Source organism: Panthera leo, chromosome B1 (assembly GCF_018350215.1).
Source record: "Panthera leo isolate Ple1 chromosome B1, P.leo_Ple1_pat1.1, whole genome shotgun sequence".
Classification (NCBI taxonomy): Eukaryota; Metazoa; Chordata; class Mammalia; order Carnivora; family Felidae; genus Panthera; species Panthera leo.
The window spans coordinates 27744458-27816546 of record NC_056682.1 but is presented as its reverse complement, the minus strand read 5'-3'; the positions used below and the strand labels follow the sequence as shown (position 1 = coordinate 27816546).

Sequence of the window (72089 nt, the reverse complement as noted above, 5' to 3'; positions counted from 1 at the left end):
CGTAGAAGAATGGCAATGCGGTATCAGTGCATGTTCTATGGAAAATTCACAGCTCAAAGAACTAGCCTAGAGATCAGACAGCACTATGTCAAGCTCGTGTGCAAGACGAGAGACACAATGCTGCCAACGCAACAAGGACACAGAAATATGCGGCTGCTAGAGAAAGAGTCTATGGCCAAGTGAATAGAATAGTCGCAGTGCACCGCACTGATATTCTAGAACAGAAAACGGGAAGGGCCAGAGAGTGTACTTCCTGCAAAAAAAAGAATCAAGTAGATCCCACGCACTGAGTTCCCAACGATATGGCCAGCTAATTCATGCACGCCTGTACCATCCCCTTTAGGGCTACATCACTGTCACACTGCAAGCCGTCTTCAGCCTGCTGTAGAAGCGGGACAGCCACACGCAGGTACCTCATTCTGCTTCCCATCTCACAGCTAGAGTCACCACCTGGGCCTGGCAATAAAACACGTGGACTTTAGGCATCTTTAGTAAAAAGCTGAACAAACCCAAAATGGGTTCCCATTTTCTTCAGAAATAAATTTTATATAAAAGCTGTCATGATCACTCAGTTTTGTCTGAAGGCAAAACGATTTTTATGTAAGTATAGTGAAAAATCACACAAATATCCCAACAAAATACTGTCGGACCAACTTGAACATCTTCGTTACTAGCTCTTGCAAAAGGTACTGATAATTGTTGAGATGCAAATGACCACAACGATTTGATCATGCCTGGTTACTGGGAACTTTTTGGTCAGGTCTTCTGTGTCTGAAGCTGCTATACAGCTGGATTTGGCTACCTTGCATTAATTCACACAGTAAGTGCCATTTAAAAGGAAACAGCAGATCTATCATGATGAAATAAAAATCAAAAAAGTTGAGAGGTATACAGGAAACTTGTCTTAAATATTTTTAAATTACATATGATATAACCTTAGAGAGTAAGAACTACAATTACCATGGTCTAAATCTTAAATTGTTAATGCATGACTTATGTGCAAGACTAACAAGTCACTTGTTAATCATGTCAAGGCCTTGCGGGGCAGGGCACTCAGCATGTAGAGCATAGCAAGTACTTTCCAGGTGAGATCAACACCTCTAATTTAAAGTGTTATCAAACTATATTTGGAAAGTTAATTTACCTAATATATACAACGTATAAAATAAGTTAAAAGGAGGAAGCAGGGAAAGGTTTCCCGGTCTAAATGATGCACACTACAACTTTTCCTTATCAGTAGTATGTTCCACTTCACCCACAGTAAAAATATGAAAAGGCTGATAGAAGATCAAACATTTCACTTATAAATAGAGGATTAAAAAAATGGAATTTCAACATCGTTTCTTCCCATAATGCAACTCACTCTATCTATAATAGACATAAATAAAAACCATCTCAAAAATCTGGTTTTACACGCTTACCTTTGAGTTTAACAATAAATTCCTCTAACGACTGAGAAGAAAAGCATTCCTTTGTAGCAATTCCGTAAAATAATTTTCAATCCACAAAACACCTGCTTACTGGCAAAACCAGCAACCTTTATGGAGGGCATGGGCATTAATACTTGGCCCCTCTGAGGTATAAATGCAGCTATATGCGTACTGAGTGTACAGTCTATAAGGTATGCCAATGGTCTGCATAAAATTGGGAGTGATGTCATCCTGATTGAAAACTTTTTTTTTTTAACTTTTTGCAATGGAGGTTAAATAATTTTAAGACAAAAGATGTCCTTTAGCCCAGTAATAGCCAGCAGAAATCTAATTCCTAACCAATGCAAATGGTTATTACATTTTAAAAATGCTTAACATTGCATGTTGATTAAAAAAAAAATAACTAAACAGGGACACATAAATACTCAAATTCAGCAGGACACCACAGAAAGCATACTAGAGATAAGTGTGAAATCAGTCAAGCTTTTCCAAAAGAGAAAATCCTTTTAATCCTTCAGCAAGTCTCTGTGAAAATAGTATGCTTACAATAAAAGTGAGAGGGGAGCACTGAGAACACCCCCAAGAGGCTTGCTGTGCCACTCAGCATCCCTGCCCCATCTCCTGTGCGCGCGGATGGCCGACAAATGACAAGAAGTCCATTTGACAATAGTTCAGTAGTTCCTTCACCACTGCTGCCAGCTGAAGTCATCATTGCTTCCAAAGACCAAGAAAAAGCCCAGGATAGTTGCAAATATGACTGTGTTTCCTGTGAGAACAAGTGCACAAGCTCCCCACTCAATCTAGAGAAATAAGACAGATAAACACTTAAGTTAACAGATGTAGGAAAAACAGAAAGAAAATGAAAAGCAAATCTAGATTCTAGTTCTATGCCAATCATGATATAAAAACAAGCAAGATCTGTGATAGTAACTTTCGCTCTATTCAACACTTAATGGTCCTTCTATATTGCTGTTTTTAATTTGCTTCCTTTAAAAAGACAGGAAGTCATGAAAATGATCATTATTCAAAAGTTAGACTTTTGGATTCTGAGGAGGCAGCAGAGACTTCTACAACTTAATGCTCATGAAGAAATTGCTCCAACTCTTCTTCAGTGAATCTAAAATCTTATCTAGAGAGATTAAATTTAAAGTACCGGAAACGAAAACACACCCATGTACATTCTTTTAAAGCAGTAGGGGGAGTAATCCCCCCCTCCATGTGGAAGGGTGGTCAGTCCCTGGCATCTCTAAGTCCCCAGAGATGGGGGAATGAATCTGACTGGTGAGTCTGGGAGGAAAGACCAGGTATACAGAGCTCAGGCCCTTCTCCTCTTTCACACTTTCCCATGCAAAGAACACACTATCTCCTCAGGCCTTTAATCAGTTACAGAGGGCGGCCTGTGGTTGTTAAGCACTGGGTGAGAGGATGTGCCCACTTCTGAGAGTGAAGAACTGGTAAGCCAACTGTTGCCGAAGACCCCAGCCATGCTCTTCAGTATCATTCTTCCTCTTTTTTTAAAAGTAGGGTTCACACCCAGCGTGGCGCCTAATGTGGGGCCTGACTCATGACCCTGAGATCAACACCTGAGCTGAGATCAAGAGTTGGGACGCTGACCCTACGGAGACACCCAGGCGGCCCTCTCCAATATCATTTTTATCAGTTAACAACAAAAGATTATCTCTATCCTTTTTCCTGAGACAATTTTAACCTAGTCTGATGTAAAATCGTTCATAGAAAAATATATACACTTACCAGATGTGCTCTGGCAAATACAATAGGGAGCCCAAAAGCTGAGACAACAATGCCTGTTGTAAGAAATATGGCAAGTTCCTTACAAGCATTACTCATAGCATCTGTATCATCCACTAATCTTCTTGCTATGCAGTATGGAATAGGTGAAAGGATGTAAAAAAACAGAACAAAGAGAGGCCAGTATTGGCTAGAAAAAAAAAATAAGTTAATGTAGTTTTTGCTATCTATGTCATTTTCCTACACATAATATACGCTTTTAAAAAATAAAGACCAAAGAAATATTGCAAGGTTCAAAACAAGACATAGTTTAAAAATAAACAATAACCTGAACACTGAAAATAGTAATAATTAGAATCATAGTATTCCTAAAGTGAATTATGACACAATGATTAAATATTCCTTATGTTAAAAAAATGCTTTATAAATTATAGCAGTTGGAATCAAGGACCAAAATTATTTTTCTTATTTTAGGCTATAAATAAAGAGGCATATGGAAAATATAAATAGTAACAGTAATTTTTAAAATTCAAGATTCATGCCCTTGACTTCTTGATGAATGACAGCCTTCTCAGGGTAAAGCTGGAACATCCCTAAACTCTCGTTAGGTCACTATGAACTCCCAAAATACTGAAATAAAAATGTAGAAAATGAACTGAAAGTAATATTGAAGACTTTAAGTTAGAATATAGAAAATAGATGGCTTTGAATCAACAGTCTAGCTATTGTACTGTGCCAGTGTAATTTCCTGGTTTGGATAATACAACTACAGTTATGTACGACAGCCACCGGGGGAAGCCTGTGAAGGATACAGGGGACCTCTCTGTACTATTTTTTTGCAACTTCTTGATAATACATAATCATTTCAACATAAAAAGTCAATTAAAAAAAAAAAAAGCACAAAAAGTGAAAACTCCAAGCTGCCCATGTCTCCCTACTTTCTCTCTCTTGCTCTCCTAACAACCTTCTTGTGGATCCTTCCATACTTCCACACGGATAAATTTTAACAATATGAATCATTGCACTTTTTCATTTAACAATGTATCTTGAACATCTTTATATATCAGCACTCACAGCTCTTGGCTCCTCCTCATTGTTTTTAAGATTGCCTACTATTTCCATTGATGGACATATTATAATTTAACCATTTCTCTTTTGACAGGCCTTTAGGATACTTCCAGGTTTTTTTGTTATTACAGACAAGATTGTCATGAACATCCATACTCTCCCCTCACTACACATACCTTTGTAAACATCTGCCAGGAGACCTGTATGAGAAATTCTAAGTGGAAGGGCTAGTTCAAGGAATATATAGACTTTAAGAGCTACAAGGAAACTGGCTTCCAAGATGAGAGACTACATGAAGCTATACCTCTCCCTTCTCATACACGACAGTGCCTGTTTGCCCCAGCTCTTACCGTCACCAAAGGATTTCATTTAATTTTGAGAGAGGCTGAGTATATTTTCATGCGCTTATTAGTAACTTGCAGTTCTTTTTTCATATTTATTGTTGATTTTTCTATTTAGTTTTATTTTTCTTACTAATCTATCCTATAAATTTTTAAAAGTTCTTTCCTATGGAAAATAATTGCTTACATGACTTTATTTTCTTAGTCAACTGTCTCTCGACCCTGCTTCTGGTATTTTTTTGCTGAAAAGATATTTTAAATTTTCTTGTCTTTAATTTTATTAAGAGATGCTCAAAACTGAGCAGAAGTGCAATAACCAAAAAGTGATTTTTGCACTTTTAAAAAGATTTGTCCTTGGTAAATGAACATTTCTTAGGATTACTTCTACAGTAGAAGCTTTCATTTAAAAAAAAATTTAAAGCTTTAAAAGTAGAAAAAATTTACCCTAAAACACTAAAAAAGACAAAAATTTTACATACTTGTATATTGGAAGGGCACATCCAAGCATCAAAAACATCAGCCCAATTGCTCCTCCAAAGGATAAACTAATCAAAGCTGCAAAGTAAATAAAGAATCAAATACACATATTAATTATATTAAATTAATATTATTTTTATTAATATTAATATTAGCAATCTGAACATTACCTGTGATCCCAGAAGCAAAAAGCAAAACACAAAAAACGAATGCATTAAAAGTGATTTATCTTCAAGGGTGCCTGGGTGGCTCAGTTGGTTAAGCATCTTCGGATCATGATCTCATGGTTTATGAGATCGAGCTCCACTGGGCTGGATTCTCTCCCTCTGCCCCTCCCCCACTCATACTCCTGTGTGCATGCACACTCTCTCGAAATAAACACTAAAAAAAAAAGTGAGTTATTTTCAAAAGTGTAAGTTATCCATAGTTTCAAAATAAGTTTTTTGGGGTCATCTTCAAAGCAACATAAAGCAACACTGATTTTCAAGGCCCTGACCTATTGTGGGCACACCACCACATTCCCTCATTACTGTCTCCATTTCTTCTTTTCTTCTTTTCAATTTATTTTTGAGAGAAGGAGAGACAGAGCGTAAGCAGGGAAGGAGCAGAGAGAGAGGGAGACAAAATCTGAAGCAGGCTCCAGGCTCTGAGCTGTCAGCAGAGAGCCGGACGCGGGGTCTCAAACCCGCGAACCATGAGATCATGACCTGAGCCGAAGTTGAACGCTTAACAGCCTGAGCCACCCAGGTGCCCCACTGTCTCCAATTCTAATGAATATCCTAGCCTCCCAGATCAATGCTCTTCCAGTCATTAGTGTTATATTTACTCCACAGATCATTACAGTTTGAAAAACAGGATGTGGAGAAACTCTGCTTTCTCAGCTTTACTAGACTTTAGAAACCTTATCAAATGGGAAAGTCTCTCATGATCAGCTCCTGCTTCTTGCACATGCACCCTCACTGTGCTCAAAACTAGTAAAAGTATCCAAGGATACTGGTAGTTAATAATTTTAGTCAACTAATTTTGGTCTACCCATGTGTCTGGAGGCACTTGAGACCATAACACTGTTTCCACTGTATTTCAAAGACTATCTGCAGAATTCTTTGGGATGCTTCCTAAAAATGCCAATTTGTGGGCCACAGCCCAGGACTCTGAAATTTTATCAAGCACCCTGAAGATTTCCTAAGAAAATGAAAGCTTGAAAATAACTGTCTGGAAAAGGTGGAATGTCAGGGGTTTTCTTAATCAGTTTGCCAAGTGAATCCTAAACGTGAGCTAATGTTATATCCTTTAATGTCCTCTACATATCTTTATAAAACAGTTAATCTGTGTTACCTTACATGGTTTCAAAAGTTACTCAGATGGCTTCCTTTCCTCCAAAGTTGACTCACAAAGACTGGGGTGGGGGTGAGAGGAAGAGAGAGCTGCTGTCGGTTGAGCAGCCGGTATGTACCTGGTGCTTTAAATATCTGATTTCATCTTCTCCACAGTTTTATAAATTTGCAGTTACTAACTCTTACAGATCAAGTCAGAGAAATTTCAGGGGAGTATTTAGTTATTATTATTTTTTTGTTAATATTTATTTATTTGGAGAGAGAGAGAGCACGTGCAAGCAGGGAAGGGGCAGAGAGAGATAGAGAGAGAGATAGAATCCCAGGGAGATTTTGCACTGTCAGTGCACAGCTCGACGCAGGGCTCAACCCCATGAGCACGAGATCATGACTTCAGCCAAAATCAAGAGTTGGACACTTAGCCAACTGAGCCATCCAGGAACCCCTAGTTTTAGTTTTTAAAAAATGTTATCATGGGGGTGTCTGGGTGGCTCAGTCGATTGAGTATCTGACTTCGGCTCAGGTCATGATGTGGCAGTGTGTGAGTTTGAGCCCTGCGTCGGGCCCTGTGCTGACAGCTCGGAGCCTGGAGCCTGCTTCAGATTCTGTCTCCCTCATTCTGTCCCTCCCCTGCTCATGCTCTGTCTCTCTCACTCAAAGGTAAATAAAAACCCTAAAAATTTTTTAAAAATGTTACATAGTTTACAAAACTATAGCTAGGTTTCCTCCCGTAATTTCCTACATGTTAGAAAATGTGCAGGATAATGGGTACAAGCCTTCTTTGGTATCACTTTTTAAGATATCACAAGCTACAGACACATTCTATAGGTGAAACACAGTTTCTAAAATTAAACACACACACATACACACACACACACAAAGCGTTGTGTTTTATAACTTTTTTTTACTATATATTAGTAAGTAGAAACAACTTTCTTGAATAGGCAGTTTATTAGTGGCTTAGAATTAAGCAAAGATACGAATGATCAATTTATTTTGAGTTCTATATAACCTATATTTCTGCAACTGCACTGGCTAAAAGAATAACTTAGGCGTTTTTTGTTTTTAATGCAGTCTATTAACCTTAACAGAAACATTAAAATCCAAAAGAGCTGTAGAAGGACTAAAAGTTACCAGGACAAAAGCTAACATATATAAACCAAAATTAACAGTAAAGGGGTTAAATGCTGCTCAGTACTACTGACAGCTTTCTCTGAATTAAAATGGTAATAATTGGGGTGCCTGGGTGGCTCAGTCAGTTAAGCGTCTGGCTCTTGATTTCAGCTCATGTTTTGTGAGACTGAGCCCCATGTCAGTTCTGCGCTGACAGTGCAGAGAGCCTGCTTGAGACTCTCTCTCCCTTCCTCTTTCTCAAAATAAATAAATAAACATTAAAAAATAAATAAATAAAATGGTCATAATCAAGGACATCCACTTACGTGGTAGGTCGGCAGATTTGGTTTTCCCTTAGATCACCGATGCAGGTCATGTAAAACCTGAACACATTTGCTTAGTCCATAATACCATTATATTTTCAATTACAGAAAAAAGGAAAGAAAAAAGCCTGCACTTTTATTTTATAGCAAGTGAGGAACCTCAAATTTACAATGGAGTGAAATGTAAACTGTGAGGAAAATATTGAGTTTGTCATTTGTTTTGTTCAATTCAAAATAGGTTCTCAAAATCTGGCCCTGCTTACTCTCCTGACACACTCACACCAGGCTATTAGCCCTTGTACTCTGCACGTCAATGACACTGGCCTTTCCTCTCCTGGCAATCAGCAGGCTCCTTCCCCCACAGGGCCCTTGTACCTATTGTCCTTCTACTTCAGATACGTTTTCATTCATTCATTTCATTCAAGAAATATTTACTGCAAACCAACTATATAACAGGTGCTGGAGATTATTTATGTAAATAAACCAGACAAGGCCCTTCCACACTCATGAAGCTTGTATTCTGGTTTCATTCCCTTCCTCTTTCCTCCAAGTGAACTCGTCTATGTCCTTAAGATCTCAGCTCAATCGTTTCTTTCTCGGTGAAGTTATTCCAAACCTCCTGACTTGACCAATTCCCCTTATCATATTCATTCATTCATTCATTCATTCAACAAATATCTACTGAGCACCTGTGTCACACACTGTTCTTGATACTAGAGATAAAGCAATGAAAAAAAAAAAAAATCAAAGCTCTTGCTCCATGAAGCTTACATTCTAACAGGAGAACAAAATGGTAAAAAACCAAAAGTAAGCAAATGAATGTCAAGTGCTATGAAAGAAACCAGGTAGAGTAAGAAGGTGGAGCGCTTTTTGAGACACAGTGGCCTGGAAAGGCATCGCTGATGAGGTGACATCTGAGCAGAGATTTGTATGAACTGAGGAACTGAATCATGAGGATTTCTGGGGGGAGCGTTCCAGGCAGAGAGCCATGCATGTGCAGAGGCTCTCTTGCCCTGTACACATCCCCTTTGCTCAGTTATCACAGCTATAATTTTATATCAATTTGTATCTGTCTTTCCTTGCAAGCTGTTAGCGCCACCACAGCAGGGAAAGAGTTTTTCTGTTGTTGATGCTCACACCCCAGCTCTCAACACTGAATAATAAATATTTGTAGAATGCATAAAAGGAAACCAAGGGGAGAAAAAGAGAGAAAAGGACAAAAGGGAAGAGGAGGGGAAGATCACACCAGAGTAAAAACAGCACATAACTGAAAATCAGAAGACAATGGGTCCCTAGACCCTACTAGCCATTTACTGCCTACATCATAATATCTGAATGTCAGTTCTTTCTTCTATGAGAACTGGATTAGATCTAAAATGCAAATAATTCTGAGAACACTAAAGATATTTGTTATAAGGCATGCTAAAAAAGTAAAAACCATCTCCATTTTTAAATAAATTTTAATTCCAGTATAATTAACATACAGCGTCACATGAGTTTCAGGGAACCATCTCCACTTTTTCAATGTAGTTGCCAAACAGCTAAATTCACCACTAGAAATACTATATAGTAACAACTTATTTATCCAGAATATAATTTAGAATCCTGGAGGAAACAAGGGTCACTAAAGAGACAAAGCAGATGTCACAAAGCCCGTACACTAAATCTACCATTCTTTATAAATAGACCCTTAGGCTCCTATTCAGCCGACATTGATTTATTCATTTTTGTGATTCCACTGTTGTGTGTGAATTTCAGCAGAATAAAAAAAGAATTTTAAATCATATATGTTCATTTATAGTATTTTTTCAATAGCAATTCATATAGCCAGAACAAAATTAAGTGAAGAGTAACTTTCCCCACCCAGAAATGATCACTGTTACATGTAACCTGGGACATAAAATTTTCTAAGTTTGAAGATCTTATTTCCCATATTGAGACAAATGAGAAAGAGGAGGCAGAACTGCACATAAGCAAGATCTGCCCTCTGACAAGAGAAAGGAGACTGAAAAAAAATTTAAATCAGGCAGAAAAACCTCAAAAAGCATACTGGTTTATGGTAATCTTGGCCAAAAGGCAAGTAGCTTTACTACTTGATGGTCTCTGGGGGGTAACTCTTTTATGACAAAGAACAATTATTTATGTTCTTATCAAAAAAGGAAGTCTAAATTTTTTTGAGTACACTCTTAAAAAGTTAATGAAAGATTTCTTTTAAATAAACAGAAAATGAAAACAAGGTAAGATTCGAGTATCAAAAAACTTCATGTGACATCTCACTGCCCAGTCATACTGGATATAATAAAACAAAAACAAAAACAAAAACAAAAACAAAAACAATGGGGTTAAATTGCTCAAAAGTGTTCTCAAAACTTGTGAAGTTTCTCCAATCTTATGAAATCAGCAACTAGGCTGATTTATACATAAATTTCATCATTCGTGTATAAATGGATGCCCCAGATGACACATCAATAAGGCAAGAATTTATACTGTAAATGAGTGATGAAACATTTGGAGGGCAAAACTTAGATGAGTCTAGTTTCTACTCCCAAAGCCTCTAGGCTAGGGATGATGGAACAGTCCAATTATCTAAACTCTCTCGAGACAGGGTGCTGATTCTGTGATTACAAAGAAATTAGAGTAGCAGGGACCAGTTCCCTAACCTGGGAGTTGCTAGAAAAATCTAACACATAACCGAATAATATGTCTTAAGAAATAAGTAATGGTCTCCAATGATAGCAACACTCCTGCTTAATATAAAGATAGCCCAACAGAAAGAAAATATCCTGATAAACAATCATAACAATCAAAAAATCTTATTGAAACCAAAAGTGTAAGTACAATTCCATCTGTGGCACTTTCACCTGATTCATATTTTCCTAGATTCGGAGAAGGAAATTACAGTTATTTTCCTACAACAGAGACTCCCTACGTTTATGACACTGAGGAAATGGGGAAGAACTAGGAAACTGGCCACATCCTTAAAACCACAGCATTCTACCCTAAATGCCTTTCCATACAAGGATTCAAAAAGGTCTATTACAGTTCAAAAAACAGATCGAAAAATTATCTTTGTTGCTCAAATTACCAAGTTTTATATCGGAAATGAAATGTTCTCAGACATTAAAAATACACCAGAAAGAGTAAGAATGTGACTCTGGGAAAGCAGTTCAATAAAAGTTGTCCTGAAGGAAATAAATTATGCAGAAAAAAACACTATCAAAGTTCTTCATTTCCTGCATGCCTGCCCCTTCTACAATTCGCAGGTCAGGAAACCAACGTAATTCGTGGTCAAAAAGTTGAAAATGTTGTCAATGGTATTTCTAATCACACTGACAAAATTACCAAACAACTGGAAAGATTGCAACCTTCCTTATTTCTAAAGGAAATATACGAATAAACCAGTAATTTTCCATGAAGTTTTAAACTATTTTATTAAAAAAAAAAAAAAAAACCCAACTGAAACTTTGAAATGTAAAAGCCTCAACGTGCAACTTGTGGAGAACAGGAGCACCTCGGGGTCGCTCATACGGTCTAACACTATCGGAAAAACAAAACACAATCAAAACGCATCAGTTTTTGGAGTCAGTGAAGCTTCGAGCACAGGTCCTGAGAGTGGATATGCTGGCCAAGGCTCCGGAAAGAACCGTCCCCAAGTCCTTCCAAGGCTTTCCGGAGGGACTCGGTTCGGCTCAGCACCCCAAGATCGCACTTGTGCCTTTAAGCGGCAAATGACACTGATTTCACGTAACTGGCATCTCTAGCGGCCTCATCCCCCTCAAAACCACTCTCCGCTCGCCTCTCTCGCGGATGCAAACTCCTGCAAAACGTGTGGGATGCCCGAGGCGCTGCGGGACTCTCGCAGACCGCGGACCACTTCATTCTTTGTACGGGGGCCGATGGGTGGGACAGAGGCTGCCGAGATCAGCAGAAAGCGGGCGCCGACGGTGAAGCCGCCGCGCCCGCCGGCCTTTCCCGGAGGGCGCCGCGCCCAGCTCTGCTACGAGGCTGCGAGGGCGGAGGCGGGGGTCCAGGGGCGGGGGGCGGCCGCCAGCGCGGGGACCCCGCGGCGCGCGCCGGGGCCGGGAAGGCGGCAGGCGGGGGCCGCGTGGGGCCCCCTCCCCCCCTCGGGCGGTCACCCAGACCTCCGGCGCCCTGCGCCCCAGGCCCACCTTTGATGCCGGCCATGGCGGTGACGTCGCTCCTGGCTCCAGGATCTGAGGCGGCGGCGGCGGCGGCGGCGGCGGTAGCGGCGGCCGGGAGATCCGAGACGCACGGCGGCGGCGGCGGCGGCGGCGGCGGCGGCGGCGGCTGCCAGACAACACCCGGAAGTGCACGACGCAGCACTTCCGCCGGCGACTCGCGCCCGCGCGGGGGCGCGGGGGGCGCGCCGGGCTGGGGGCGGTCGGGCAGGCCGCCACCTTCCCTGCTTCGCTGCCGTGCGGCTCGCTGGGGTCGCCGGCGTTCAGTCCTCGCCTCGGTTCCATGCCCATATTCCCCTCAGGCTCGGGCGAACTCCACTCCGAAGCCTTCGTCGCGGATTCCGCAGCCTCCCAGATTCTTGGAGGATAAAGGAGCGGGAGTAGCCGCCGTGCTTTGGGAGGCATGGGGGGATGTCCTTGGAGGATCATCATTTAAATGTGATCTTTAAAGCGCACCCTTTTCTCTCTTCTCCCTTGCTTTGCAGTAGGAGAAATAAGGCTAATTAGAACGTCTGCACTTGGCTCCCCGATTTCCGACACAGCTAGGGTTCTGTTGAGACCCACCTCCAGAGATTAGGAGCAGCAGGACCCACTACAAACAAATACAAATTTAAATACAAATCCGATCTCTTGGGAGTCTGTGAGAATCGCTGTTTTTGTTTTTAGTAGTAGCAGGGCTAGAGGAAAAAGGAGAAAGCAGAGGTACAAATACATTTAAGTCATCCTACAAATGTATCGAACGCTTACTATGTGTGGGAACAGGGCTAGGCCCTGCGGTGAGCAAACCTAGATGCGGTTTCTGCCCTGAAGGAGCTTGCAGTTTGTAGAGAGACACAGCCCCCCTGCCCCCCCCCCCCCCCCGCAAAAGGTAAAATTGGGACTGATAATTGCTAGGAAGAAGGGTAGATAGTCCTTTGAAAGCCTTTATTTAGATAAGAGAGATTTCCCCAAGGGAGGGACAAGGGAAGTATGAACGGGTGCATAACTAGAAGACAAAAGGGAAAAACCGTTATGGGGAAGAGAAAATATGTTGCGGGTGCAGGTTGGGGGAGTGGTTGGATGGTGAACTTGGGAGGCAAACTGGGCCCCAGGAGCCTGGTCTGTTGGAGAGAGGACAGAAGGCCAGGGGGACTGCTCTGTGTCAGAGTAGGACAGCAGCATCCTATATTAGATTTCCCCCCCTTTCCTGAGCAATAAGAATCTTTTGAAAGTTTTTTTTTTTTTAATGTTTATTTATTTTTTAGAGAGACAGAGTGTGAGCGGGGGAGGGGCAGAGAGAGAGGCACAGAATCTGAAGCAGGATCCAGGCTCTGAGCTGCCAGCACAGAGCCCGATGGGGGCTTGAACCAGGGGCCATGAGATCGTGACCTGAACCGAAGTCAGATGCTTAACGGACAGCCTCCCAGGTGCCCCTTTTGAAGAGTTTTTAAAAGTTACAGGTGGAGGTGCTTGACATAAGATTTGAATTTTTCAATCTTTTCAGTCACTGGGGTAAGAAAAAGTGGCATGTACAACTTTGTTGAGTGAATGGTTAAAGAGATTTTTCCAAAATGCTTTAAGATGAGAGGTCCTGGGAGCTAAAGGTATTGCCCTACCCTGCTTCTCTCCATTACTTTCAGGGTTGAATTACAATTTTTTAAGAAAGAGGTCACTTGAGGCTTAATGCCCCCCAATAAATCTATAGATATCTTATGGAGCAGTAGAATTCTTTTCTATTCAAGTTAGTGCAAACAATTCTGGTGTTTTCTGTATCCAGAAAGTTTCCATTTAAGGATTGTAGCAAGCTTGAACATATGCTATGGACATGTTGCTGTTCAGACAGTCTGTGAACCACCAGCTCACTTCTCTAAACTGAAGCAGGTGTATGGGTCCTCCTCCCAACCATCTTGAAAGGAGTAGGTAAAATTCCTGGAGAAGTAAAGGATTCCATCCCAAATGGTCACCATCAACACCTTTCTTGTTTTGTTCTGCAGTATTCATCCTCGAAAGAACAATGGTTGAGGGAACATGATAGAGATAGCTGACCAGTGGTGGTGGTAATCGTGGTGGTGGAAGTGATAGGTTCTTATCCCATAGATTCCTAGCTTCTGGGGGAAAGATCACATTTGAGGAAGCCTTTCTCAGCTTCCACAAGCCCCAGTAACTGAGTTAAGCACTAGTCCCCTAATTTTCTCTTGGGAGTACAAATATTCATCCTTGATGACATTAACAGGCAACTAGGATTGTTCTTCATGTTAGAAGAATCTATCTACTTCTTTTGCTTCCATGGTCACAGAATCCAATGAGATTATGCTCCGTTGATTTTTCCATGAGATTCGCAATGTTACTAGCAAGAAAAGACTCACTGCCCTAAGGACTATTTTTGGTCTACTCATGTTGTCTGGAGGCACTTGAGGCCATAACAACACTGTTTCCACTGTATTTCAAAGACTACCTGCAGAATTCTTTGGGATGCTTCCTAAAAATGCCAATTTGTGGGCCACAGCCCAGGACTCTGAAATTTTATCAAGCACCCTGAAGATTTCCTAAGAAAATGAAAGCTTGAAAATAATTGTCTGGAAAAGGTGGCATGTCAGGGGTTTTCCTAATCAGTTTGCCAAGTGAATCCTAAACGTGAGTTAATTTTATATCCTTTAATGTCCTCTACATATCTTTATAAAACAGTTAATCTGTGTTACCTTACATGGTTTCAAAAGTTACTCAGATGGCTTCTTATCCTCCAAAGTTGACTCACAAAGACTGGGATGGGGGTGAGAGGAAGAGAGAGCTGCTGTCGGTTGAGCAGCCGGTATGTACCTGGTGCTTTAAATATCTGATTTCATCCTCTCCACAGTTTTATAAATTTGCAGTTACTAACTCTTACAGATCAAGTCAGAGAAATTTCAGGGAAGGATTTAGTTATTATTTTTTTGTTAATGTTTATTTATTTATTTGGAGAGAGAGAGAGAGCATGTGCAAGCAGGGAAGGGGCAGAGAGAGATGAGATAGAGATACAATCCCAGGGAGATTTTGCACTGTCAGTGCACAGCTCGACGCAGGGCTCAACCCCATGAGCACGAGATCATGACTTCAGCCAAAATCAAGAGTTGGACACTTAGCCAACTGAGCCATCCAGGAACCCCTAGTTTTGGTTTTTAAAAAATGTTATCATGGGGGTGTCTGGGTGGCTCAGTCGGTTGAGTGTCTGACTTTGGCTCAGGTCATGATGTGGCAGTGTGTGAGTTTGAGCCCTGCGTCGGGCCCTGTGCTGACAGCTTGGAGCCTGGAGCCTGCTTCAGATTCTGTCTCCCTCTTTCTGTCCCTTCCCTGCTCATGCTCTGTCTCTCTCTCTCTCAAAGATAAATAAAAACCCTAAAAAATGTAAAAAATGTTATTATGGAAAAATTAAATACATAAAAAGTAGTCAGAATAGTATAATGAATTCCCCTGTACCATCAACTACCTTAAAATATGAACATATGGTCAATGCTGTTTTGTCTATACTCCCCATCCTCTTTGCCCTCCTATATTTGCCCTCCTATATTACTTTTCACCAAATTATTTTGAAGAATATGCCAGACATAATTTCATCTTTAGTATTTTAGTATTTTTCTAAAAGGATCATTAAAAATGAGGTAACCACAGTGCATTTATCAAACCTAAAAAACAATTCTTTAACATCATACACCTAGTCAATGTTCAAATTTCCAATTGTCTCATCACTGTCATTTATTTTATAGTTTGTTTGAATCAGGACCCAAATCAGGTCCACACATTCCTGTTGCTGTGTCTCAGAGATGGTTTAAGAAACTGCCTCTTATCATTTAGATCTCAGCTCAAACGGTAGCTTCTCAGAACCCTTCCTGGACATCCTATTTATTATAGCACTTCACGTTATATTACCCTGTTTTCTTCTTCTTTTTTAAAAATTGAACTATAATTAACATACAATGTTATATTAGTTTCAGATGTACAACATATTGATTCAAGAATTCTATCCTCAGTGCTCACCATGATAGGTGTCATAACCATCTGCCACCAAACATCATTACAGTATTCTTGACTATATTCCCTATGCTGTACTTTTCATCTCTGTGACTTTTTTATTTTATAACTGGAAACCTCTTAATCCCCTTTATTTCACCCACTCCCCCCAGTCACCCCCCTCTGGAACCATCACTTTGCTTTCTGTATTTAAGAGTCTGGTTTTGTGTGTGTGCATTACTCTGTTTTGTTCTTGAATGCACGTATTGTTTTTCTGAACTATACATTACTTGTTGTTTGTCTCTCCCACCAGAGTGTAAGTTAGTACAACTTTAATGTTTTGTTCACCACTCTCTAGGACTGTATGTGGCAAATGATGTGATCTCAAATAACAGCAATTCTCCTGTCAAGGTAATTCATGACCTCTACATTGCAAAATCCAAAAGTTGCTTTGTGATTCAACAACAGTAAATACTGGTGATCTTTCTCTTTCTCTCAGCTACCATATAACTATTCTCCTGGCTTTTCTCATATCTCACCAGAGGCGACTTTTCAGACTCTTTCTAGGATCTTCTGCCCAGAGTCCAAATGATAGTGTTCTCTTAGTTTTAGTTCTGGGCCTCCTTCTTTGGCATATCTAAATTCTCTCCATATGCATCGTACCTTTTCCTGTGACAATAAATACCATCTTAATTTTGATAACATAACTACCAAATTTACTTTAGCTTTGAAATGCAGACTTGTATATTCAAGTGTCTGTTTGACAGGTCTATCTGGATGCTTTATAGTCCCTGAAAACAACATGTTCAGAACAGAATTTTCTATTACCTTTATTATTCCAGTCTCACTCTGTCCCATCCCAAGTCTCCACTGTTCTGCCTCCTCTTGTTCCACCCTTCCCCTAATTTACTTTGCTTCAGTTATTTTGAATTTGTTTGCCTCTCCTACCCCCTGAATTTTGTTTTATTCACTACTGTATCCCCAGTGCCTAGAACAGTGTCTGGCAGGTCCTGTTAGGTACTGGTGGATGCTCAATATATAAAGTTATTGGCTGAATTAATGACTATTCCTCAAAACAAAAATCTAGGGCTGTGCACCCACTGTTCCCTAAGCCCTGAAGGACCTTCCCCTGACCTTTGTATGGCTGGTTCTTTCTTTTTCAGGTCTCAAACTTCAAAATCACTTCCTCAGCAAGAAAATGCCTCCCTAAAGTCACCTCCCAGTCTCTATTGTAATATCCTGTGTTACTTTAACCAATGCATTTGTCACTGTCTATTTTTCTTTGTTTACTAATTATTTAATGTTGTTTGTCCTATCCCACTTCAGTGTAAGGTCCATGAGTACTGGGACTTTGCCCATATCCTCCATGCCTAAAACAGTGCCTGGCATTTGTTGAATGAATGAATGAGAGAAACCCAGGCCTGTCAGACCTCAAAGATAATGCTCCAGCACTCTTAGAACTGTTTTCTCTGACCGGTTCTTTAGGTGGTAGTTTCTTCTCCCGATATTCTGTAAATTCCTACTGCCTCCACGTACAAGAAAATAGGTAGAGGTCCTGAGCTTCTGAACCACACAACATATTTCCATGCTACCTTTCACCCCAATCTTCGCAAACAGTAGTCGGACGCGAGTCATATGCCAGGCTCCATGTTAGGTGCTGAGGACAACAAGTTTTCTAATGCACAGTCACTTCCCTCAGGGAGCTTATGAAGGTTTCGGAAATGCATAACCTAACTACACTTCTTAGATTTCGCGTTGGTTTCAATCTCTCTAACCACTGCACTTTCGCGCGGAACCATTCTGAGCCGCAGATCAAACGCAACAGGGAGGGGCCCAAATTTCGGTTCCGCCCACAACATCCGGCGCCCCGCCCAGGGCTCCGCCCCCCCGGATTGTCCGTCCTTCCCTTGGCCCCGCCCCCAGCCGCTTTAAGCTTTAGGGGCGGGGCCCGCGGCGTCCATTCGTGTTCCAACGCGCGACGCAGTGGCAGTGACGTAACACTTGCGCACGGACCTTCGCTGCGGCTCTGCAGACCTTCTCTTCGACGCCGTCCCCTGTGCTGGGTGTTGTCGCGTAGCGGCAAGTTCCGCAGCCAGGGTTCCGGCCCGCGAGCGCCTGGCAGCCGTCCGCTTTTTTCACCGGAGCCATGGCCACAGCCGGCGGGCCAGAAGCTACTGGACGCTCTCTCCTCAGCCTCCTCTTGCTTCTGCTGATCACTGGCCCTGCCCTCGCCTGGAACGACCCTGGTGAGTGCTGTCCTCACCCGCCCCTTTCTGTTGAATTCACCTAGCGTTCAGAGGCCCAGCGGGCGACCATTTCCGTTCGCCGCCGTTTGGGCCATTCTATTCTAATTTCTCATTTCCATCTTCTTTCCTAGTCGTCTGCGTCCTACCTGGCCTCTTTGCTTTTCCCAGAAGTCCTATGGGACTGATGGGGACAGTTGGGGAGTGGGCGGGGCGGGACGACTCTATATTTAAAGATCTCCTTTCTCCCTTTCCTGGACTCCCAGAATTTGTCTACCTTCTCCTTCCTCGGACAACAGCCCTCATCTCTAAGACTTAACTGGAAAGCTCGATACTCACTTGCTCATTTTGCTTTGTTGTTACGACTGTCTGATGTAATCTTCGCTGCCTGTTTTCATGGCTGCCTGTTGCTGTGGCTGACAGTTGCTACAGCACCGGCAGTCTGTGAGTCACACTTAGTGGACAGGGATGTAAACCTTGCAGGTAGGTTAGCAGAATCACAGACATGTGAGCGGAACTCATGCTTCTTAATCTGACCACTACAGTGAAGTTCATTTCGTTACGTCAGCTTTTCCCATTGTTTTTCACCGAACACTAGAATTTAAAAAACATTATTTTTTGTGTGTCATGGTATATGATAAATACTTTCTGAGAAAGGACTTTTTTTTTTTTTTAATTACTATGTTATTAGAATTTTCTGAAGAATTTTTGTGGGATAAGTATTATTCCGGGTAATTTATACATAAACATACAGATTTCCATTTAATGGTGCATGCTGTTAAATTGTAATTATGTAAGAAATAATTTTTAAACAAGTTAAAACATCATTTTTGGTTTGGGGAATGAAGATGTTACAGCATTAAAAGTGTCAATATTGCATTTGTGACTTAAGCGATAGGAAATGCCTATGTTTCTTAAGCAACAGATTTATTTCTGTAGTTTCCTATTTGATTCCTAAATGCTACAATGAGAGAGAAGGTGCTTGACTTTGAGTGTGGATGTTTGAATGTGGATGTTTTATTAGTAATAAAAGTCATGTTGGGTTTAAATGTCCATGTAATTTCCTTATGTGTTTCTGGAAAGTTGTATATAAAGATCACACTTTGGTCAGAATTATAATTTAAAAACTGGATTGAAACATTAGTTGAACTTCAGTTCTTAAGTAAAAAAAAGTTTACAGATGAAGAATCCGGGGAATTAAAAAAAAAAAAAAAAGGGGACCAAATTTAAATTAATGGTGAACTGCTTCTTGGAAATCTTAGTCTACCTATTCTATACACTATTGTTCTGGAACAAAAAGCACCAAAATATTTTGCAGAGTAAACACAATTGATATTTATAAATTCTATTGTACCTTAAATTTACTTTGAGGAATTGTTTTATGAAAGTATTTTATTGGGTTAAGTTTTATCAAGCCCTTTAGTAAAGCAATAATCACTCCCTCATTTTGTGTGTGTGTGTGTATCTATCTATCTATCTATCTATCTATCTATCTATATTTACTATATAGATAGATAGATACATATATTGGGCTTTGGATGCACTTACTTTGTCTTTAACATAGAGCAGTAATTTGTCTGGAAAAAATTGTACACCCATTCTAAAGAGATTACCTAAGACTTTTCAGAATTCTTTATGGAATTATTTTATATTTAAGTCCCTTTTCTAGGCATTGGGAATATAGCAGTTAACAAAACTGAATGTCTTGACCCCAAGGAGTTTACATCTATTGAGGAGAAATAGACAGTAAACAGCCTGGTAAGTAGCGTGTCATGTGGTGAAAAGTGGTGTGGACAATGATAACACAGGGTAAGGAAGCTAGGGTGTGCAGGTAGAAGTAGAATTTTTAAAATATGCATTGGTCAGGGAAGAAGCCACTGTTAAGATGACATTTGATCAGAAACCTGAAGGGAGAGGAGGCATAAATGACCTGCTGTGAATTGTATTTTAAAGGCTCATTCTGTCCACTCTGTGGCGAACAGACTGTAGGAGGTCCAGGGAAGCTGGGAGGCCAGTGAAGAGGCTGCTGGTACAGTGAGTTCCAAGAGTAGTGTGGGTTTGGCCAGAGGAGAGGCAGTGGAGTTGGTGAGACTGGTTGGATTGTCACCTATTTAGAAGGTGGAGCTGACATGATATTCTGATGGGTTAGATGTAGGGGTGAGAGAAGGCAAGGTTTTTCCCTGAGTGGCTAGGAGTGTGGAGTTACTATTTCCTGAGATGTGGCAGATTGTGAGAGAAGCATGTTTGGGGGACTTTGGTTTTGCTCATCTTAAATTTGAGACCTGTAAGTGGATTTTGATGTGAGTCTGGACTTCAGGGAACTCCCTGTGACCGTTGACTGATAACTAGTGGAGGATGGGTATTAGCTTTTGGTACTTAGACCTTGTCCCAGTTCGGTGTGGTATAACAAAATACCATGACTGGGTTGCTTAAACAACAAGCATTTATTTCTTGTTTTCTGGAGGCTGGGAAGTCGAAGATCAGGGTGCCAGCATGTTTGGTGTTTGGTTTCTTGGTTTGCAGATGGCTGTTTTGTTGTTATGGCAGAGAAAGGGGGGGCTGTGGTCTTTTTCTCTTCTTATAAGGGTCTAATCCTATCATGAGGGACTTCATCCTCAAGCCCTCATCTAAAACTAATCACTTCCCAAAGGCCCCGCCTCCAATATCGTGACATTGGGATTAGGGCTTCAACATAGGAATTTTTAGGGCCACAAAACCTAGTGAGCTTTAGGATGTCTAGGGAGGAAAGATGCTGTAGGGTTAGGGTAATGATACCCCATGTGTATATAGCTCCTTAAACATCTCAAAAATATTTATTGTACCCGATCATCTGTTATGTGTCAAGTACTCTGCTGGATAATGATAGTAAATCATACCTAAGCTTCGCCGTCTATTTTAAGGTTGATAAATCTAAGATTCATGACCAATTTTAAAGTTGATATTCTTAATTTTACAAGTGAGGAAATTTCTGTACAGATAAATTAAGTGACTTGGCCAAAGTCATATAGCAAGTTGGTGATGGGAATTTAGTTTGGTGTTCTTTGCTTATCTCAACCCTGCTACAATAATTTCAAGTTATTGTTATTCCTGTTATTTATTTTATTTTATTTTTTTCTGTTATTTAGTTTATCTTGTGACTTTTTAAAATTTTTTTATTTTTTTATTTTGGAGACAGCACATGTGCCAGTAGGGGAGAAGGGCAGAGGGAAAGAGAGAGAATCTCAAGCAGGCTCCATGCTCAGCAAAGAGCCTGACGCAGGGCTTGATCCCACTACCTTGGGATCATGACCTGGGTGGAAATCAAGAGTCTGATGCTCAACCGATTGGGTCACCCAGGTGCCCCACCTTATGACTTTTTAAACCATTCAATAATTTCATTGTTATAGTTTTAATGTATGAGGTAATAGTTTGGGGTTAATATAGCACATAGCATATTTTATTTTAATATAATTCTTGGAAATTCTAGGTCTTTAGTCCATATGGAATTAAGTTTTTATCTAGCTGTAGGTGGAGTTTCTTCTAGCTGCATAGTTATGTTGGTGTCATTTATTAAAGAAGGCCCCCCCTTTTTTTTTTTACTAAATTAAAAAGCCCACTTTATCTTATATTGAATTCCCATATATATCTAGATTTATTTCTAAAAAAATTTTTTTAATGTTTATTCATTTTTGAGGGAGACAGAGCGCGAGTGGAGGAGAGGCAGAGAGAGGCTGAGACACAGAACCGAAGCGGGCTCCAGGCTCTGAGCTGTCAGCATAGAGCCCAATGCGGGGCTCTAACTCACCAACCATGATGAGATCATGACCTGAGCTGAAGTCGGGCACTTAACCGACTGAGTCACCCAGGCACCCCTGTCTGGATTAATTTCTAGACTTTATTTCGTTTCATGGTTCCCTTGCCTATTTCTGTTCCAATTCCATACTATCTTTTTTCTTTTTTTGAGAGAGAGCGAGCACACATGCATGTGGTGGAGGGGCAGAAGGGGAGAGAGAGAATCTTAAGCAGGCTCCACACCCAGTGCGGAGCCTCAGGCAAAGCTCGATAGCACCACCCTGAAGAGTCTGAAGACTGAGCCACCCAGGTACGCCTTCGTACTATCTTTTAAAAAAAAAAAAAAATTTTTTTTAATGTTTATTTATTTTTGACAGAGATAGAGAGAGAGAGACAGAGCACAAGCAGGGGAGGGGCAGAGAGAGAGACACAGAAACTGAAGCAGGCTCCAGGCTCTGAGCTGTCAGCACAGAGCCTGATGCAGGGCCCGAACTCACGAACTGTGAGATCATGACCTAAGCTGAAGTTGGACGCTTAACCGACTGAGCCACCCAGACACCCCCATACTATCTTTTATTATATTATTATTTTAATAATATTATAAATTTAATGTAAATGTATTAAATTAATATAATTTAATATAAATATATTAAATATAATATATATTTATTAAATAATATAATAATATAATGTTAAGTAATATAAATATATAAATTTAATATAAGTATATTCAATATATTAAATTAATATCATTTTAATATTTATTAAATTAATATTTTAATATAACATTAATATTAAATTAATATTATTTATTAATATTTAGTACTCTATCGATACTCTTTATCGATTTAGTACTCTTTATTAATATTAATATTAAATTAATATTTAATATTATTTAAATAATATAAATTTATAAATATATTGAATTAATGTATAATTTAATATAAATATATCAAATATAATATAAATATGATATACTTATTAAATAATATAATATTAAATAATAGAAATATAAATATATAAATTTAATATAAATATGTTAAATAAAATATAAATATAATATAAATTTATTAAATAACAATATTAATAATATAATGTTAAATAATATAAATATATAAATTTAATATAAATATATTAAACATAATACAAATAAATTAATATATAAATTAATATAAATAATAATTTAATTTATTATATATATTATTATTTTATATTATTTTATATACTTTTAAATGTTTATTTATTTATTTATTTATTTTTGAAAGAGAGAGAGGACACAAGCGGAGGAGGGGCAGAGAGAGATAGGGAGACACAGAATCCGAAGCAGCCTCCAGGCTCTGTGCTGTCCATACAGGACCCGATACAGGGCTCGAACTCATGAACTGAGAGATCATGACCTGAGTTGAAGTTGGATGCTTAACCGACTTAGCCACCCAGGCACCCCTATAGTAATTTTACAGTAAGTTTATTATCTGGTAACGCAATTCTTTTTTAAACATTTTTTGGCTATTTATAGATGTTAGTTTTTTTCATAGGACCTTTAACATATTTCTTCCCAGTTCCAAAAATCCCAATTGGGTTCCTGGTTGGAAGTGTATTAGGACTTATTATATATGCATTTTAAAAAAAATATAGATCACATATTGATCCTAAATTTATTTCCAGATATTTTTTATATGTATGTAGCTTGGCACTAATTTCAGATAGGCTTCTCATTTTCTTTTTTTTATTTAAAAATATATTTTTTTAATGTTTATTTTTGAGAGAGGGAGAGATGCAGAGAGAGGGAGACACAGAATCTGAAGCAGGCTCCAGGCTCTGAGCTGTCAGCACAGAGCCCGACGTGGGGCTCGAACCCACAAACCGTGAGATCATGACCTGAGCTGAAGTTGGACACTTAACTGACTGAGCCACCCAGGCACCCCTAGGCTTCCCATTTTCATTTCTAATTGAGTATTATACGTATAGAAAAACCTGTTGACTTTTGTAATTGATAAAATATCTAGCTGTTTTATCAAATTCTCTTATTATAACATGGTTGTCTTTCGGGAAGTTCTCTTGGATTTTGTAGGTCCAGAAACTCTAAATAAAATGTTACTTGTTTTCTTGTGTGTACCAAAAAAATTTGGTACTATTGGACGATTAATCAGAAGCTGTTGTCTACCTTCTCCTTGTATACCTCCAGGTAAATACTAGAAAAGCCAAATACTTATTTTACTAGAATTACTTGATACTAAGTCATTCTAGTCTGTCTATTGGAGGAATTCTGGGAAAGATCTATTTATTTATATCTATCTCTATGTCTTTCAGTTTTTTAATGTTTTATTTATTTTTGAGAGAGAGGGAGAGAGAGAGAGAGAGAGACAGACAGACAGACAGACAGAGCATGAGCCAGGGAGGGGCAGAGAGATTGGGAAACACAGAATCCAAAACAGGCTCCAGGCTCTGAGCTGTCAGCACAGAGGCCTGAAGAGGCCTGAACCACAAACTGGGTGGTCATGACCTGAGCTGAATGAAGTTGGATCCTTAACCAACTGAGCCACCCAGGCACCCCTGGGAAAGATATTTTAAATTTTGATGGCAAGTTAATCAATCTTTGTATATTCCTTGTTTCCTTTCAATTCCATATTTAAGGTTGAAATATTTCCATGTAATTTTAGGCATCATGACAGGCCACCACTAATTCTTCAATATGCTCTTCCCCTTTTTAAAAAAGGAACTTTTCCCCACAAGGTAAAAATAACATTACCCCTGGCAAAATTAATCTTAAATTTTTAATGTCAACTAATTATCTATTCCATATTCAGATATCACATTTTTGCCCAAAATGTCTAAACTAGTTGGTTCAAACCAAGACCCAATCCAGGTCTGTGCATCACATTTGATTGTATTCTTCTTTAAGTCTTTTTAAATGTAGAAATCCTTTTTTTATGCTGCTGCTTTGGTGAAGGGCTTGGGCCTATTGTCCTTTAGAATATCCTACCTTCTAGATTGTGTTTTTTCGTGGCATTGTTTTAGCTTACTTTTTTTCTTCCTTGTATTTCTTGTAGACTGAATGTTAATTCCTAAGGATTGATAAAATTCATGTTAAATACTTTCAGGGATTACATGATAGTAGATTCTTTAATATCAATTTGTTCTACCATTATTGATGCTAAGATTACTAGTGGATTAAAAGTGGTGTTATTTCTCCCTTGTGAAGTTATATTTTTCCAGAAAGCACTCTAGCACCATACCAATATCTGGTCTCTTAATGATTTTAAAACCAATAAATCCTTGTCTGAATCTGTTTCTTTAGGGGTTATAAAATGACGATTTTTTTCTAATTCTGTCATTTCATCTGCATTTATTAGCTGTCATTCTTCAATAAGGTTGAGATTTCCGGGGCGCCTGGGTGGCTCAGTCAGTTAAGCCTCGGACTTCAGCTCAGGTCATGATCTCACGGTTCATGAGTTCAAGCTCCGCATGAGGCTCTGTGCTGACAGCTGAGAGCCTGGAAGTTGATTCAGATTCTGTGTGTGTCTCTCTCTCTGCCTGTACCCCACGCACGCTCTGTCTCTGTCTGTCAAAAATAAATAAGCATTAAAAAAAAATTAAAAAAAAAAATAAGGTTGAGATTTCCATTATCACCTGAGGCTATTTCAGATTACAGTTCCTGGTGGAAAGTCAGAATAGAAATTTAATTTTTAATCTTTAATTACCAATTTTCAGGGGAAAGGAGGTAGGTAGCAACTTTTAGTGATAAATGAGTTTTTTGCATTCTTTTTGAGCATTATTATGGACTTTGGATTTTCATAGATTGAATATAACTTGATCAATTGCAGTCTTTATCTTGCTGGTCAGTCTTTTGCTTTTGGTGTCTTAATGATCATAAACATACTCTGTTGTGCTTTTGTACAGTATTTTTTTGTTGTATGTTTTATGGTGTAAGTTTTTAGCCATCGTTGGTTAACTTTTGTCCATGGTGTCCAATGATTAATTTTTCTAATCATGTGCCAATACTATACTGTTTATATTACTATAGATTTAATAATATATTTCAGTATATATAGTTTAAATTTCCTTTCTTGTTACTGGTTTTCAGCTGTCTTTTCATATTGATTTTATATGTTAATATGTATTTTACGTTATATTTCTTTTTTTTTAAAGTTTATCTATTTTGAGACAGAGCACATGCATGCATGCACTAGTGGGGAGGGATGCAGAGAGAGAGAGTGAGAGAGAGAGAGAGAGAGAGATCCCAAGCAGACTCCGTACTGTCAGCACGGAGCCTGACTCAGGGCTGTGTCCCACTAACTGTGAGATAATGACCTGGGCAGAAATCAAAGAGTTGGACACCCAACCGACTGAGCTACCCAGGCGCCACTATGTCACTGTATTTCTAATTTTATTGCATTTTGGTGAGAGTGTGGCTGATAAATCTCAGCTTAGTCGCATTTATTAAGTTCTTTTTTTGGTAAATAAGTATAAATAAGATCTGTATCTGCTGATATGAGGGAATGTCCATGATGTCTGGTTAAGTGGAAAAACCATGTGAAGAATAATGTGGGCTGTATGTTTCAGTTTTTATAAAAATAAGCTAACAAAAATCAAAACAACTCCTGTATCTGTGTCTGGGTAAGCAAGAAAAAAGTACTTACTAGGTTGTTAATCACTTAAGAGAAAGAAAGAAGAATTCTTCATGATCCTTTCTAAGCACATTTCCTTTCCTGGAGGTAGTTACTTTCCTGATTTTTGAATGATTACTTTTTTTTACTCCAGTTTTTCTACTCATGTATGTGGTAAAACCCTAAAAGTTTATGAAAAACTGACTAGCTCATTTCTTAGCGGTGTAAAAAAAAGGTCTCTGGCTTCAGGTTTCCTGAGATTTTAAGCGCCCCTTCTGGAGAAATCACTGGGGAAAATCATGGGAAACATAGGACTCACTATAATTAAGGTATCTGTCGAAGACTGTAGTGGTCCGATATTGAACATTGGGCAGAAATATGGTCAGAAGGAGTAGGTTGTTCTCGGTCTTTTACTTCTAAGTTTCCCATGGTCTATCTGTTGCACTCAGGAATAGGTTAAAGCCAGAATGCTTCTGTGGGGTGACATGAGTGTCCTCAACTGAGCCCAGTTAGCAGGACATGGTGGGGAAGAGGAGGAATTGATCAGCTTGAGGTCAAGACAGACCAAATACAGACAAAAACCAAAGCCAGGTCCACCTGGACATTGTTTCCTTAGGTTTAAAAGAGATGGTATGATAGCAGCAGGGAATTTTCCTGGCAGCCCTACTGTCTGGCTTTTGAGCAGTACTCTTCCAGTGTGGACTTGCTGCCCTCTGCCTGGCCATGGTTGTCATATTGCTGCCTTCATTCCTCGTTCTCCTTGGGATTTCCTTTGTCCCTTTGTATGCCATTACTTTTTCTTTAGTCCTCTGGGTTTTATATCTTTCTCTTTGTTTTATTTTTTTCTCTTGGTGGTGAATATCTTTCATTGTCTTACTGAGAATTGATACCTACAAGGTATATATTTTGAAACTTTTCAGATGTCTGAAAATTCCACCCTCTTGCTTGAGTGACAATCTAGAATTCTATACCCATGTACTTTCGAAAGTATTTCCTATGACATGAATTTTATTAGGATGACCCTTTCTATGTTTGACAGGATATTTACTACCTGTTCATCTGTATTCTTCCTGTTTCAGACAGAATATTATTGCGGGATGTAAAAGCTCTTACCCTCCACCACGACCGCTATACCACTTCCCGTAGGCTGGATCCGATCCCACAGTTGAAATGTGTTGGAGGCACAGCTGGATGTGATTCTTATACCCCAAAAGTCATACAATGTCAGAACAAAGGTTGGGATGGTTATGATGTACAGGTAATATTTATTATGTTGATGGCAGTCTAGTTGGAATTTTTATTCAAGTATTTATTGGGATATTATTCAGTATTTTGGGGAAGCGCATGTAGAAAATCTCAAGTTAAATATATAAATATAAATCAGTTATTTTCTGGAAGAACATCCTCCAAAGAAAACTGATTTTAAAGCCTGGAAATATTCATTGTAATTTTCATCCATAAATTTCTTCTAAGACATTAGTAAATGTCCAAAACTTTATACACTTGGGGTGGGGACAGAGAATCTCTGCTGGTTATCATGTTACTGTCATTCCTCAAAAAATACCAACCTACTTTTGAGAAATGATGTTAATATGATCAGGAATTGTCGACGATTAGGAATGTAAAATGGTGCAGGTGCTTTAGAAAACTGCCAGGCACTCAAAAGGTTAAACATAGAGTTACCAAATGCCCCAATCATTCTACTTCTAGGTATATACTCAAAAGAATTAAAAACATGTATCCACACAAAAATGTGTACATAAATGTTTGTAGCAGTATTATTTATAATAGCCAAAAAGTAGAAACATCCTAAATGTCCGTCATTGATGAGTGAATAAACAAAATGTGGTATAGCCTTACAATAGAATATTACTAAGCCATAAAAAAGAATAAAGTACAGATACATGCTACAATATACGTGAAAACTTGATGCTAGGTGAAAGAAGTCAGTTACATATTGTCTGATCAGACATTCATATGAAATGTCCAGGATAGGGAAATCTATAAAGACAGATTGGTAGTTGCCCAGGGCTGGAAAATTTGGGAGGAAATAAGGAGTGACTGCTAATGAATATGCGATTTCTTTTTGCAGTGGTGAAAATATGCTAAAATTGATTGTGGTGATGGTTGCACAACTACAAATGTACTAAAAACCATCAAAATGGGTGAATGTATAGTATATGAGTTGTATCTCAATAAAGGTGTTACAAAAAATAAAACAGCTTATCTGAAATTTGAGAGAGGAAGATAATTTGGCCAAAACTTACAGAAAGGCAGAAAAACAAATCAGATCTATTTTAGTTTGTGTCTCTTTAAATGTTGTTAAAAGAAGCATGTTACCTATTTAGCTCAATATATAATTACAGAATTTAAACTAAATTTAGACTTTTTTTTTTAAGGTGGAAATATTTAAGGCTAGTGTGAACTCTTTGCATTTTTCTAAATATCTTAAAATTTAAGAGATGCGTTGCCTGACTGCCTCAGGTGGCAGAGCATGTGATTCTTGATCTTGGGGTTCTGAACACAGGCTGGGCATAGAGATTGCTTAAAAATCTCTATGCTGGGCATAGAGATTACTTAAAAAAGATGTTAAAAAAATGTTTTTTTAATGTTTATTTATTTATTTATTTATTTTTATTTTTTTAAATTTTTTTTTTTCAACGTTTTTTATTTATTTTTGGGACAGAGAGAGACAGAGCATGAACGGGGGAGGGGCAGAGAGAGAGGGAGACACAGAATCGGAAACAGGCTCCAGGCTCCGAGCCATCAGCCCAGAGCCTGACGCGGGGCTCGAACTCACCGTGAGATCGTGACCTGGCTGAAGTCGGACGCTTAACCGACTGCGCCACCCAGGCGCCCCAATGTTTATTTATTTTTGAGAGAGAGAGAGATAGAGTGCAAGCTGGGGAGGGGCAGAGAGAGAGAGGGAGACACAGAATCTGAAGCAGGCTCCAGGCTCCGAGCTGTCAGCACAGAGCCTGACGCGGGGCTTGAACTCCCCAACTGTGAGATCATGACCTGAGCTGAAGCCACACACTCAACTGACTGAGCCATCCAGATGCCCCAAAAAATGTTTTTTAAGAGATTATGTACAGGATTGGACCCTGAAAAGTTAGTCTGTGTTAGTCTGTCTATTATAAGATTTGTGTAGAAGGTTTTAAAAAAAAATTTTTTTTTTAATGTTTATTTGAGAGAAACAGGAGTTTGAATGGGGTAGGAGCATAGAGAGAGGGAGACACAGAGTCTGAAGCAGGCTCCAGGCTCTGAGCTGTCAGCACAGAGTCTGACACAGAACTCGAACTCACGAACTGTGAGATATGACCTGAGCCAAAGTTGGACGCTTAAGTGACTGAGCCACCCAAGCTCCCCTGTTTAGAAAGTTTTTTTCGCAAGGTTATGTACTATTTCTGATGCTATACGTAGTTACCAGATATTCATGTATGATGCTGATTTTTGAGCCCTAACCTTTAAAGAACCTCTATTTTTATTTTTTATTTTTAAAGTTTTTATTTATTTATTTTGAGGGGAGAGAGAGGGAATGAGCAGGGAAGGAGCAGAGAGAGAGAGAATCCCCAAACAGGCTCTGCATGGGTCTCTGCACAGGATTTAAACCCACAAACTGCAAGATCATGACCTGAGCTGGAATCCAAGAGTTGGGTGCTCAACTGACTAAGCCACCCAGGTGCCCCAAGAACCCTTATTTTTAAAGTAAACATCTTGAACTACAGTAGCAAAAGTTGACATTTAAAATTTTGCTTAACGGGGGCGCCTGGGTGGCGCAGTCGGTTAAGCGTCCGACTTCAGCCAGGTCACGATCTCGCGGTCCGTGAGTTTGAGCCCCGCGTCAGGCTCTGGGCTGATGGCTCGGAGCCTGGAGCCTGTTTCCGATTCTGTGTCTCCCTCTCTCTCTGCCCCTCCCCCGTTCATGCTCTGTCTCTCTCTGTCCCAAAAATAAATAAAAAACGTTGAAAAAAAAATAAAAAAAAAAATTTTGCTTAACGTTTATAAATTGTGGTATACTTAATATGTACAAAAGAATTCCTCATGTGTATATGTAAGGAATAAGGAATAGTAATAAAACGCACACTCAGGTACCTCCTACCTAGCTTTGAACCCTGTAGGTTGCCTTCTCCCCAACGCCGAAGTACTCATTGTTCTGAATTTTGTTTATCATTCCCTAACTTCATTTTACCTTATTGAGACAACTGTATAACCCAAATAGTATTTATTAAAAAAAATTTGATTCTCATAATCTATTTCTGTTTTTCTTCACAGTGGGAATGTAAGACTGATTTAGATATTGCGTATAAATTTGGAAAAACTGTAGTGAGCTGTGAAGGCTATGAATCCTCTGAAGACCAATATGTACTAAGAGGTTCCTGTGGCTTGGAGTATAATTTAGATTACACAGAACTTGGCCTGAAGAAACTGAGAGAGTCTGGAAAAAACTATGGCTTTAACTCTTTCTCTGATTATTATAACAAGCTGTATTCCTCAGATTCCTGTGGCATCAGTGGATTGATTACCGTCATAGTACTACTTGCTATTGCTTTTGGAGTTTATAAATTGTTCCTTAGTGATGGTCAAGATTCTCCTCCCCCATATTCTGAGTATCCTCCTTATTCCCATCGTTACCAGAGATTCACCAACTCTGCAGGACCCCCTCCCGCAGGCTTTAAGTCTGACTTCACAGGTATGTTTCCCTAGGTAATGGCAATAAGTAGGGTAGATGTGAGGTAGTGAATCTTGTGCTGGTTTCTGAAATAGAAACATAGTGGCATTGGGAGACCAAAGCAGATTTGTGTTCTCATATTTTACTTTTTCAACTTCTTTTACCTATTTTTCTGCGTAAAGATAATTGCAACCACTATGTTAAGGTGGCATGGTTAAATTATAAATCATCTTAATCAGAAGAACTTGATCAGATTTGGCAATAGGCATTTACCTTGAACTCCATCTCATACCATACACAAAAATCTATTCATTAAATATAGATCCCAGTATAAAAGGTAAAACATAGGTTTCCAGAAAACATGAAAATATTTGTCACGACCATGGGATGGGCAAAAATGTCTTTGAATACAAAAAGTTCCAGCCAGAAAGACAAGATGGATAAATTCGACTTTATTTAAATTGAGAACATTTAGCCATCAAAAGACAACATTAACAGAGTGAAAAGGCAAGCCACAGGCTGGGAGAAAATATTTGTAAAACATTATTTCCAACAAAGGGTGTGTATCTAGAATATGTAAAGAACTCTCCCACAAGTCTGAGGAAAGGCAGACAATCCAATTTTTAAAATGGACAAGAGAGTTGAACAGCCATTTTATAATAAAAGAAGATATCCAGATGTCTAGTAACAATATGAAAAGGTGCCTAGCATCATTAGTCTTCAAGAAAATGCAAATTAAAACCACATTGAGTTCATTATTAACCACCGTGTAACCACCATAAGAGCTAACATTAAAAAGGCACAGTATCAAGTAATGGCAACTGCAACTTGATGGTAGGAGTTAAAATAGAAAACACTTTGGAAAACTGTCACTGTCTAAAATCAAACATTCACCTCCCCTATGACCCAGCAGCTACATTCCTTGATACATATCTAAGGGAAATGCATGCATTTGTACAAAAAAAGATATGCACGGAATATTTATAACAGTTTTATTCACAATAGCCAAAAACTGGAAAAAGAATGTCCATAAACATAAGAATGGGACAAATTGTGGTTATTTTCACACAATGGAATACTGTAGATTGGTTTTAAAAAACAAAAACAAAAACAAAACCAGATGTGTGCAATAGTGGGGGTTGCCTCTCACAGACATAATGATGTGCCAGACACAGACGAGTACCTAGTAAATGATTACATTTAGAAGTTCGGGAATGGGTAAGACCAAAGTATAGTGAGAGAGGTCGGGGTAATACTGTCTCTGATGTGGACGGGTATCTATTGGGAATTGTCATGAGGGAGCCTTTTGGGGTGCTAGAAATGTTTTGTTGATGTGGGTTGTGGTTACATGCATGGGTACATATGTACAAATTTCTTATGCTATACGAGTGAGATTAGCACACTTTCCTCTATGTATGTTATACATCAATTTAAAAAAAACTTCCTCTGAGCAGAGGATGCTTTTTTGGTTTAAGACCTGACTTCCCAATCAATACAAATATCTTTGCTGCCTCCACTTGGATTCCTGCATCAGGCACCCAAGTACAGCTATCACATGAAGCTTTCATAGATGTTCATAATGCAGAAAGGAAGGACCTCCGACAAGTGGGGTCGTCTTGCAGTAGCTGATCCGGAGCAGGGCAAATATGACTTTTCAGAAAGGGACCCTCCTCCCTTCTAAGATACATCCCTTTTTTCCACGTCTATGGGAAAGGCACTGCTTAGTTATAAATCGGTATTTTATGAATATACTTTTTGAATACAACTTGTTTATGAGTTGAAGGCTGAGTATTAGCAATAGACAGTACAGGTGAAGTAATTGAAATGTCATGTTATTTTTGGTGTTGTAGGTCATGTTTTGTTTACATGAGGGTATATAATAAATCATTTTTATTTCTAGGACCACCTGGTGCAACTTCTGGTTTTGGCAGTGCTTTCACAGGACAACAAGGATATGGCAATTCAGGACCTGGGTTCTGGACTGGCTTGGGAACTGGAGGAATACTAGGATATTTGTTTGGCAGCAATCGGTAGGCTTTGCATTGATCTCACTTGCTCTTAAATTCCACTTTTCTTTGGAAGCTTCTTTGTTTTACTTGCAGTTGGAGTGGATTTGGTTTTGTTGAGGAAAATAAATAATGGTGACATTACCATATTAAATCAGAGTATCTGCTATATGGGCTTTCATCAATACTGTATATGCTACTTTCTTTCATTGTGTCTTCTTCCGATGTCATCCTTATAGATACTATGAGATAGGAAAAAGACTGTTTACTTAACATCTGAGAAAATGAGAAGATAGGAAAGAACATCGCGCTTGAGGAACAGTTAGCAGTCAGGTTTGGTAGGGAATGATAGGAGCAAGGCTGGACAGGGCTTGGAGCCAGCTTTTGGGATGTCTTCAGTATTATTGGTAGCTTAATTTTAGATTTTATCTGACTGTGAGTTCTGAAAGAGTCTCTTCTCCCTGTCACTCTCTGCCACCCCCCCCCCCCCCACCATGGCAATGACCATACAATATCAGAGAAACAAAATAGTATCTATTTCATGTTATACCAGAACACTGAGGAAAAACACTTGATAAAGATTTTTTTTCCGAGAGTTTAGCAACAGAGTATTTAAAACTGGTCACAAGAAAATGCCTGACACGCTTTTATGTCTTCATAGAGCAGCCACACCCTTTTCTGACTCGTGGTATTACCCATCTCCTCCTCCTTCGTCCTCCAGCATGTGGAATAGCCGTGCCTACTCGCCACTTCGTGGAGCCTCGGGTAGCTATTCGGCATATGCAAGCTCAGAGACGAGAACCAGAACAGCATCAGGTGAGAGCGAAAACATGGAGCTTCGTATCTTGTGGCAGTAGAGTATAGAAGTAGTTTTGGAACTTAGGAAGATAATGAACTGAGGGCACCTGGGGGGCTCACTCAGTTAAGTGTCCGACTCTTGATTTCAGCTCAGGTCCTGATCTCGTGGTTCGTGAATTCGAGCCCCGCATCGGGCTCTGCATTTATAGCACTGAGCCTGCTTGGGATTCTGTCTTTCCCTCTCTCTCTGCTCCCCACTGCCCCCTTCAAAAATAAATAAATAAGGGCGCCTGGGTGGCTCAGTCAGTTAAGCAGTTAAGTGTCTGACTTCGCCTCAGGTCATGATCTCACAGTTCGTGGGTTCGAGCCATGTGTGGGGCGGGCTCTGTGCTGACAGCTTGGAGCCTAGAGCTGGCTTCAGATTCTGTGTCTCCCTCTCTCACTCTGCCCTTTCCCCTGCCTATGCTCTGTCTCTTTCTCTCAAAAATAAATAAACATGAAAAAAATTTAAAAATAAATAAATAAACTTAAAAAATACATTCAAAAAGATAACTGTGTATTAGTAATCATAGTTTTATTTGGCGTACCCATCAGAAATATTAATAGCACAGTTAGCTGAGAGAGAATATAGTTTAGATTTATTCTTTCCTCTCACCTCTAAATATTCTTTAAAAATCAAGTAGGGATTTGGTTTAGACTCACTTCCAACATTAACCAACCAGGGCTTGACCTTCAACCTTCCTGAGCATTGGTTTCTACATGTGTTTAATTCTGTGACCTCTAGAGTTCTTCTTAAATTCTAAAATGAGAATTTCTATATACTGAATATTCAGCAAAACTCAATAAAAATGTATTAATTGAAGTATGGTGGTAATGTTTATTTCTATTGTTAAGAGGAAATTTTGTAAAAATCAAGGATATAATATAAAAAGTAAAAAAATAACTATTTGTTTTTAAACATCTAGCTAATTAGCAGAGAATGGGAGGTAATGGGTCATGAAGTAGATTGCTGTGGATTGGATTCATCTTCAGCAGGGGAAGTTCTAGAAGAGAGATGAATTCTTGATATTGACAGAAAACTGCATTTAAATATGTTTTGAAGTGTAATAGTGAATTTCTTATAGTACTGGTTTGAATATAAATTGATACAATCACTTTGAAAACCATGAGCATACTCTAGCCCCAGCAATTTCACTCTCAGACGTATAGCAACAGAAATGCACACATTCATACACTGAAAGATAAGTATGAGAATGCTCATAGCATCTTTAATCCTTTTTTCTTTCTTTTTTCTTTTTTTTTTGAGAAAGAAAGTACGTATGTGTATGCACATGCACTCAAGAAGGGGAAGGTCAGAGAGAGAGGAAGAGAGAGAATCTTTAGCAGGTTCCATGCCTAGCATGGAGCTAGATCTCATGATTGTGAGATCATGACCTGAGCTGAAATCCAGAGTTGGATTTCATAACCAACTGAGCCACTCAGGCACCCTGCATATTTACTCCTAGTAGCCTCCAAGTGGAAGAAACCCACGTATCCAAGAGCAGTGAACTGGTTGAATAAATGGAGTTATGTCCATACGATGGAATGCTGTGTAACAGGGCGAGTGAATAAACAGCTGTATGCAATAATGTGGATAGCTCTTCCAAATATAAAAAGAAAAGAAAGAAGCCAGACACAAAGGACTGTATATAAATATGATTACAACATTCATATTTTATAAATACACATGTTTAAACACAAGCAAAGCTAACCTATGGAGTTAGATGTTAAGGTGGTAGTTATTTTTGGGGAGAAAAAAGGGGAGGTAGTGATTGGGAGGATATAGAAAAATATAGCTTACATAGGCCAAAACACAATAATAGAACACTCATTCTTATTGGAAACAAAAATTATAAAAAAACCCATAAATATCAACTAGAAGTGTATGGGACTTACATGAAGAAAATCATCAAACATTAAATAATCTAAAGGAAAACCTGAAAAAAAATGGACTTTCCAGGTGGGAACACTTGTCATCTGTAACCCGTTAGTGTGTGTGTGTGTACCTGTGTGTGGGGGTAATGAAGTTAACGTTTACTTTTGAGAGCCTGAAACTTGCCCCCACATTATTTCTGTTTGTCGCCGGCGTGGTGACAGGTGGCAGGGCGTGGCTGGCTCCATAGGCTTCTCTGCTTTTTGGCTTAGGTTTTGAGTGTTGCCCATACTACGTTGCCTTAATTGCCCACGTTGCCTTAATCATGGAACACATCTTCTTTTGTTTCCCTACAAGTGATTTGCAGCAGCCTTGATGTTTGGATGACCAACTAGGAGGGCTGTTACGGGGGGCGAAGCATTGTCTGCATAGCCCTGCTCCCCACTCCCTCCCTCCCATCTCTCTTACTCATTTGTTAACAATAGATGTGTTACTGTTGTAATTTGATAAACAATGCCAGTGCAGTTTTGAAAATGAATATAAATTTTACTCTTCTCATTTTAGGATATGGTGGTACCAGAAGACGATAAGAAAGTAAAAAGTTGAAGTCAAACGTTGGATGCAAAATTTCTGACTTTTCATCAGTTTCTTAAAAAAAAAAAAAGTGCTACCTGCTAACAACTGGGGAAAGGGGAATATGCAGAAGTTCTGTAGTTTTTTTTGTCCTGTATTGCTTTTTGTGTTCTGTTACTTGATATGATATATGAGAAAATGCTTATGTAGAGAACTGTATGCTAGTGTAATATGCAGTTGTGTTTTATGGTTTCTGAGAGTGATGATTGCCATGGAAAGCTGAAAATGTATTTAATTTCTAAAACCTGTGATGCCATTAAGACTGAGGCTTTCTTACCATTAGATCCTGCATACATAAAACGTCAATCTTAAGTGGTTTTAGTATATGTATCATTACTTTATACAAACGATAATAATCTATTTAGTATTTACTGTTTGGTGTTTGCTCTGATAACATTTAAACCAAGCTTTGGACTACCAATTATACTTATCTGTGTTCTGATCACTTTTGAGCTCAGGAGCTTTGAACGCTTCAGTGGTGGTGGGGTTCTAATAAGTGAGAATGACCTTTTTTGGGAAAAGGTAGAAAATGAGTATCTAGAAAGTTGTTGTGAATGATGTTGTGCTGACAAAAATGCTTGAAACCTCCGTATTCATTTCTTAGGAAGTAAAGTTTAAATGTTTCAGCAAAGGTCTTTTAATAGCAGAAGCATGCCGTTCTCTGTGAATCTCCAATATTGTAGCAGTCTGTTTCAGTCTTACATTAAAATGACAGGAAAAGTAAAAACAAAGGGTTTAATTTTTATTCTTTCTACCAGCCTTGACACAAATTGGTATTAACTTTTTTTTTATCCTTCTTCCCAAAGGAAAAGGGGTCTCCCTAATTTCCCCTGGGAGTCTTGCCTTAGCTTCCAGTCACTTGGTGTTTTCAAAAAAGGAATTCAGACATGGTGTGGAAGGAGGCCTCTGCTAAAAAATGACTTAAAAAAAAAAAGAAATCTCCAAGTCTCTCAACTCTCAAAGATTGCACCATTTGTCTCAGTTAAACTCTGCAACCCGAGAGTCCCATTTTTACCTCTTAGGAATCATTTAAAAACAAACCTGTGTTTATTCTTTAAAATGTGATTTAGGGGCCAGTTGAAAGAGTATTGTGAACAGAACTGCCCTCTCATCAGTAAAACTTGGTAGAAATCTTAATTCACGTCACACAAGAAACAGTTTTTATTTAAGTGTATTGCGCTAAATCCTTACTCCATTTCCTCTTAGTAAAGGGAGATGGAATAAAAGAAAATCCAGCTTATTGCCTTTTTCCCCAGTTGCTTAGTGTTTTGGGTTTTAATTTACCTTTTGCTACAGGGGTCTATAATCTTGAATCCAGGTATGTTTTACTTGGAGAGCAAAGTAAAAAGAAAGTTGTTAATTTAAAACTGCTGTGGATTGTCCCAGTGATAGTGATCTGCATATTAAATTTACTTTTTTTTTAACAAAGTGATTTAAAAACAATTTTTTTAATGTTTATTTTTGAGAGAGAGAGAGACAGGACGCAAGCAGGGGAGGGGCAGAGAGAGAGGGAGACACAGAATCCGAAGCAGGCTCCAGGTTCTGAGCAATTCCCGTGAGATCGCAACCCAAGTTAAAGTTGGACGCTGATTGAGCCACCCAGGCGCCCTGATTTTTTTTTTTTTTTTAATTGAAATACAGTTGCCACACAATGTTATGTTAGTTTCAGGCCCAATTTCAATTTTTGGATACATTATTTCAGGTCATTGGAATTTTAAGAAAATGATGAGTGAATATAGAGTTGACTAAATTGGTGACTTTAGATTACTCTCAGCACGAGGGATGTTCTTTTTATTATTATTATTAAAAAAAAGTCCTTTTTAAGTTTATTTTGAGAGAGCAGAGGAGGGGCAGAGAGGGAGAGAGAATCTCAGGCAGGCTCGTGCTGTCAGCACGGAGCCCGATGCAAGGTTGAACTCGTGAACTGTGAGATCATGACCTGAGCTAAAATCAAGAGTCAGACACTTAACCGACTGAGCCACCCAGGCGCCCCGCGAGGGGTGGTTTTCTTTGAGGCTCTTTCAAAGACTGCTTGGAGGGAAAGAGGGGAAAGAAACTGGGCATATAGGGCTCAAGATCCTCAGCCCCGAACCCCCACTAGGGTGCTTCTCCTTTATTGTTGTATGTTTACACATCTTTGTTATTTGTGGAAAAGATTCTGAGGTATCGCCACCAAATCTAAGACAGAATAAAAGACAGTACAACTAACTGGGTCTCTTTAGTGTGTTGATGGCCCACAGTAGGGGATGGCACCAAGGGAAAGAAAGGTACTGAAGTTGGGAGCTTGGTGGACCTGCTTGGGTGGGCATGAAAAGGAGAAAGGAGAGGTGAAAGGGGGCTTTACAGTTTTCCTCACATGAGGGTTCAGCAGAACTTCAGATGTTAGGATAGGATTTCTGGTATTTTAACCAGTTAGGTGTGTTTCTGTAGTTTCATGAATGCTTCTCTCTGAAACTCCTGATCTTTTAGATTCTGACCCCTATCCTCCAAGACTGGGTTAAACTTATCTACTGTTCTTCCATAATACATTATATATACACTTTTACCATTGATTTTAGTACATTTCATTGTAATGATCTCAAGTGTAGATCTTTCTACTACTCTGAGCTCTTTAGGAAAGAGGGCCAAAAATTACTTCTTCCTGCCCCTTGCAGCTAGGGCATGGTCATGTGACTAAATTCTGTCAATATTTCTGTCCTATGTTCCCTCCAGGTCTTTGGAGAGAATGGCACAAAGACCTCAGGACAATTAAGAGACTATTCCCAGCAGTGATAGGGTAGTTCAAGATTTCATGGAGGTATTGGTGAGTGTCTGGTGGTACTTTCCAGGGGACCCTATTAACTGGATGATTGCTGTGGTATGTCTTGGCTGGTTTGTGTGCTGCCTGGATGCCCATGTCTGAAAACCTGCCTCTTCCTAAGCCTGGTTTTCCAGCCTTCCCATGGGTTTTTTGAGCTATTTAATATAAATGCTAATAAGTTCCTTTTCTGCCCAATTTAGTAGAGTCATTTTCTGTTTGCTACTAAGGACCTTGTGTGTATGGTGAATCTTCTAAGATTCTTTAACTGTAAGCAACAGATACTGGCTGATTGTAATAAAACATTGTGGTTGACTCCCAACTCCTGTTCCTCCCTGTTGATTTGTTCTCTAAACCAGTGGTTCTTAAACTTGAAGAAGCATCAGAATCACTAGAGGGCTTTAAATACAGATTGCTTGGCCCTACCCTCAGAGTGTCTGATTTAGAAGGTGTGAAGATGAGTTTTATGTGTCACCTTGGCTAGGTTATAATTATCACTTATTCAAACACTATTCAAGGTGTTGCTGTGGGGATACTCTGTCGATGTGATTAACATGTACAATCAGTTGATTTTTAAGTAAAGGAGATTATCCTTGGGGATATGGGTGGGGCTGATCCAATCCGTTGAAAGGCCTTGGGAGCAGAACTAAGATTTCCTGAAAGAAGAAATTCTTCCTGTGGATAGCAGTTCAGCTCAAGAGGTAACATCCGCCCTTCCTGATGTCTTACTCTATGGACTTTGGACTTGCTTAACTAGCCCTAACAATCGTGTTAGCCAATTTCTTCTAATACATCTCTTCCATATACATCTGCTGCTGGTTCTGTTTCTCTGATTGAACCCAGAAGTGATTCTAAACAAACAGAACCTTGAGGATGAGTTTTGAAAATTGGTTCTGGGTTTTCTGGAATATGGTCTCTAATCTGATTAATTGAAAGACATTAATGACTGTTTCCAGTGTTCAAGAGGGTACTAGTAGTCCATGGAGTGTTGTGGCAATGGAGACACACAAAGTACCACATTTTGGTAACACATAAAAAGCAAGATTCTGGATGACCATCCCTTAGGACATTTTAGTCTAACAAGGAGCGTAAGGGGACTGGCTGGTTGCTCCTAACTGAGCTGGACAAAGTAGAAAAAGAAAAAGATGAGCTCAGTGCTTCAAATTCCTAGCTGAAGCTTCACATTAATGACCTGAAAGCTTTCTTTTTGTATTTTCTCTGAAAGAAACCATTACGTCCTTAGCTACAGGGCTGAGATTTCTGAAAACCAAACCCAGAATCTTATCCTGCAAGTGGGTGAATTGCAACACAAATGACTTCCCAACCTCAAGGAATGTCTGCTGTTACAGTGAGAGCATTGAGTGGGAAAGAATGGGAGCCTGAACAGTGGAATGGGGACGTATGGGAAGATCCCAGTAAGGTTGGGGCCATTGAACCCCTAAGGTCTGCTGTTTCTTTCTTACCAGCAGAAGTAGCCCTTCAACTCTTGTCTGAGAACATTAATCCTACTTTGTCTGAAACACCTGATATGGCCTCTCTAGAGCTGTTCCTTGCAAGGCATTACCGCTTCTCCTCAGGATTCCACCACCCTACTTTGCTTCTAGAACCCACAAGTAGACTCCTGTCCCAGCAGTTACCAAAGGGTAAAGTACAAAGTATAATCCATGAGGTGAATTACACGCCAAAAGAACTGCATAATTTTTCCAATCTATACAGATGGAAATCTGGGGTCTATGTGGGAATGGATCTTAAGGTTGTAAGATAATTGTAGATAAATATAAAGTTGAATCAGGCCAAATTTATTGATATGGGCCCACTAAACAGATTCTGGATTTAGTATTTTAGTTCAAGGGATTTGAAAGGGCTCTAACAGCTTGGTTAGTTGGCTGAAACATGGACTCAAAAATGGCCCACACTAAAGTCAGACTGCCACAACTGCTTTGGTAGGTATATTGTAGAGGAAGGGATCTGAAGGCTTAATGGGATTGGAATGTTAGGGTAGATTTATCATGTTAAGACCTACTCACCCACGCTGGGAGAGTCCAGAGGAAGACACCTTTCAGAATTTTACTTTAGAAATGAATTTGGGTGTGGGGCCCCAGCATCCTTGAGCACAGTGGTAGCTCTTTGTAGGTCAGAAAAAACAGTGAGAACTGCTTCCATCAAACTGGGGTCCCTAAATGCAATGAGGTTAATGTGATCCCAGGATAGGAGGGGCCAAGTGGCGACACTTAGTTGCCAAAGACAACATGGCCTGGTTATGGTAATAAACAGCAGAGTCAGAGTAACATTTACCTTAACTCACAGAGACCTAGGGTGTTGGTGTTGATTATGGCATACCTAGAAAAGAAAAGGTGAGTGCTCTACTAAATTCTTGCTTGATCTATGTAAATGGAAGAGTTCTAGATTGAGCAGAAGCCTACCTCTGCTACACTGCCAAAATTTATATTAATCTTTTCCCCAAGGACTTGTTTCCCCTGAAGGACCTATGGCTATTTACTAGGGAGGCTGTACACTGGGGAAAGGGAAACAATCATCCTTTGGGGATTACTGGATACTGTCTTTGAGTTGACACTAATTGTAGGAGGTCCAAAATGCTACTCTGGTCCACCAGCCAGAGCAGGGGTCCATGAAATTCAGGTGATTAATGGAGTTTTAGCTTAGATCTCTGTCTCAGTGAGTCCCGTGGGTCCCCAAATGTATGAATCCTATGATCATTTCCCCAGCTCTGGAATGCATAGCTGGAACAGACCTACTCAGTAACTGGCAGTCTTCACATTGGTTCCCTGACCTGTGGCGTGAGGAGTGTTATGGTAAGAGAGACACACATGGAAGCTACAGAACTGCCTCTACCTACAAAATGGAAAACCGGTGGTGGCTGCAATACAGACACTGGATTAAAGGGGCCAAGAGGATGTGTGGGGACCCCTCCTGGAAGGAAAAAACATCTAAGTTAGAAATGCCAGTAGCTAGGAATAGAGTGGAAATGAGAAAATAAAATGGGCACAGAAAGCCCGTAGAATAATGAGTTTGATGTGTGTTATGAGGTGAATTGTGTTTCCCCAAATTTCATTTATTGAAACCCTAACCCCCAGTACCTCAGAACGTGGCCTTAATTGGAAATAGGGTTGTTGCAGATGTAATTAGTTAAATTAAGACGAGTTATACTGGATTAGGTGAGCCTCTAGTCCAATATGACTTGTGTCATCATAAAAAGGAGAAAGTTGGGCACAGTGTTGTATACACGGGAAGAATGCCATGTGATGACCGCAGTTATGGTGCCATAAGCCAAGGAACACCAGAGATTGCCAGCAAAGCACCAGAAGCCAGGAGAGAGGCCTGGGACTGATTCTTCTCTGGTGCCTTCGGAGGGGGCATGGCCCTGCCCATACCTTGATCTCAGGCTTGTAGACTTTAGAACTATAGAACTATGAGACAAATTCCTATTGTTTAAGGAAAAAAAAAAAAAGAAAAGTAAACCAAAGAAAAACCACATTTCTGGATGGACTGCAGAGCTTAGTGCCACCATCAAGGACTTGAAGGATTCAGGGCTGGGAATACCTATCCCATTCCTATTCAACTCTCATACTGGCCTGTGCAGAAAACAGATGGCTCTTGGAGAATAATAGTGAATTATCATATTTTTAATTAGGTGGTGACTCCAGTTGCAACTGCTGTTCCAGATGTGTGGTTTTTTGTTTTTTGTTTTTTTAATTATGTTTAAATCCAAGTTAGTTAACATATAGTGTAATAATGGTTTCAGGAGTAGAATTTAGTGATTCGTCCCTTACATATAACACCCAGTGCTCATCCCAACAAGTGCCCTCCTTAGTACCCATCACCCATTTAGCTCATCCCCCCACCCAACTCCCCTCCAGCAACCCTCAGTTTGTTCTCTGTATTTAAGAGTCTCTTATGGTTTGCCTCCCTCTCTGTTTTTCAGATGTGCTTTCATTACTTGAGTACATTAATACATTTCCTGGTACCTAATACGCAGCCCTTGATCTGGCAAATACTTTTCCTTGATACCTTGATAGTGACCACCAGAAGCAATTTGCATGGCCAGCAAGACACTTCCACTGTCCTACCTCCAAAGTATATCAACTCTCCAGTCCCATGTCATAAACCTTTCCCTTCCACAAGACACCACATTAGTCCACGAGAATGATGATATTACACTGATTGGACCTGGTAAGTAAGAAGTCGCAATGATTCTAGACGTTTTAGTAAGAGATGTGGGTGTCAGAGGGTGGGAAATAAATCTGACAGTGAAATTTCTGGAGGTCCATTGGTGGGCACAGCTGTTGGTTGGTCTCATTTGATTGTTGGCTGTATGAGGGCAGGAGTTATTTTGGGGGGATATTCCTGTTTTGTTCATGGCTATATCTTCAGTGCCTAGAATAGTAGATAGAATCCTAGCAGGAAATAGATGGATTTAATAAAGGGATTATTTACAAAGTTGTGGGCAAATGTAGGGAAACCACAAGAGTGGTATAACACAACAGGGTAAGTAACAATTGGACTGTTGCACTCCTAGGGCTGAAGAACTTTTGAGTAAAGAGTACAAAGAGGCTCAGTGCCCCTTGTCATCACTGAGTAGCGGCAACCCAATTTTTCCTTGGGAGTTTGGATGAATTACCCAAGTCAATATAGTGATCGTTTCCTTTGCCTGTTTGTTCAGTAGCATAAGGAGTCCAAACCGGCCAGAGTTCAGCTCCAGGTATCCAATTTACCACGATAGTGTTTCCTGGTAGAAGCATTCCTTCCTCAGGCACCAGAGCTCCCAGATCCCTGGATTAGTACCATCTTGTGAACTTTCTCAGATTTGCTCTCCTGTCCTCTTTTACTTGGTTGGTGTCTCACCCACAGCAGGTGATTCCACTTTGAGACGGGAATGAAGCCCATTACTGCTAGGTATGGAATATGGCTTCCTGAATGGCTGCAAAGGGCCAGTTCATGGAACTCAGAAGTTCAGAGAATTAGCTCGATGGTGGATGGTCCTTTCTGAACAGACAGACAGACACACCTACACGTACACACACACAAAGCATTTTTTTGGTCTAATACAAATGTTCACAAAAGAGCAACCTGGGCAGTGGAGGCTCTTACACGACATTTTCTGTGGCTATTACTCAGCCTCTTTCTTCAGCAAGCCTTATTCTTGCTCAAATGGTTTATGAACAAAATGGTGGGGGGGTGAAGGGTATGTACAGACTTAGTGACAGAGGCTTTCGCTCACCAAAATTCATCTGGCTACAGCCGCTGCTGAGTGCCTGCTCTCCAAAAGTAGAGACCAGCACTGAGCTCTGGATATGGTACCGTTTCCTGGGGGACCAGCCAGCCACCTGGTGGCATATTGATTACATTAGACCACCTGTCATGGTTTGTTGTCATTGGAATAGGCATTTACTCTGGGTTTGGGCTCGCCTTTGCCACTCAAAATGCTTCTTGGAAAAACCACAATACGTGGGCTTACAGAACGCTGTATTAAATATCACAGCAGTCCACCCTGCGTTGTTTCTAAGGAACTCGTTTTATAGTGAATGAAGGGCAACAATGGAACTAATAGAGGCCTCTGTCCTCTCCTGGATCAGAAGTAGTACATCCCCATGATCTTGTTAGCTCAATGATGCCTTCAGGCAAATGTCTTTTCATATTTTGTTCAGCATTGCTAGTTTCCTTGCGTGATAAGATTGCTCCAAATCGTCTATTGCTCAATTACTGGGAAGTGGACTCCCCCTACTTTACATATCTGAAGACAGCTCTATCTTTGACCAAGGTAAAATCCCAAACACGTTCAATTATGTTTTACTTTACCTAATTTTTAGGTTCCTCTGCCATGTGGTCATCATTCTAGGTCTGATAATATTTTTTCCCCCAGCACAGTCTTTTCTAGTTTTCTTGTAGTACCAGAGGAGAAAAGACAACACTTTTTCTCTTGACCTTAAAGCGTTCACTATTAAGAATGCTTATTAAGCTAAATTATTCACTTTATTTTATTTAAAATTTTAAAAATTTATTATTATTTTTAAGGTTTATTTTTGGGAGAGAGAGAGAGAAAGAGAGTGCATGAGCTGGGGAGGGACAGAGAGAGGGGAGACAGAGGACGCAAAGTGGGCTCCTTGCTGACAGCAGAGAGCCCCATGCGGGGCTCGAACTCAGGAATTGTGAGATCATGACCTGAGCTGAAGTCGGCTGCTTAACTGACTGAGCCACCCAGGTGCCCCTATTTTTATTTTTTTGAGAGACAGAGAGAGAGAGCCAGCTGGGGAGGGACAGAGGGAGAGGGAGAGAGAGAATCCATAATCTGTATGGAGCCCAACACAGGGCATGATCCCACAACTGTGAGATCATGACCCGAGCCAAAATTGAGTCAGTCACTTAACGGAGCCACCCAGGTGCCCCTAAACTAAATTATTTAAATAAATTTATATTTATTTAGATTAAATTAATTTGCAATGAATAATTTTAGATTATAATCATTGTGTATATATATATACTATATATATGTATATAGAATATATATAGTATATATACATATATATAGTATATACACATATACATATAATATATATATTATATACATATATAATATAATATAATAAATAAATAATATATTTTATTATTATATTCATACATATAATAAATATATAATACATTATATATAAATATATAATATACAAAGATATATAATATATTATATATATATAATATACAATATATATACAAATATATAATATACAAAGATATATACAATATATATACAAATATATATATTTAAATACTTTAAATTAAATATTTATATTAAATTAATATATATATTAATATTATATATATTATATATATAATATATTATATTAAATTAATATTATATATATAATAATTTATATATATTTAAATATAAATATTTAAATATTTAAATATATATATAAATAAATATATATAAATATATATAATATACGAATATATATACAAATATATAATATACAAAGAAAAAGTAGAGGCACCTGGAGGGCTCAGTTGGTTGAGTGTCTGACTCTTGATTTTATCTCAGGTCATGATCCCAGGGTCATGGGATTGAACCACGTATAGGACTGTGCGCAGAGCATGGAGCTTGCTTAAGATTCTCCCTCTCTCTCTCTCTCTCTCTTTCTCTCTCTCTCTCCCTCTGCCCTTCCCCTGTTCTCTCTCTCTTAAAAAAAAAAGAAATAAAAGTAATACAAATTCTTTGTAAAACATTCAGTTTAGAAGGATATAAAGAGAAAAGCAAAAGAAGTCTGCATCTGCCCTTCCTCCCCTCCGGTCCTGTCAATGTGGCCTCTCTACTCAGAAGTAAGCTGGGTTTTGTTATTGTTCTAGAAATAATACATGACACCAACAATTTTCCCCCTTAAATAATAGATCTATTTTTTTTAACAGCTGCATGGTATTCCATCATATGGATATAGCATAATTTAATCTGTTCATTCCTTTATTTTTATTTTTATTTTTTTTCATGTTTATTTATTTTTGAAGGAGAGATAGAGCATGAGCAGGGGTGGGGAGCAGAGAGAGTGGGAGACACAGAATCTGAGCAGTCTCCAGGCTCTGAGCTGTCACCACAGAGCCCAATGTGGGACTTTAACCCACGGACTGGGAGATCATGACCTGAGCCGAAGTCGGATGCCCAGCCGACTGAGCCACCCAGATGCCTCTGTCCATTCCTTTATTTTTAAATGTTTACCATGTCTTAAAATTTTTTTCTATTTTCAACAAAGCAATAATGAACATACAGAGATATCTTTAGCAAAATGTTTAATTGTCACTCTGTAAAGAGAGGGTGGACCCCCACTCAAACAACAGAATCACTTGTTATTGTAGTTTAGATCATATATATATATATATGTATGTGTATTTACACGTACATACATATGTATATGTTTAGATTTGTAAGACATGTTTCTAGAGTGTTACTATCCATGCTTAAATGCGGGATCCAGACTGAACTTAGGAATTGGGTATAAGAGGAGCGGCTATTTATTTTTTTTTTAATTTTTTTTTTAACATTTATTTATTTTTGAGACAGGGAGAGACAGCATGAACAGGGCAGGGTCAGAAAGAGAGGGAGACACAGAATCTGAAACAGGCTCCAGGCTCTGAGCTGTCAGCACAGAGCCCGATGCGGGGCTTGAACTCACAGACCGCGAGATCATGACCTGAGCTGAAGTCAGACGCTTAACTGACTGAGCCACCCAGGCGCCCCAAGGAGCTGCTATTTAAACATGGCTTTCCGTCTTTCTGCATGGGTGGATAAAGTGAGTCACTCCGAAGCAGATCTTCTTTGTTCTAGGATTCTCTTCGTGGATTTTCTTAAGTAAATAAATATAGGGTAAGTAGGCAGGCCATTGCTCTTGAGGAAGCAGATAATAGGACTTCAAAAAGTGGCTTGATGAAGGCTACTTCTTTTAATATTTCTTAATATGTAGAGACCAAAGGTTGCTTAAGAGGAACTAATTTTCTTGGAGACCAAGGTGACGATTGAAAAATAATGTAGCAATATTTTTGCCCCTCTCTTTTGGAATTCCTCACGAATTGTACCTCCTAGATGATTAGAGATAGGTCTTATTACCGAGGTAGAGAAGAATGAATTTAGACTGGGGATTCTGGCTTACTATGAAATTCTAGATGGTCTTGGGGGAAATCTGGTTCTGAGTTAACTTAGTGGCTATATCTGGAGCTAGAATTGCCCAGATCTTACAACAGGACACAATGAGTGTACTTTGGAATGAATGACTAAAGGTGTGGGTCTAAACCAGAGAGCTGTAAACTGGGAAGTCTAGGAGTAGGGCACCACTTTGGCCTCCACAGGAATAGGGACTGAAAAGGACAGCGGAAAAGAATACATCAGACTGGACGGTTTTCAGAATGTGGCAATAACAGTAGCTGATAATCTGGGCAGCTGGTGTATGGATCAGATTCTCCAGATTGCTCTCCAGAAGCATTTAAGAAATACGTTCAGCCACTCTGGACAATGTCCTTGGGATTCTTGAATAAGTGGGGTTGGAGGGAAGAAACGAGGTCTCTTAAAAGGTATTATGCCTCCAGCTAATCTAAAATATCAGAGGGGCACCTGGCTGACTCAGTCGGTAGAGCATGTGACTCTTGATCTCGGGGTCGTGAGTTTGAACTCCACTTTGGGCATCGAGATTACTTTAAAAAATCTAAAATATTGAGTTTCTGGACCAGTTGAATTAGGAAAAAATAAGAGATGCGACCATATCTGTTCCTCAAGTGGATTAAATAAATCATGTACAAAGTTCAGGGGGTATATTACTTCCTTGATGTGAGTGAACATTTTAATATTGTAGCCTTTTTGGTAGCTACATCTCTCTGCTACTTCATATTCAGCTTATGGAAAGGATAAGAAAAAATGCCATTCTGTTTCACATGAACTGCAGGCAAGAGATTTGCCATGATTCTTCACTTACGCAATTGACTTAAAAAACAAAACCCAAAAACTAAATTCAGGAATTTCTAGTTAGATTCATTAAACTTCATAATCTTTTTTTTTTTTTTAAACGGAAGACAAGAAAACATTTGTGTCGTGGATGTCACTACAAATACTACTAATTTGTATACTTACACTCACTAGTCCTGGTACTTTAACCAATCAAAGGGTTTCAGGATTCTTGCTTTCTGGAAAATTATGGAGAGCTTTGCAAAGCAATACCAGATTTTATCTTCCCTAAGACAGAATTGCTCAAGGTGTCTCCTAATCAAAAAAGTTGTTATAAAGTAGCCTGTCATGGCAACAAAGAGAGCCCATAATTTCAAAATGTGTATTTCTCATCGACATTGGTTGCCACTTTCTGGCTTTTTCTAAAATTCATTTTTTTCTTTCATCACTAGAGGGCAATAATGCTCCATTAATCAAAGTATAGTGGGCAGTGAAATCTTTTTTAGTTTGTTTCTCTTACTTGTAATATTTAGCGGGTTGTTTATGCTGTTATAGACTTATTAGATAGATTATTTATTTCCTCCCAGACTGTTACCAGAATATAAGGGTTGCTTATATTAGAGCTGTTTTTCATACATGTCTCTGACATACCGTTAGAACCAATGTGGTCTGCTGTCATTTGGTCTCACATTTTCACTTATATAGGACTTAACTCTTTTCTCTGTGTAAAAATATATCCCGATTCTGATGATTTTTCATCTTTTCCACTATTGCCACGCAGGTTTAAGCTACTATTCTCTGCCACCTCAATGAGGCCTATGCTAACTACTTGTATCAGTCAGGCTAGGCTGTTCTGCCGTGACAAACAACCCCAGAATCTTACTGGCTTAATCAACACATAGCTAACACTAAGCATCTTATGCAGGTTGGGAGGGCTTCTGCTCGTTACAGTTACTCAGGGATTCTGGCTGATAAGCTTCCACTTGGCATGTTCTGCAAATGCAGCATATGGAAGGGCGCGTGGGGAATCACACACTGTTCTTAGAGCTTCTGTTTAGAAATGCCACGTGCCATTTTTGCTCTTCATTGGCCAAAGTGAATCACGTGGCTACACTTAATGTTAATATGGTAGGGAAGTACAATCCTAGCATAGGCTGGAAATGAAAGACCAAGTATATTTGGTGATCAGTAATAATAAAGCCAAACTGCTCTCTTTAAAATTTGCACATCCTGGAGTGCCTTGGGTGGCTCAGTGGGTTTGACTCCAGCTCAGGTCATGATATCAGTTTGTGGGTTCAAGCCCCACCTTGGGCTCTGCACTGACAGCTCAGATTCTGTGTCTTCCTCTTTCTCTCTGCCCCTCCCCTGCTTGTGCTCTCCCTCAAATATAAATAAATAAACATTAAAAAAAATTTCTGCTGGTGCAGCCACTCTGGAAAACAGTATGGAGGTTCCTTAAAAAACTAAAAATAGAACTACCCTACGACCCAGAAATTGCACTACTAGGCATTTATCCACAGGATACGGATGTGCTGTTTCGAAGGGACACACGCACCCCCCATGTTTATAGCAGCACTATCAACAATAGCCAAAGTGTGGAAAGAGCCCAAATGTCCATCGATGGATGAATGGATAAAGAAGATGTGGTATACATATACAATGGAGTATTACTCGGCTATCAAAACGAATGAAATCTTGCCATTTGCAACTACGTGGATGGAACTGGAGGGTATTATGCTAAGTGAAATGAGTCAGAGAAAGACAAGTATCTTATGACTTCACTCATATGAAGACTTTAAGAGACAAAACAGATGAACATAAGGGAAGGGAAACAAAAATAATATAAAAACAGGGAGGGGGACAAAACAAGACACTCATAAATATGGAGAACAAACTGAGGGTTACTGGAGGGATTGTGGGAGGGGGATGGGCTAAATGGGTAAGGGGCATTAAGGAATCTACTCCTGAAATCATTGTTGCTCTATATGCTAACTAATTTGGATGTAAGTTAAAAAAAAAAAAAAAAACAAGTTAATAAAAAAATAAAATTTCTACATCCCTATTTTTGGTCTAGGATTTTGCATCTTCCTTACCTTGTTGCATGTTTCCTAATAGCATGTATCATTTTCTAACTTATTAGAAAATTTTCCTTCTTAGCTAAGTAGAAGTTATGCATTCAATTTCTATTACCTTTAACTTTCATCTTGATTTCAGAAAGTCTGAAATTGGGGCACCTGGCTGCCTCAATCAGAAGAGCATATGACTTTTTTTTTTTTTTTTTTTTTTTATTTTTATTTTTATTTTTGGGACAGAGAGAGACAGAGCATGAACGGGGGAGGGGCAGAGAGAGAGGGAGACACAGAATCGGAAACAGGCTCCAGGCTCCGAGCCATCAGCCCAGAGCCTGACGCGGGGCTCGAACTCACGGACCGCGAGATCGTGACCTGGTTGAAGTCGGACGCTTAACCGACTGCGCCACCCAGGCGCCCCAAAAGAGCATATGACTTTTGATCTTGGGGTTGTATTTGTTTGTTTGTTTATTTATTTATTTATTTATTTATTTATTTATTTAAATTTACATCCAAATTATTGGCAACTGTAAATGGGATCCATTCCTTGATTTCTCTTTCTGTCACTTCACTGTTGGTGTATAGAAATGCAACCGATTTCTGTGCGTTGATTTTATACCCTGAAAATTTGCTGAATTCATGAATCAATTCTAGCAGTTTTTTTGTGGAATCTTTTGGGTTTTCCATGTAGAGTATCATGTCATCTGCGAAGAGTGAAAGTGTGACCTCCTCCTGGCCAATTTGGATGCCTTTTATTTCTTTGTGTTGTCTGATTGCAGAGGCTAAGACTTCCAATACTGTTGAATAACAGTGGCGAGAGTGGACATCCCTGTCTCGTTCCTGACCTTAGGGGGAAAGCTCTCAGTTTTTCCCCGTTGAAGATGATATTAGTGCGGCGTCGTTCATATATGGCTTTTATGATCTCAAGGTATGCTCCTTCTATCCCTACTTTCTTGAGGATTTTTATCAAGAAAGGACGCTGTATTTTGTCAAATGCTTTCTCTGCATCTATTGAGAGGATTGTATCATTCTTGTCCTTTCTTTTAGTTATTGTCCTTTAGTTATTTTGCGGATATTGAACCAGCCCTGCATCCCAGGTGTAAATCCCGCTTGGTCGTGGTGAATAATTTTTTTAATGTATTGTTGGATCTGGTTGGCTAATATCTTGTTGAGGATTTTTGCATCCATGTTCACTAGGGAAATTGGTCTATAGTTCTCCTTTTTAGTGGGGTCTCTGTCTGGTTTTGGGATCAAGGTAATGCTGGCTTCATAGAAAGAGTTTGGAAGTTTTCCTTCCGTTTCTATTTTTTGGAACAGTTTCAAGAGAATAGGTGTTAACTCTTTCTTAAATGTTTGGTAGAATTCCCCTGGAAAGCCATCTGGCCCTGGACTCTTGTTTTTTGGCAGATTTTTGATTACTAATTAGATTTCCTTACTGGTGATCGGTCTGTTCAAATTTTCTGTTTCTTCCTGCTTCAGTTTTGGTAGTGTATATGTTTCTCGGAATTTGTCCATTTCTTCCAGATTGCCCATTTTATTGGCATATAATTGCTCATAATATTCTCTTAGTATTGTTTTTATTTCTGCTGTGTTGGTTGTGATCTCTCCTCTTTCATTCTTGATTTTATTTCTTTGGGTCCTTTCCTTTTTCTTTTTGATTAAACTGGCTAGTGGTTTATCAATTTTGTTAATTCTTCCAAAGAACCAGCTTCTGGTTTCATTGATCTGTTCTACTGTTTTTTTTGGTTTCAATAGCATTAATTTCTGCTCTAATCCTTATCATTTCCTGTTTTCTGCTGGTTTTGGGTTTTATTTGCTGTTCTTTTTCTGGCTCCTTAAGGCGTAAGGTTAGGTTGTGTATCTGAGATCTTTCTTCCTTCTTTAGGAAGGCCTGGATTGCTATATACTTTCCTCTTATGACCGCCTTTGCTGCGTCCCAGAGGTTTTGTGTTGTGGTGTTATCATTTTCATTGACTTTCATATACTTTTTATTTTCCTCTTTAATTGCTTGGTTAGCCCATTCATTCTTCAGTAGGATGTGCTTCAGTCTCCAAGTATTTGTTACCTTTCCAAATTTTTTCTTGTGGTTGATTTCGAGTTTCATAGCGTTGTGGTCTGAAAATATGCACGGTATGATCTCAATCTTTTTGTACTTGCTGAGGGCTGATTTGTGTCCCAGTATATGGTCTATTCTGGAGAATGTTCCTTGTGCATTGGAGAAGAATGTATATTCTGCCGCTTTAGGATGAAATGTTCTGAATATATCTGTGAAGTCCATCTGGTCCAGTGTGTCATTCAAAGCCATTATTTCCTTGTTGATTTTTTGATTAGATGATCTGTCCATTGATGTGAATGGGGTGTTGAAGTCTCCTACTATTATGGTATTACAATCAATGAGTTTCTTTATATTTGTGATTAATTGATTTATATATTTGGGTGCTCCCACACTTGGCGCATAAATGTTTACAATTGTTAGGTCTTCTTGGTGGATAGACCCTTGATTATGATATAATGCCCTTCTGCATCTCTTGATAGTCTTTATTTTAAAGTCTAGATTGTGTGATGTAAGTATGAGAAAGCTACTCCAGCTTTCCTCTGTTGACCATTAGCACGATACATGGTTCTCCATCCCCTTATTTTCAATCTGAAGGTGTCTTTAGGTCTAAAGTGGGTCTCTTGTAAACAGCATATAGATGCATCTTGTTTTCTTATCCATTCTTTTACCCCATGTCTTTTGATTGTAGCATTGAGTCCATTGACGTTTAGAGTGAGTACTGAAAGATATGAATTTATTGCCATTATGATGCTTGTAGAGTTGGAGTTTCTTGTGGTGTTCTCTGGTCCTTTCTAATCTTTGTTGTTTTTGGTATATATATTTTCATCTTTTCTCCCCTCAGAGAGTCCCCTTTAAAATTTCTTGCAGGGCTGGTTTAGTGGTCACATACTCCTTTAATTTTTGTCTGGGAAACTTTTTATCTCTCCTATTTTGAATGACAGGCCTGCTGGATAAAGAATTCTTGGCTGCATATTTTTCTGATTCAGCACATTGAATATATCCTGCCACTCCTTTCTGGCCTGCCAAGTTTCTGTGGATAGGTCTGCTGCAAACCTTATCTATCTTCCCTTGTAGGTTAAGGACTTTTTTTCCCTTGCTGCTTTCATGATTCTCTCCTTGACTAAGTATTTTGTGAATTTGACTATGATATGCCTTGTTGATGGTCGGTTTTTGTTGAATCTAATGGGGGGTCCTCTGTACTTCCTGGATTTTGATGTCTGTGTCTTTCCCCAGGTTAGGAAAGTTTTCTGCTATGATTTGCTCACATAACCCTTCTACCCCTACTTCTCTCTCTTCCTCTTCTGGGACCTCGATGATTCTGATGTTGTTCCTTTTTAGAGTCACTGATTTCTCTTAGTCTTAAATCGTGCTCTTTTGCCTTAATCTTCCTCTTTTTTCCTGCTTCATTATTCTCTATAAGTTTGTCCTCTATTTCACTGATTCTCTGTTCTGCCTCATCCATCCTTGCTGCCGCAGCATCTATCTGTGATTGCAGCTCACTCATAGCATTTTTTATTTCATTCTGGCTATTTTTTACTTCTTTTTTCTCTGCAGAAAGGGATTCTATTTTCGACTCCAGCTAGTATTCTTATTATCATTATTTTAAATTCTAGTTCAGACACCTAGCTTGTATCTGTGTTGGTTAAATCCCTGGCTGTCGTTTCTTCGTGGTCTTTCTTTTGGGGTGAATTCCTTTGTTTTGTCATTTTGAAGGGAGAAAAGGAATTAATGAGTAGAAAAATTGAAATTAATATTTTTAACATTTATTTATTATTGAGAGACAGAGAGACACAGAGTGTGAGCAGGGCAGGGGGCAGAGAGAGAGGGAGACACAGAATCCGAAGCAGGCTCCAGGCTCTGAGCGGTCAGCACAGAACCCGATGCGGGGCTCGAACTCACAAACTGTGAGATCATGACCTGAGCTGAAGTCTGTCGCCTAACCAACTGAGCCACCCAGGTGCCCCGAAAAATTGAAATTAAAAAAAAATTAAAATTAAAAAATATTAAAATTAAGAATTAAAAACACACCCACACACAAAAATTGAATAGATGATGCTAGATTCTAGGTATGTTTTGGTCTGGGTGTTGAAAGTGGTTTGACAGATTAGAGAAAAAAAAGGGGGGAGGGAAGAAAAAAAATTGTTCGAGAAGTTGAAAAAATGAATACACTGAAGTAGACTAAAATGAGATGGTGGGTAAAATAGAATTTGAAAAAATATACACAAAAGTAAAGAATATAGTAGAGAAAAATTAAAGACAAATATTTTTAATAAAAATTAAAAATAAATATGATTTTTCTTTTTCTGTATTTAAGGAAAAAGAATAGAAATGAAAAAGAGAAAAAATTAAAAAAAGAAATCGTTTAAAAATTTGAAAAAGTAAATACACTGTAGTAGACTAAAATAAAATGATGGAAGTAAAATAGAATTTGAAAAAATTTACATAAAAGCAAAAAATATAGTAAAAATTAAAAATCTTTTTAATAGAAATTGAAATAAAAATGAAGTTTTTCTCTTTCTGCATTTAAGAAAAAGAAAAAAAAAGAAAAAGAAAAAAAGAAAAAGAAAAAAGGAAATTGAAAATTTGAAAAGGTGAGTATACTGAAGTAGACTAAAATAAAACGATGGAAGTAAAATAGAACTTGAAAAAATTTACACAAAAGTAAAAAATATAGGGGCGCCTGGGTGGCGCAGTCGGTTAAGCGTCCGACTTCAGCCAGGTCACGATCTCACGGTCCGTGAGTTCGAGCCCCGCGTCAGGCTCTGGGCTGATGGCTCAGAGCCTGGAGCCTGTTTCCGATTCTGTGTCTCCCTCTCTCTCTCCGCCCCTCCCCCGTTCATGCTCTGTCTCTCTCTGTCCCAAAAATGAATAAAAAACGTTGAAAAAAAAATCTTAAAAAAAAAGTAAAAAATATAGTAATAAAAATTAAAGAAAAATAGTTTTAATAAAAATTGAAAATAAAAATGAATTTTTTCTCTGTATTGAAGAAAAAGAAAAGTGTAAAAGAGAAAAAGAAAAAAAAAAGAAAATTGAATAGATGGACCTGCTAACAGACTGAAGTAGGTCTGAAATTGCTTCGTTTTCCCCTAGAAGTCAGTGTATGTAGCGCTTTATAGTCCATAAACTAAGCCGGCGGTGAGACTTGTGTTCTTGAAGAGCGAAGTTGGCCCAGTTGGGCGGGGCTCGGTGTAATGGCTCTGCTCTCCACTAGATGGCGCTGCTAGCCTACTGGGGTGGAGTGTTTCAGCGCTCAAAGGTGCGTATGCGCGTACTTACATGGGCGGGAACGGTGGAAAATGGCACCACCCAGCCACCCAGTCTATTCACCCGGATCAGCAGTAGCGCACCGGTCCTCCGTCTTCAGCTCTCGTCCACTCCCTGCTTTTCCACTCTCCGTGACCAGGCCCCAGGCAGTACCTCTCTCCTGAGTTTTGCCTCAGATGCGGATGTTTTCCCTGGCCCCTTACTTCCGAAGGACTGCGGCTTTGACCCGTTCCGCCCCTCTGCGGGAGGGTCTCACCGAGCAATGGTCGAATGAGCGATGGCCGAATATCAGCCGCACCCAGGAACGCTTGCTGGACCCTGCTGCTGCTGGTGTCCCGAGACTGGCCAGGTGCCAGCCCGTCCCAGAAAACGTTCGCGAGACAGTGTTGCTGCAGCGTTTCAGGGATGATGGAAAATCACAACACACACCTGGCACCAGGCTTCACCCTTAAAGACCTTGTTCCAGCACCAGCGAATGTGGCCGCCTTCCGGGGTCTGCTGGGACCTGGTGGCTTCAACAGTCTCTACCAAGTGTCCTTCCAGCAGTGGAACCGCTTTTCCCCGCGTGTCCCGAGAACCTCTCGAACCGCACTCTGTTCCTGGGGATTCGCCCTTCCCACCAGAGCACCACCAGGTATGGAGCTGCAGAGTTGCAGCCTTTGCCCTCCCCTTGTTTACAGTCTTAATGGAATTTAAACCCTCTCCTTTCTTCTTTCTCCCTTTTTAGTTTAGCACCTGTGGCTGTTTCTAATTTTCTACATTTTCTCCAGCTGTTTTTGGGAAGGGGTGCTTTTCCTGTATTCCCTCCCCCCCAAGTCTCTGTCCTCTCTCTGCTTGCAAAAGCACCTCTCTTCCTGCTCCTTCTTGCTCCCCAAGTTCACCTCTCTGCACCACATACCTGCTGAATTCTGTGGTTCAGGTTGTGCAGATTGTTGTGTTAATCCTCCAATCAGTTTTCTAGGTGTGTAGGATGGTTTAGTTTTGGTCTGGCTATATTTCATGGATGTGAGAGACACAAAAAACTTCCATGCTGTTCCACCATCTTGGCTCCTCCCCTCCCCCCCCCCCCCTTTTTAATGCTTATTTATTTTGAAAGAGAGAGAGAGAGAATCTGAAAGAGCAGACCTAGGCGGGCTGACTAGTGACTATGTCCCCTACATGGCCGCAGAAATAAGTTCCTGCTCAAACCTCAGAACACGCCTCCTCCCCTTAAGTAACTTATGTTTTCTAAGAAAGCAGGCTACTGATTGATGCATTCTTCGGAAGTCTGAGGTTGAAGGAAGGGGAGTGTGAGAGGCGTGGAAAGTATGAGTAGGAGAGGGAGGGCTTCTCTCAGGTAGGGGCCAGAGGCAGGAGCCCTCAACCCTGTCCAGGCTTAGAATGACCTGGGAGCATTTTACCCCTCCCCAAACCAATTAATCAGAGTCTCTGGGGATAGTGTTTGGTGCTAGGTATTTATATAGCACAGCAAGGCTGACAGCCAATGGTTCATAAGAAACGTTCTGTATACACTGAGGCCAAACATGTTAGAGATCCTCAGACACACTGGTTCTTAAACTTCAGGTGCATCAGAATCTCTTGGAAGACTTGTTCAAACACAGATTGCTGAGCCCCACCCCCGGAGTTTCTGATTCAGTAGGTCTGTGACCACCAGGCCCAAAATTTGCATTTTTAACAAGTTCTAGGTGACGCTGATAATTGCTGATCTGGGACCACACTTTGGCAGCCAATCAGCTGAGTCCACGACCCTTCCCCAGCCAATCGGCCAAAGCCATGATCCCTATAAAACCTTTGTGCTTTTGAAACTTGCTTTCTCTCTCCGGTATCTCACCGCTGCATTGGTGCAGGTAGGGGATTGAGCTTGAGCTAGCTCGAATAAAGGCTCTTTGCTTTTGCATCGGACTCGGCTCCCTGGTGGTCTTTGGGGATCACGAATTCTGGGCATAACAAATCCTAAGCAGGTTCTGTGCTGTCAATGAAGAGCCCAACATGGGGCTGGATCCCATGAACCATGAGATCAAGTCTGAGCTGAAATCAAGAGTTGGGACGCCCAACTGACTGAGCCACCCACGTGCCCCATGGGGTTGTGAGTTTGAGCCCTACGTTGGGTGTAGAGATTACGTAAATAAATAAAACTTTTTTAAAAAGTTTGAAATTAATATTATCAACCTCCTCCAGAACTATGTATATAAAGAATCTTAAGTCACTCCTAATAATGTTACACTTAGTTAGTATTCTAGTTCTACAATGTTTTGTTCCTCTGAGAATTTGTCACTGATTATTGTTTTATGTGGTAGATTACTTAGTCAAGTTTCTCCAGAGAAACAGAAACAGTAAGATATGTATATATAAATACATGATATAAATATACATATACATATATATGTATATATATGTGTATATATATAAATATGTCTGTATATATGTGTCTATATCTATGTATCTTTTGCGTATATTTTGAGGACACATTTCTCATAGCTTCCAGTTTTGGGGCTTAAGGATTTTTTTTTTCCTGCTTGAAATATTGAGGAAATGAGGAATTGGCTCCTTATGAAGAATTGGCTCACACAATTATGAGAAATTGGCCCACACAGTTATGGACGCTGAGAAGTCCCAAGATCTGTCTGCAAGCTGAAGACCCAGGAAAGCCAATCTGAATCGGAAAGCCTGAGAGCCAAGGGAGCAGATGGTTTAAATCTCAGTCTGAGGGCTGGAAAAGATGAGATGGGATGTCCCAGCTCAAGCAAGCAGGCAGGAAGCAAAAAGGGGCAAATTCCTTTTTCCTTTGCTCTGTTGTATTCAGGCCTTCAATGGATTGGGTGATGCCTACCCGCACTGGGGAAGGCAGTCTATCTTCAAATGATAATCTCATCCAGAAACACCCTCACAGATACACCCAGAAATAATGATTAATCTGGCACCCCATGGCCAGTGATGTTGATGCATAAAATTAACCACCATATATGTCAATGCTGTTTAGATTTATCCACATTTGACCACGTTTCTTTTTTTAAGTTTTTTAATTTATTTTGAGAGCGAGAGCATGAGCAAAAGTAAGTGCACGAGTGAGGGAGGAGCAGAGAGGGAGAGGGAGAGAATCACAAGCAGGTTCTGCTCTATCATCACAGAGCCCAACGAGATCTAGAGTCAGACGCTCAACCTTTTGAGCCAACCAGGTGCCCCCACATTTTGCATTTTACTTCTTTCCTCTGGTTGCTTTTCCTTTTTTCTAAATTATATCCTTTGGAATTCTTTCTGTTAGTCAAAGTTTCTCAGAGGTCAACTCTCTCATTCTTTGTTTGCCTTAAACTGTCTTCCATTTGCCCTCACTCTTTTTGAAAAAAAGTTTTTTTTTATGTTTATTTATTTTTGAGAGAGAGAGAGAGAGCACAAGCAGGGGAGGGGCAGAGAGAGAGAGACACATACAGAAACCAAAGCAGACTCCAGGCTCTGAGCTGTCAACACAGAGCCCGACGTGGGGCTCAAACTTGGGAGATCATGACCTGAGCTGAAGTTGGATGCTTAACTGACTGAGGCACCCCCATTTACCCTCACTCTTTATGGGTAATTTAGCTTCTTTATATGTATGGAATTCTAGGTGACAATTATCTTATTTCACTTTGGAGATATTCTATGCTTTTGTTTCTATTATTGAGAAATCTCTTTGTCATTCTTTTGTAGGTATTCTTTTTCTTGGTGTTTAAAATATTTTATCTTGGTGTTTTGCAATTTATAATGTGATGAGGTATTGAGATTTATTTCTGTATTAACTGCTTGGTACTTTTTGTGTGTTCCTGATTCTGAGGATTTCATGTGTTTCATTAATTCTAGAAAATTCTTAGCCATCTCTCTGAATATTTTCTCTCACATCTATTTTTTTCTCAAATTCCTATTAGACATATGTATATCTTCTCATTTTAACCTCTTTGTCTCTTAAACTCTCTTTAATATTTTATGTCTTCTATCTCTATTACAGTTTGAGTAATTTTCTTAGCTCTGTATTCAATTTCCTTCTTCATCTGTGTCTAATCTGCTGCCTAATTTGACTAATGGGTTTTTCGTTTCAGCGATTACATTTTCATTTCTAGAAGTTTTTTCCATAGTCTTCAGTTATGTTTTGATTCCTTTCTGAAATGTCATTAATGATTTTATAGTCTTCATTTGATAAATTATTCAATTATCTGAAGTTCTGAGGGCCTAATTTCCCTCCACCTGCACTTTCTTATTACATACTTGTTACCTCTGTTGTCTCTTGCTCATGTTGGATTATTAAGTACTCAGTTGTGTTATTTTATATTATGAGTTAATCTTTAGAAGGGCTTTTTTGTGGGAATAGTGGTGAGTGTGGTGAGGGAGCATAAGTCAGGCTGAGGGCAAAGTATAAGCCAGCATACCTACCTCCCCTCCCCCAGGTGGGATATGTGTGATATTCCTTGGACACTCCCGGCTACCCAAAACCAGGAAAGGACAAAAACACAAATGGTTAAACTGATAGAGGCTCCATCAGTTTGTAAATTATAAGAAAAAGGCAATCTTATCAATAGTGTAGTATCTAGAAACCTATAGACTTAGTTTTCTAGATCCCCAACATCACCCTCCCCTCCATAGTGATGTGGGGAACAAGGCAAGAAGGAAATGGCAGATAAGATTGAATTTCCTTCTTATCTTCAGCCCATTGACAAATACTTGATGCAGGCAGAGTAAAACATTTCTCCAGGAACTCCCTGATGTCTTAATGTTAAGATAGCTAGAGGGAAAAACAACCTTAGCTTGACAATAGCTAGGCCTCCAGTATCCTGGGAGTCTTCTTTATCATATGAAAATCCCTTTGGAAACTTCCCCTGGACTTTACCTCCCCAATTCCATACTATATAACCAGTCACTCTTCACAACCCTAGTGCAGCTCTTGTTGCTCACTGGTCCTGTTCCTGTGCTTTAATAAAATCATTTTTTTGGTACCAAAGACAACTTCAAGAATTGTTTCTTGGCCATCAGCTCTGAACCCCCCATCACCTCCAAATCTCGTCAAGTGTGTGTCCCTTTTGTGTAGTTTTCTCCTGCCAGGTGCTCCAGTGATGTCATCTAATCATCCTAGGAGTGATTTATGTGTTAATTTTGGCTTGAGAATTTCTGGATTCTTAAAACATTGATCCATAATTGAGTTTCCAATGAGGAAACTCCTTTTGTCTCCCCCTACTTAAAATCTAGGCCAAAAGAGGCAAGCTTCCTCACCATCTCCTTATGCTGGTAGAGAGAGATTTTCTAGTCCACCCTGAATTGTGTTTTATGTGGGAGAGGGGAGGGAGAGTAGGCGGGGCTCAGTTTCAACTCCCTATTTGAGAGTCTCGAAACCTTTTACTCACCAAGTGCACATTAAAACCCAATTCTCTAGATTAGTCAAAGTGGAAATAAAGCCCATCAATCCAGATTAGCTGTCACATCAGCTCAATCATATAATACTCTGGTTTTTAGCAACCTCTTCCTTTCTGGCCTTTGGGAATTTCTATTACTTTCCTATGAGCTTAGCTATGCATTCAAAAAGATATTTCATCTTGCATTCCTCTTTGTTAATGGTGGGAGGTGTTTTCAGAATATTGAGTCTGTCCTCATAAAACTAGAAAACTTCAGTATTCTATTAATCTATCAAAGGACTCCATATCACTCATCACAGACTGATTTGCGTCAAGAGCACACATTCACACGGATGCATGGCACATACCACACATGTACTTCTGCATGTGCTCTCTCTCTCTTTCTTCTATTTTTCTATTCTCTTAACCCTATGGAAAGCTCAGCAGATTATTAATCATAAGCGATACAGCATAACTGAGCTTATCAAATCTGCATATCCTGAACTTAAGTCTGTTGCCAAACAATAGACTCACTATTAGTATCTATGTGTAACTTTATCCTTTAGAGGGTCTAAGTGAAATAGAAGTTTGAATGGTGAGAAAACTATATGGAATCATTGCAAGCTTTTTACTTTACTTCCCCATTTATCATCAACAGAAACTTTGTGGGAAGTACATGCAGTGGTTAATTCCTGTGCAGTGAAAGCCCGTGTTTGAATCTAGCCTTTGCCAGTCTGTGACATTGAGGAACTTACTTGACCTCTTTCTGCTTCAGCTTTCACATCTGTGAGATGTGAGTGTTAAATGTGAGCACTGAGTGAGCGAGTATATATATCAGCATAGTGCTTAGCATACAGAAAGATCTCAATAATATGTTGGTTATTGCAATTATTATTATTTATCTTTATGCTTGAAAAAACTCAAGCCCCTTCAAAAAAACTCTGAGATCCTGTGTATTAGGCTGAACTATATGAAATTGCCATGGTTGTAGGTCAAAAAGCATCAAAGATTGGTAATTTCATAAGGTTTGTTTCAGAGTATGAATCTGATTTGAAGTTGTTAGAGGATGAAATGTCAGCAGGAAGAAATTTTGACAACAGAAATACAGATGAGGGCTCCTTCTCTGGGGACATACAGAAAAGTCCCCAGGTGTTGAATTGTGCTCATTTGAATTCCCCATTGGCTGGGCATTTCTTCAATTTTCATTTAGTTACTCAATTTTAACTTTGCCTAATTTAGATAAAGTTTTACCAGAAAGTTGCAAGAAAGCTACATATTTCAGTGTATTGAATGGGTCTATGTGTCTGAAATAAAAGATCCCTTTTGGAAGCCATAGTTAAGAGAAGTAGCTGGCCAGCTTGTTAGTTGGCTAGGCACCTCGTTAGAGCTTCTAAGGTGTCCTGCTGAGTGATTAGGAGAAAGAACTGAGAGTGAATTTACATACTTCTAGATCTGATCTTCTTGTTAACTGTGGATGGCTGATTAGTAACCGTGGAGAAAATAAAGGTCCTGTTGGGTGGCCCACAGGGAGTAATGCATAATTAGAAACTGCATCCCTTGCCAAACAGAGAGCTGATGCTGTAGGCTTGATGAATAACCTCCTGACACTAGGAGTTGGAATTTAGCCTAATTCCTGTCACTTTCTCCTGTAATTTGACTGTGTGATTCACTGACAAGAGAAACAGCTCTGTGGAGGTAAACCCACAGGAGAGCCTCTCAAATGCTGTCTGACTCCTTTTAAATTCACTCCTCTCTTAGAGATCAGTGATTAGGTAACCTCTCCGACTCCGTTTTTATGACTAAAGTAAATTAGAAAATTAGCGACAATTAAATTGGCTATGGGAGAGGCTTGAAATATATGGCCTGTCAAGACATAGTATATTCTGTAGCACTTAATATGATCTCAAGACTTGGGCTCTTCTACTTCCTTGGCTGGCAGGATTTTGTTTTGTTCCCACCCTAAAACTGAATGGCAGCTGAATGTTGACTCAAAGCATAAAGGGGTGTTACCACCAGTCCAAGCCTGTCAGAACTTTTAGATGATAGTTTCTCTTAAGTTGTTACTAAAAAAAATTATATAAGTAATCCATGATAACTTCTGTAATAAAGATAAGTGAAAGAAAAAAATGAAACCAGATCACCCATGATCACTCAGAAATCGCCATATTAACACCTGGGTATAGAGTAAGACTCAGAGTGGAAAGAAGAATGAGTCCAGGGAAGATACGGAGAAATAGGCATTTCATGGAGGAAAAGGCACTTTCTTAGTGTAATAGAAGGAAAACGATGATAATACTTGCAAATGGGAGATTGGTGGCTGAAACATGAGACTTGGCATGGTGGGTTCTGTATTCTTCATGAAGTATGAGGAATGGTCACCAGCTGAGGGGCAGAAGGGAAGGAGGAAGTCAGAGTTTGACTGGAGTGGAGAGGTATGCAATAGTAATGGAAAATGGGAGAGGGCTTTCGTAGAGAATATTAGGAATATTTCTGGCATGGTTGTGTAAATCTGACATTGTTCACTATGAATTTGACTTGTTACCATTCTGCCTAGTTGGGTATTTTTCTCCAGCAATAACAAATGTTCCAGGTTGAGGCACAGAGAAGGTAGGTGATATTGGATCCATGCATAGTTAATTTGGAAGGAGAAGGTCAAGAAATTGAAGGTATTTGCAAGACAGCAAATGTGGCGTTAGGCACTGGTATTGAAGTTGGATGAGGAGGGTTGTGCTGGGTACAATGAAAGTAGAGATGTCAACGTGTTGGGGACATTGATGACAACTGGGAGGGGAGGAACTTGAGAAAGTGATGTGAAAGGAAATGTTAGCATAGGAGATTGGGATTTTTCAATTAGTGCTGTTTCCTCCCTCCCTCCCTGCCTTCCTTCCTTTCTTCCTTTCTTCCTGGGAAGCTCAGTGGAAGAGAAGGTATCTTCAGCTGGGGTGATTGGAAAGGCTCAACTGAGGTAAGACTTGAGTTGGCCTTGGAAAGATTTGTATGCGCAAAGAGGCTGAAAGTTATGTGGATCTATAATTTTGGTGAATTGCACAAAATGGAAATTCACGACACTTCTGTTTCCTTGCAACGAATAGCTTTCCTCAGTCATTGCTGATGCCATTTAATTAAAGATGAACTAGTATATTATGTCAGGGAGGCTAGTGTGTGTGTGTACAGGCTCTCAACATTTTAACTCCATGACTTTATTTTGTCATTTTATCAGGTGTTATGCCTTTAGGGGACTGAGTCATTCTAGGCAAATCTAAGAGAATGATTGATAAATTATAAATTCCTACTAGTTAAGTTTCAAGACAAGAAAGTTCCTGAGGGCTGATGAGCACATTCTTCCCAGCAGGAGTCTATTTACCTTTCTTCTCTCTCACGGTCTCTCTCTCTCTATCTGGGCATTTATTTATGTTTTGCAATATTTCTTGAGGTCTTACTATATTCCAAGGCTCCTGACATGTTCTTTACTTTCATTAGCTCATTGAAGCCTCCCAACAAGTCAGTGAGGCAGGCTTTATTATCCCCATTTTTTACATAGGAAACTGAGACTCAGAGGGATTAAGTTTTGTGCTCTCACTCACCTAGCTGGTGGAGCTGGGCATCCCATTGAATCTATGGACTGACCACAGCTTCCATAACTTAATACTGTGGTACACAGAGACACACAGATACACGCATACACACAATTTAAAAATTGAGGTAAAATTCACCTAACAAATTCACCATTTTAACCATTTTCAGGTATACAGTTCAGTGGCTTTAAGTACATTCACAAGGAGGTGCAAGCATCATTACTAATTCTGAACAGTTTCATCATTCCAGAAAAAACCCCCTACCCATTAAGCAGTCACTTCCCACTTTCCTTTCCCATCAGCCTCTGGCAAACCCTAACTGGCTTTCTGTCTCTGTGGGTTTTCCTATTCTGGACATTTCATATAAATGGAATCATATAATATGTGGTCTTTTGTGTCTGGCTTCTTTCATTAGTTTTCAGGGCTCATCATGTTGTAGCATGTATCAGTACTTCATACCTTCTTATGCCTAAATAATATTCCAATGTATGGATATACTACATTTTGTTTATCCGTTCATTAATTAATGATATTTGAGTTGTTTCAATTTTGTTTCCAACTTTTGGCTATTATGAATAATGCTGCTATGAGCATTCCTGTACAGTTTTTATTTCAATATACGTTTATTTTTGTTTTTAAAAAAATTTTAAATGTTCATTTATGTTTGAGATAGAGAGCATGAGTGGGGGAGGGGCAGAGAAAGAGGGAGACACAGAATCCGAAGAAGGCTCCAGGCTCTGAGGTGTCAGCACAGAGCCCAATGCAGGGCTTAAACTCAAGAACTGTGAGATCATGACCTGAGCTGAAGTCTGATGCCTAACCGACTGAGCCACCGAGGCACCCCAACATACATTTTGTTTAAAGTTTATTTATTTTGAGAGAGAGCACTAGTGGGGAGGGTCAGAGAGAGGGAGAGAGAGAAAATTCCAAGCAGGCTCTGCACTGTCAGTACAGAGCCCAACGCAGGGCTCAAACCCATGAACAATGAGATCATGACCTGAGTCAAAGTCAAGAGTCAGATGTTTAACCAACTGAGCTACCCAGGTGCCCCTGAACATACATTTTTAATTCTCTTAGGTATATACTTAGGAGTAGAATTGCTGGGTAGTGTGGTAATTCGATGTCTCACTTTTTGAAGAACTGCCAAACTTACCCCAGTGGCTACCCCATTTTATATTACTACCAGCAATATATAAGGGGTCCACTTTCTCTGCATTGTTGCCAAAACTTGCCATTTTCCATTTAAAAAAAATTACAGCTATCTTAATGGGTATGAATAGTATCTCATTGTGGTTTTGATTTGCATTTCCTGAGTAATGATACTGGAGTTTTCATTTCATTATTGTATTTTATTTTTTAACTCCAAAGTTTTTATTTGGCTCCTTTTTTATAATTTCTGGCTGTTTATTGATATTTTCTATCTGGTAAGATATCATTCTCATGACTTCCTTTACATCTTGTACGTTGTTTCCTTTGCTGATTTAAGTATATTTAAAATAGTTAATAAAAGTTTTTGTCTAGTAAGCCCAATGCCTGTCCTCAGGGACAGTTTCTATTAATTTCCTTATTTCCTGTTTTTTGACTTAAAAAATGTTCATTTTGAGAGACAGAGTGAGTGAGTGGGGGAGGGACAAAGAGAAGGAGAGCGAGAATCCCAAGAAGGCTCCACGCTGTCAGCACAGAGCCCCACATGGGGCTCGATCTCATGACTCTGAGATGATGACCTGAGCTGAAATCAAGAGTTGGAGGCTCAACCAACTGAGCCACCCAAGCGCCCTCTATTTTTTTGACTTACTTCTTTTCATGCCTTGTAATTACTGAAAGCTGAACTTTTTTTTTTTTTTTTTTTTTAAAGCTGAACATTTTGAATGTTAGAACATGGCAATTTCATTTGTCAGATTCTCCCCCACTATTCTCCCTATTCTCCCCTAGGGTATTTTGTTGCTGCTTGTTGTAGTTGTTGTTTGTGTAGTGACTTTTCTGAACTAATTTTATAGAGTCTGTATTCTTCATCATGCATGGTTACTGAAATCTCTGCTCTGTTAGTTTAGTGGTCAGTCAGTGATTCTACAGAGATGTCTTTAAATGCTTAGAACCTGAACAAAAATCTCTTATTCTTTGGAGATGGGCTGTGTGTGTGTTGGGCATGTCTTCAACGCTCAGCCAGTAGTTTACAACTCTGCTTTAGCCTTCATTTCCTGCCTGTGCAGAGCCTGAACATCAGCCAGAGGTGAGAGCTTGGAGCTTTCTCAGGTCTTTTTTGAGCATGTGTTCAGTCCTGAGCATATGTATGGCCTTTTAGATTCTTAGGAATATATGGGACCTTTTCAAAGCCCTTATTTCTCCAAAGCATTTTATATCCTAGCCTTTGCTCCCAAGATTTTCAGTTTGTCTATTGTTCATTCAAAATTTTATCATCTGCTCTAGGTGGCATCAGCTAATATGTTTTCATTTCAATGTTTTTAACAAACACTGCGCCCTCCCCCCCACCCCAACTCTCCCCCCTCTAAATAGCTGTCTCAGCCCTGGGAAAGTTCTCACTGCTGTGAAATAGTGGCAAGCCCTTTGATCTAGTCCTTCAGGGCACCACCAGACTGGTCAAAATAAACAACCACAATCTTTAAGAATAAGATCTGCCCTCCTCCCTCCAGTACCAGGTGCCTGCACTGGGAATGTGGGCTGTTGTCTTTAAGGCTGTTGCCCAGCTGGGGTAGAGGATGGGGCCGGGGTAAGTTACAAACACCACAATGCATTCTTCCCAGGATTCAGCTGTTTTTTCCTTGATTAAACACCCTCTATTTGCAATATACTGATTAAATTCCAGCATTCTGAAAAAGTGGATTCTGACAAATTTTGCCAGTTTCTTCATTGCTTTTATGGAGAGATGGGCTTTTAAATTTCCCTTCTTTGCCAATTTTACTGATGTCGTTCAGTAATTGAATCCTTTGGTATATTGCCTCTTTCATGAAACTAGATTAATATCAGATGTTTACTTGATCTGTAAAGTCAGAGTCAGGATTCGGATGACTTGGGGGATTCTGTCACTGAATTGTGGGAGCTTGGCCATTCCTTTATTATACATTTCCCCAGCCCAGGAAGGAACCGCTATTCCTTAAAAACAAGATGGGCACATTCTTAACGTTCCACTCCTTTTCCAAATGTTATGCAGATTACAACTCAACCAATGATGAATGTGCATCATTAGTATGTGATGAATACTCCAGTTATCTTTGTATGATGCACTTCTATGGGCCAGGGAAGAAATATTTTTGCACACTCCAAGACTGGGGCATTTCACTTGATAACTACTATCATCCATTTTTTTTTGTTAAAGTTTGCTAGATCAGTTTTCAGAATACGACGTTTTCTGACTCTGTTTTAAATTTTGTGTGCTGGTAGTTTCAACTCAGCTTCTTTCTTCTTTCTCTCAGCATTTTACTTTGGAAAAATGCCAATATATTATAAAACAAAATGTTTTAAAATCATATGACCCCCCTCAGCTTCAGTGGTTATATCTACTTTGGCCAATGGTGCTTCATCTGTTACCACCCTCAAGATTAGTTAGCCATCACATTTCATCTGGAAATATTTCAGTGGATGTCACTAAAGGACAAGGACTCATTTTAGAAAACAAAACCCCCAACATGGGGTGGTGGTCTTTTAAAGTGCAGGTGCCCGGGGCACCTGGGTGGCTTAGTCGGTTAAGTGTTCGACTTTGGCTCAGGTTATGATCTCATGGTTCATGAGTTCGAGCCCTGCTTTGGGGTCTGTGCTGATGACACTGAGCCTGGAGCCTGCTTCAGATCCTCTGTCTCCTTCTCTCTGCCCCTCCCACACTTGTGTTCTGTCTCTCTCAAAAATAAAAAAAAAAAAAAAAAAAAGAACCCTGAGGTCTAGCTTTACACTTTGCTGGTTTTGTGAGCTCTAATCCTCCAGTCAGCATCTTTGAGCCTCAGCTACCTCATTTGTTAAAAGGGAATGATGTAGGGTGTCTGGATGGTTCAGTCAGTTGAGCGTCTGACTCTTGATTTCATATCAGGTATGATCTCATGGTTCTTGGGATCCAGACCCATGGTGGGCTCCATGCCGCACAGAGCCTGCTTGGGATTCTGTCTCTCCTCTCTCTGCCCCTCCCTTGCTAGCGATCTCTCTCTCAAAATAAATGAACAAACAAATAAATAAAATAAGTAAAATAATAAATAAATACTTAAAAAATGGAATGATGATGCTTCTCTTGGAATGGGGGGTGTAGAGAGAGAGAGACCTAATGTAAAGCACTGCACAGTGTCTGACAGGTAGTAAGTCCTTAGTAGGTGGCCACTATAGTAATATGAATTGTTTTTAGCTGACTCTGAGCGAGGAAAACTCTAATAGCATAAAATCTAGAGCCAGGAGAAGGGGAACCTGAAGTAGCAAACTACATTAAGAGAGGAAAAAGCTGAGAAGTAGGCATCTGAGAAGATATTTGGGTTACTTGGATCCCATGTAGATGCCATCTGAATTGGGCGAGGGCGTTCCCAGATTCCTCCCTTTGCTGTTTTATCATAGTAGCAGCATCTATTTTATTGCCTGCATTCTCCTGGGGAAGTTTCCCACTAATATCTAGGTAGTTCTGCTCAGTTATGATCTTTCCATAATCTTGTGAAAACTTTTTTCAGAGACCACTTCCTTCAAAGATCAAGATGGATTTGGACTTAAATCACCGAGACCTAGGGGTGTATATATGCTTTACACAGGTAAATTTGCAATTTTTCGTCTGTGTGGATTTTTACCTCAATTTCCAAATCAAACAGGAAAATTGGGCCTTTAAAGCTGGGAGCCTAGTATTCAGCCAGAGAAGCTCTTCCTTTCTGCATGCCTGGGAAGCTGATCAGAACTTCAGTCCCCTCTGTTTCACTCTGCTTGTTAAAGATGGCAAAACAAGAACGTAGAATAAATGATTCACCTCAGTCATTCATGAGGAGAGTTGGGATGAAATCTCTCAGCCTCTGAATTCACTGAATTGGCACGAAGATCCATTTCTGTCTCTGTGCTTCCTTTGGCAGTGGGGTATACAGAGCCGTGCCAGCTGGGACGTTTCCCATCTTCCTTCTCTATCTCCCTTTGGCATTTGGACAAAAATCCTTGTACGTATACAACTATTTAGCTCTGGGAGTGATTTTATGGGCTATGTGTTTATCCTGGAGTTTAGTTTGCAGGGTGGATACCAATGGTATGCATATGATTATCCAGGTTGATGGTGGACTGATCAATTCATTTAACAAAGTGTGTGACAGGTATTAAGCTAGGTGCTGGTGTGAGAACCAAGTATGAAAACATCACCTTAATTTGAATTGAAACAGAGGTGGAAGGCAGTAGGTTTTTTGCTGGTTGCTTAAATAGTCTAGGAGATTGTGTGGATTCAATAGTACAGACATGTCTGAACTTGGACTCTCTAAATGATTGTATCTATACCCTTCATAGGCCTAATTGCTGCTACCTGTTGGCTGGTTTTCAACATATGGATATCAAGATGCCTTCCTGGACCACTTGTAAATAAACAAGACACTGTTACTCTTGATGAAGAGTTCTTGAGAAGTGGTTTTACATGTAGATTACTGGGACTCTCAGATACAACGGATGGCAGGATGTCATCATAGACTGAGTTTTTACGTTGGACAAGGGATGAATCACTCTGATCTCAACACTGGAATTTACTTTTTACCTTTCTTAAATTTAGCTCTACAAAAATTTCCTTTTCATCAACTATGGGTTCTGTTTCAATAACAAGTTCTTGCAGTCCTTCAATAACAACAAGTCTCTGCATTGTGAGAAGGTCTTGTAGTTAGACTTTCTTTGCTGATGCATGCAAGGAAAGCTTCAACATTGCTATTCTTTGAAAAGTGTGGTAGAGATTTCTAGTACTAAGTAATCTCCAGGTTTATTCCCCCTGTGGACATGTGAGAGGAATCCTTTTCCTTGCCCCTTGCATGTGACTAGTTCTGGCCAATGGGATATGAGTAAAAGCCATGTGTGATTTTCCAGCTGAAGCATTTATCTGTTAGTGTGAGACACTCTATTGCTAAGATATGTGTCTAGAAGCAGACTTTATGGGTTGTGTTGCTATGTATGTCTTCAACTTTATTATATAATGTCTGTTTTGCTTGCAATAATTTATACTTTGGCCAAGGTGATAAGAAAGAACCCCATTTATCCACATCATTACTCAATTTGTAAATAACAAAATTTTGCAGTCTATTGGCTATACAGTGGTCTGTTTTTGGTATAAAATTGCATTTCCACGATTACTAGTGAAATTGACAATCCTTTCATATATTTACTGGCCATTTGGGCTTCATTTTCTTTGGACCGTTCCTTTCTGTAGGGATCATGCCTCATTTATAATTTCTTTAAGTGTTCTCTCTACATCTTGGTAACTGTGCACATTCAGAATCTTGCTTTCACAAGAATGACGTCAGAAAACTTGCAGCTAGTGTTCAGCATATAACCTAGATTCTTCCAATCGGATGGGCCCATCTAAGGCTTAATTTACAAGGGAGAAATGTGAGTGGTATCTTTAGGGTAACAGTAGCTGCTGTATCAATCTCATTCTCGGCACTGAAACGATAATACATTTACTTCTCACTTATTATCAAAGTCTGATGTGGGAGTTCCTGGTGGAGCAGCCTTCCATGTGGTCTCTCAGGGACTTAGGCAGTGGAAGAGGTGAGAGAGGACGATCTAAGGAGGTTTCTACAGACTTTTCCTGGAGACAGTACCCTTCCTGTCTACCTACATTCTATTGGCCAGAATTCAGGCACATGCCACACCTAACAGCAACAGAAATATAATCTAGTCATGAGTTTTGGTGAATGCACAGTAGTTCTGCTCCATGGTGCAATGATCTTTTGATTAGTGTGGTGACA

At 39.5% G+C, this 72089-nt stretch overlaps 2 protein-coding genes across 4 annotated transcripts in view; one reads left to right on the top strand and one right to left on the bottom strand.

The window, feature by feature from the left end:
- The window catches only part of LEPROTL1 (leptin receptor overlapping transcript like 1), a 14094-nt gene extending 1983 nt beyond the window's left edge, over positions 1–12111 (bottom strand). Inside the window, exons 1-5 of one of the 2 annotated variants that reach the window (XR_006201519.1) lie at positions 12002–12111; positions 5068–5143; positions 3183–3369; positions 1977–2230; positions 1–456 (exon numbers count right to left, since the gene is read on the bottom strand). The exon at positions 1–456 is cut by the window's left edge and continues 1983 nt beyond it. Coding sequence is in view for 1 of the 2 variants with exons in the window: in XM_042934440.1 (XP_042790374.1) it covers positions 2114–2230; positions 3183–3369; positions 5068–5143; positions 12002–12017 (396 nt within the window). In the remaining variant the exon portion in view is untranslated. Of the gene's footprint in view, positions 457–1914; positions 2231–3182; positions 3370–5067; positions 5144–12001 lie in introns of those variants that run through there. The other variant, XM_042934440.1, reaches the window with a different exon arrangement.
- A 5849-nt stretch (positions 12112–17960) lies between these two features.
- Positions 17961–37363, top strand: SARAF (store-operated calcium entry associated regulatory factor). 2 transcript variants are annotated; one of them, XM_042934433.1, is made up of 6 exons: positions 17961–18240; positions 27695–27873; positions 30891–31308; positions 33188–33317; positions 34015–34109; positions 36568–37363. In XM_042934433.1, exons 1-6 carry the CDS (start codon positions 18141–18143, stop codon positions 36591–36593), a joined length of 948 nt encoding a protein of 315 aa, XP_042790367.1. In that variant the 5' UTR covers positions 17961–18140; the 3' UTR covers positions 36594–37363. The 2 variants fall into 2 exon arrangements, with proteins under 2 accessions (XP_042790367.1, XP_042790366.1); XM_042934432.1 differs by having other exon boundaries at positions 17965–18240; positions 33955–34109.
- The last annotated feature ends 34726 nt before the right edge of the window (positions 37364–72089 follow it).

Bases quoted from the DNA above. Each gene is read 5' to 3' on its own strand.
- SARAF (XM_042934432.1), top strand. From the start codon at position 18,141: ATGGCCACAGCCGGCGGGCCAGAAGCTACTGGACGCTCTCTCCTCAGC. The intron at 33,318-33,954 runs GTAGGCTTTGCA...ATGTCTTCATAG, and splicing joins TATTTGTTTGGCAGCAATCG to AGCAGCCACACCCTTTTCTG. The intron at 34,110-36,567 runs GTGAGAGCGAAA...TTCTCATTTTAG, and splicing joins GAGAACCAGAACAGCATCAG to GATATGGTGGTACCAGAAGA.